Raw genomic sequence first — 72,089 nt, 5'->3', positions numbered from 1 at the left:
ATTTATAACAGTTAATCAATAGGGGGAAGGGGCAATTGTTCAGTGGGGGAGAAAGATAGGTCCGACGGGTGCGTACCTATCCTTCGCTGTTTATAAAGGGAGAGCCTGTTGTTTCTCCGTTTGTAGACAGTGAATCTCCAATAAATTAACAAAAAGTAATACTAGTATTTTCTCAACAATTATCAATCACTTTCAACTATCTATCACTTTCGCAATTCGTCGTGTTTACACGATCTTACCCGGACCGCATGGACAGTTTCTCGTCTTCCGAATCCAGCGCCCGATCGTCCTCTTCTCTTCGTAATTCTTGTGGCACTCCTGATGGTTCCCAGTCAGGACCGTAGATCACTCGAGAGAGGTCTGTTCGGAACCAGTGAAGTTCGGATGATCGGCTGTCAGACGAGGGTCTATCGGACAGGGTACCTTCCGATCGTTGCAGTCGTTCACTCTGTCGTCAGGACCTCTCCCACTGGATCCACGAGTCGCTGATGGGCCCCACGTTTGGGACGCCAATTGTTAAAAAGGGTTCCAAAGACAACCGGTAACCAAAAACCCTTTTATGTTGCCCGGCGGTATCGCCTCTATGACCCACCAATATTAATCAATGAAGAAGCAGGCGCTGGAGACTGGAAGGCGGGAAACGAGGATTTTATTCTCTCCGGAGGAGAACACATCAATTCAGACAGCAAGTATCGTCACGAGGTGCTCTAACCACATCTCTGAGGCCTGGCCTCTTATACTAGAGTTTACGACCTTTATTGCACATAACACATTCTCGCAATACTTTAGAACTTGAAAGAACATCCTCGGAATCTCCCCTTCAGACCCGTTCCCACACACATTTACAGTTGGATTCCCCACCCCGGTCACAACAGGTGATGGTTGTCGCACAGCAGGGCATTCCGCCGATTCACGGAATGCATGGGGTTTGATCGAATCTCATGGGGTGGGGGCTTTGATCGGTTCGGGGATCTTTTGATGGGGAGGGGAAGCTTCCTACTGTACGGGTAATAAACAGTATCCGCAGGGCCAGGTGGCGGCTTGGGAACAAGGAAGACAAACGGGGACACAGGAAAAGGGGGGTTTGCATCAAAAGGGTTTGAGGCCATGAAAGGAATGAGGGGAGGTGTCGCGCTGGGAACAGGATAGGATTCCGTGGTGAAGCTGCGCTGGAGAGGGGTTTATGACCCAAGGCATGAGAGAGCGGGGGTTGTCAGCGTGCGGGGGAATGCTTGCGAGGTTAAGAGAGAGAGAGAGACGCGCTGGCTATCAGCGAGGGGCAGGGAGGCCATGGTGCTAAAAATGGCTGCCGCTTACGCGCACGAATGGGCTTGGAAAAGGGGCAAGATGGCGCCGATAATGTTCACCAAGTTTGTATTTATTTTCTACACCACTGATAGGATCCTTCGAAGACGATAGAATAATCGCACTAGAAACAGCCCTTGGTAAAAACAAGACGACGTCCACTATGCTTGACAGCTTCGGCATGTGGCGAAAAGAGGCCGAACAACGCAAAAAGAGAACTGAGAGTAGGTTGGGAAAAGAGCTGCGGAAAGCAGCCCACCTAGCGGCTCAGAAACTAGAGAAAGAGATAAAAGAAAGAGAGGATACCAAACAGAAGCTAGAAATAGAAACATCAAGCCAGTGTCTGGTTAGAACCCCCTCCGCGCTCTACCCTGAATTACACTCAAAGCAGCGAACCAACGATGATCTGCTGCTAGGTCCTCCGATCATCCACATGCCCCCTCCATATGCCCCTTCCCAACCCTTAGCCCAACACCCACTATCCCCAGGTACCAGCGAGAGTAGCCCCACGGCTTCAGCCCCCATGGCCTCCGTGCCGGCTGAACTCCTCGTATTAGATGTTACGCAAACGACAACGCCGGGCGACCCAGAAGCCCGAAGGGTTGGTCCTGTTAGAGCATATAGACTAAGCAAACATGAACGAGCAGGGGTCGACAAGATAGCAAAGATACTGGTAGAGAAGAGGGAGGATGAAGAGTCCGTCACGGATGTGTTTAATTCTTATACTGGGAGTCACAGACGACACTTTACTGTACAACTGTGTTACCACGTCTTAAATGCATACGAGGACCGATATCAAGAAAAAGGTCCACAGAGCCTAACGACTCTGTACCGGAAGGTTGATATCGGGGATGAGAGTGAGAGTGATGTGACGGACCTCCTTACGCGTACGCTTAAGGTTCTCCGCCACCTCACTGAACAAAAATCAAAAATCGAATCCACTACATCTGTAGCAACCGACCTACAAACTGAACGACCTAACACTATGATGCCGATACGAGAGGCTGCCCCTTACTGGGTTCCTCCACGAGGTGAAGGGACTCACGATGACGCAAACAACAAAGATGCAAAGGGAAGGGTAGTATACAATTGGGTCTACCAACCATGGGACCGGCAAGAGATTCTGACCTTCCGGAAATCTCTGCCTGACCTACGTAAAAACCCCACTGCCTTCTATACTGAGTTGGGTACGGCCCTAGGTTCGACGATTATGACTCTAGCTGACATCGACTTGTTTTTCGGGTTATGTCTACCAGCTGATGTGTGGAAGCAAATCCGGAAAGTCGACCACTCTGAGCTGTTTGGACATAACTGGTCACAACTTGATGGCATAGACAGACAACGAGAACCCGGACAAAAGCCTTTAAAAGCCATTTTAGACCTCCCGGATAAAATCGTGCAGAAATTAAAAACCCTGATCCCAGAAAAGAAAGTGGACTGGTCGATAGTAACGGCTTGTCGCCAAAAACCTCAGGAGGATGTATCGGAATACTTCTCCCGGTTTGAAACGGTGTTCTCCGATTACAGCGGCCAGGACCTGACCACTGCAACCGGACACCATCTGTTTGTCCAGAATTACGTTAAGGGCTTATCACCGGAGGTCTCGCAGAAACTGCAGGCCAGTGAAAGTAGTTGGGCAGCCTCCAAACCTACGGCTATCCTCCAGATGGCCCAATATTATGAACATCAGAAAAACGAAAACGATAGAACAACAGAGAGGAAGAAGAAAGAATTAAAAGAGAGGGTGATGATAGCTCAACTACAAGGGGTGACTCTGGGACGAGACCAATACCGAGGAAACCATCAGATGAATGTCCCTAAAACGGCACCTCCCAAAGACCGTGCTTCAACTCCCCACATTGGACGTACAGACATTAGAGAAGACCAGTGTGCCTTCTGTAAAGGATCGGGCCACTGGAAATCTCAGTGCCCGGTTCTTTTGGAACTCACCAGAAATAGAGATCCTAGAGATTCAGCAAACGAACCAAGAAATAGGGGACCACAGCGAGGGCCCCCAAACAATGCAACTAATGATAGATCCAGTAGACCAAACACATTTGATCGACCCCGACAGAACCAATGCCAGCAATCTGACTACGATGACGTTCATGACTTTGCATAGGACTGCCTAGGGCAAGGGAGGGATCCAGTCGAGCTCCATGTTGACCAGCAAGGCCCTTATGTCACTGCTAAGGTCTTGGGTACAAAGTCACCATTCCTGGTAGACACTGGCGCAACACGTAGTGCATTATCTAAACGACTGATTCCAAGGGCACCCTTGTCTGGCTTACTAATAACATCGACAGGTTTCGATGGGACGCCCTCCACTAACCCTTTGTCCGCCCCACTCCTCTTTGACTTAGAAAACAACACCACTGACACCACGTTTTTGCTCTCCTCCAATAGCCCTGACGCAATTATGGGACTCGACTTATTGAAACACTTCCGAGCAACGATTAGATGTTCTCAAGATGGAGTCCGAGTTTTCCTTTACGACAATCCTGTTCTGCTTAGGCATTGCCCCCCCAGACACATGTTTTCCATCACCGACGCTGACACTTCCCTGCTTGACACTCTGCCTCCGTATCTGTGGGCCAAAACGGATTCGGATGTAGGGCGCATGATGATTGGCCCAGTGCACATCACTGTTCGACCAGATGCAGCACTCCCAAAACTTCCACAATATCGGATATCGCCCGAAGGCGAGAAGGCATTGGTAGAAATCATCCAATCACTGATAGACGCAGGAGTGGTAGAGGAAGTAGTTAGCAACGTTTGCAACAGCCCAATCTTGCCCATCATTAAGAAACAGGGAGAAGGAGATGAGAAAGCATACCGCTTCATCATTGACCTTCGAGAGATCAACAAAGTGGTGGTACCCCAGTACCCTGTGGTCTCGGACATTACCACCATCCTGACTTTGATTCCCTCCACTGCCACCACCTTCACTGTCATTGACCTCAAAAACGCATTCTTTTCCATCCCCATCCACCCAGACAGCCGATATCTCTTCGGTTTCACCCTAAAAGCCCGCTCATATAGGTTCTGCCGAGCACCCCAGGGCTACACAGAAAGCCCTAGCATCTACAGCCAGGCCCTCAAGAGACAACTGGATCAAGTCCAGTTACCCGATGGAGTGGTATTAGTACAATATGTCGATGACATCCTCTTGGCAGCCGACACCACTCCATTAGCTGTCACAGCCACCATTCAACTCCTGCATTTCCTTGCAGAAAATGGCCACAAGGTCTCTAAGAAGAAGTTGCAATTCTACCAACCCCAGGTCACTTACCTAGGCCACCTTTTGTCCAAAGACGGAAGGAAACTGACTCCTGACCGGATCCAAACCATTCTCGACACCCCCGTCCCTAAGACCCAGAAACAGGTCCGCTCCCTACTAGGCCTCACCTCCTTCTGCCGACAGTGGTTGCCCAACTTTAGCCTTGTAGTAAAACCACTGCTTTCATTGTTAGCAAAGGACATCCCTCTCCCACTCCCTTGGACCCCTGAGTGTCAGGCTTCTTTCATGCAACTACGGGATGCCCTCTGCTCGGCCCCTGTGTTGGGTACACCCGATTACACGAAGCCCTTCTCCCTTTACACCCATGAAAGGGAGGGGTGCGCTTTATCTGTCCTGACCCAGTCCATCGGCTCAAAGCAACGACCATGCGCTTACTTCTCAGCCACTCTTGACCCTGTAGCCAGAGCCCTGCCTGCTTGCCTTCGAGCCGTAGCTGCTGCTGCGATCTCTATCCGACAGAGTGAGGGGATCGTGCTCTCAAATTCCCTCACAGTACTGGTACCCCATGCAGTTGACACCCTCCTAAACCAAACCAAAACGCAACACTTGACGAGTGCACGATTGACAGGATACGAACTGACTCTGCTCGCACCCCACATCACTCTGAAGAGATGCACCACACTGAACCCAGCAACCCTGCTGCCCTTACCAGAAAACGATCCCAATGCGCACCCTATACATGACTGTGTGACCCTCACAGACGAACAGACCAGAAGTAGAGTTGACCTCAGAGACACGGCTTTCCCCGACCCCGACGGAGAGCTGTGGGTGGACGGTTCTTGCATCAAACTCCCCGATGGCACCACTTCAGCTGCCTATGCAGTCACCACAGCTCGAACTGTAGTCGAGACAGCCCGCATAACGCAACGATCTGCCCAGGCAGCGGAACTGGTTGCCCTGACACGAGCCTGTCTCCTAGCAGCAGGAACCACAGCAAACATTTACACCGACAGCCAGTACGCCTTCGGGGTGGTTCACCATTTTGGGCTCCTTTGGAGGGAGAGGGGATTCTTGACCTTACACGGCACCCCCATTTTGCACGGGGACCTAGTCTCCGCCTTGATCGAAGCCGTCCTTCTCCCCAAAAAGCTTGCAGTCATCAAATGCCAGGCACACAAAAAGGTGACAGACATTATTGGACAGGGAAATGCACTAGCCGACCTCACTGCCCGAGCAACAGCTGAAAATAGGACGACAACACGCATGTACGTGACCAGGTCACAAGCAGAAAAATGGTCTGACGCTAGGGACACTATCAGAGACATTCAAATGGCTAGCACACAACACGAACTGGCTGAATGGACACGGGTGGGATTGAAAGATGACGAAGGCTGCTGGCGGACAAAAGACACAAACAAATGGTTGTTACCTGACTCATACCTGATTCCCATACTGACTATGGCACATTCCCCTGCCCACATAGGATCAGCCCCCATGATTGAACTTGTCTCCAGAGTTTGGCACAATGATAAGATCACAGAGTCCGCCAAACGCCTGGTCCAACAATGTTTGATATGCTTGCAACACAACCCCGGGAAAGGAACTGTAGTACCCCGGGGAGGGTTCGGGGTCCCGAATCACCCATTTGAAGTCCTGCAGATGGACTACATCCAACTAGACAGATGTCAAGGCCTGAAATATGTACTTGTGGTGGTATGCGCATTTAGCAAATGGGTGGAAGCATATCCAACCCGTGACAACACTGCTATGGCCACAGCAAAAGTACTGTTAAAGGAGTTTTTCCCCCGTTTCGGCCTTTGCCGAATTTTGTGGAGCGACAATGGCCCCCACTTCGTAGCCGAAGTTATCCAACTCATTTTGAAGGGGTTGGGTGTAAAACAAAAGTTCCACGCAGTCTTCCACCCCCAATCTGCTGGGCTAGTCGAACGACATAACGCCACACTGAAACTAAAATTGGCCAAAATAGTGGCTACCACAGGACTGAAATGGCCAGACGCACTCCCCCTGGCGTTGCTTTCAATGCGTTCCACCCCCACCAAACACCACTTGACGCCATACGAGGTTGTTTTCGGCCGGCCTATGAATGTCTGGTCTGCACCGAAACCAACTTCCATTCATGACGTCCCGGACGTCCTAATGTCTGATTACTTATGTCAGTTGACTAAAACGCTGTCTGTTATCCATCAACAGGTGCTGCATGCCATCCCTGACACTTCCAGGGGTCCCGGACACACCATTCAGCCTGGGGATTTCGTCCTAATCCGGAATTTTCAGCGTGCCAAGAGTCTGGAACCCCGGTGGACGGGCCCCTGGCAAGTCCTCATCACCACCCGAACAGCACTACGGGTGGAGGGAAAACGCAACTGGCTGCATGCACACCACTGTAAGAAGATCTCCTCGACCCTGACCTCGACCGAAAACATCGACAACCAAGAAGAGCTCCTGAACAAGGACCGACCATCACTAACCTGCTATCCTGATACCGACACACTTGAACTTTCAAAATTCTCTGATCCCACGGTGCCATCGAAAGAAGGGTATTTCCTGCGTCGAAAGGAGGGAGTCTCGGCTAAGTAGACCACGGACTGAGTTAAATCTCAGAACGGTGACCTAAACACTACCAAGGGTTACCCGGAGAGAAGCAAAACAAAGTCTGTGGTTCTGCCCGCTACCGAGCCCCTTGAAGATGATGGAAGCGCCAGATAAGAAGATGATGGAAGCGCCAAATAAGAAGATGATGAAGGAAACAGGAAATACCCACCGCAGAAACCCAAAAGCAGACAGACTCCATAGCCCAAAGACTATTGCGCTCTTCATCACAATCCTCTTCTGCTTTCTCCTCATGACCACACTTTGGATTGTGGAAGAAAATGCACCTGCTCACGAAACCTTCTTGACCACTGTCCAGCCTACCACCATGAAGGAACATTATCTGATTTCGCTCTCTCCCCAACTCAGAGAGAGGCGAAAGGAATTTTGGAACAACTCCTTCGTGCAACTACTTCACCAGCACAACCTTGCCACCAATGCCACCAACTGTTGGATCTGTGGGTTGCTACCCCACGCCACTGGACATTCGATACCATTCATCCCTTCACCTTTCTCAGTTCACGGCTCCTGTCTTGCCTGGCTGATGCTTCTGCAAGAAAGCTTTAAAGACAATGCCACCTCCAGCAAAACCGTAACGCATTTCTACCACGGGGTCTGGCGGAACAGAACAAAGACACACTTCTGCCCGCAGACCAACAACAACACAATCCACTTGGACATCCCTCCTAAAGAACAAGTTGAAATGCAAGTGTTCAATAATCCAACCAGAACCACCTTCTCCTACCTGCGAAAACGAACGGCTGCCACCCTGACTGTGGCCCTGTCAGTCATCAACGTCACCGGCCACATGTGCATGGAAGGGCTTGGGACTCAGCTGGTAGGTCACAGTGCCTGCCGGTTTTCTAGGACTCTGGACTCTGTCGACCCACCTTCCTTTGTGGCATCTCCAAACATGTATTTCGTCTGCGGCACGAAGGCTTACACCTGGCTCCCCAAAGGCTGGGGGGGCACTTGTTTCATTTCTTTCATCCTTCCTCCGACTTATGTGGCACCAGCAAATCATCACAGACAAAAACGAGCCAAGGACATCGAACAAGCCGATTCAACAGGAGCGCAATTCATCGATGCTATGAAAGGACTAGTCCCCCTCTGGGGCCCGATGGCAAACAGCCGTGCCATCCGACATCTGACTCAAGCAGTTGAGACAACAATGAACATCACGGCTGGTATCCTTGCTAACAACACCGCTGAACTTCAAGCGGTCCGCTTGGTGGCCCTCCAGAACCGCCTTGTCCTGGATGTGGTTCTTGCGGACCGTGGTGGAGCATGCCGCATCATTGGGTCCAGCTGCTGTACATACATACCGGACAACTCACCCTCAGTGTACAAGGCCATCGAACATCTTCACAGACTCTCTTCAGAAGTACACCAGGAACAAGAAGAATGGTCGCTTGGTGGTTGGTTCTGGAACACCGTTAAGAACTGGGGTTGGAGACTGTTCACCATTATCCTGATTCCTGTAGTTGTGATGTGCAGTCTATGCTTAGGAATTCAATGTCTGCCACCTCTGTGTTCATTATGTGCAAATTGTATTTGCCCTAAGACTGTGGACTTTGAAAACGAACGTATGAGAGCGATATATGATGCCGAGGTTAGGAATTTGATGAAAATTGACATTGAGTAAGCAAGTTGGCTAAGATATGTTGAAAAGGGAGGACTGTTAAAGATTAGACTGCAAAACGTCAACATTATCGGCGCCATCTTGCCCCTTTTTCAAGTCCATTCGTGCGCGTAAGCGGCAGCCATTTTGAGCACCATGGCCTTCCTGCCCCTCGCTGATAGCCAGCGCGTCTCTCTCTCTCTTAACCTCGCAAGCATTCCCCCCGCACGCTGACAACCCCCGCTCTCTCATGCCTTGGGTCATAAACCCCTCTCCAGCGCAGCTTCACCACGGAATCCCATCCTGTTCCCAGCGCGACACCTCCCCTCATTCCTTTCATGGCCTCAAACCCTTTTGATGCAAACCCCCTTTTCCTGTGTCCCCGTTTGTCTTCCTTGTTCCCAAGCCGCCACCTGGCCCTGCGGATACTGTTTATTACCCGTACAGTAGGAAGCTTCCCCTCCCCATCAAAAGATCCCCGAACCGATCAAAGCCCCCACCCCATGAGATTCGATCAAACCCCATGCATTCCGTGAATCGGCGGAATGCCCTGCTGTGCGACAACCATCACCTGTTGTGACCGGGGTGGGGAATCCAACTGTAAATGTGTGTGGGAACGGGTCTGAAGGGGAGATTCCGAGGATGTTCTTTCAAGTTCTAAAGTATTGCGAGAATGTGTTATGTGCAATAAAGGTCGTAAACTCTAGTATAAGAGGCCAGGCCTCAGAGATGTGGTTAGAGCACCTCGTGACGATACTTGCTGTCTGAATTGATGTGTTCTCCTCCGGAGAGAATAAAATCCTCGTTTCCCGCCTTCCAGTCTCCAGCGCCTGCTTCTTCATTGATTAGTATTGGTGGGTCATAGAGGCGATACCGCCGGGCAACATAAAAGGGTTTTTGGTTACCGGTTGTCTTTGGAACCCTTTTTAACAGCATGAGGTGGAATCAAGACCAGGCAGCCTCGGTATTCATGAGATAAAGAGACAGGAAGTGTAGGGTGGAAGAAAGAGGCGTGAGGTGGAATCAAGACCAGGCAGCCTCGGTATTCATGAGATAAAGAGACAGGAGCTATAGGGTGGTGGAAGAAAGAGGCATGAGGTGGAATCAAGACCAGGCGGCCTCGGTATTCATGAGATAAAGAGACAGGAAGTGTAGGGGGTGGAAGAAAGAGGCATGAGGTGGAATCAAGACCAGGCAGCCTCGGTATTCATGAGATAAAGAGACAGGAAGCGTAGGGTGGTGGAAGAAAGAGGCATGAGGTGGAATCAAAACCAGGCAGCCTCGGTATTCATGAGATAAAGAGACAGGAAGTGTAGGGGGTGAAAAAAAGAGGCGTGAGGTGGAATCAAGACCAGGAAGCCTCGGTATTCATGAGATAAAGAGACAGGAAGCGTAGGGTGGTGGAAGAAAGAGGCATGAGGTGGAATCAAGACCAGGCAGCCTCGGTATTCATGAGATAAAGAGACAGGAAGCGTAGGGTGGTGGAAGAAAGAGGCATGAGGTGGAATCAAAACCAGGCAGCCTCGGTATTCATGAGATAAAGAGACAGGAAGTGTAGGGGGTGAAAGAAAGAGGCGTGAGGTGGAATCAAGACCAGGCAGCCTCGGTATTCATGAGATAAAGAGACAGGAAGTGTAGGGGGTGGAAGAAAGAGGCATGAGGTGGAATCACGACCCGGCAGCCTCGGTATTCATGAGATAAAGAGACAGGAAGTGTAGGGGGTGGAAGAAAGAGGCATGAGGTGGAATCACGACCCGGCAGCCTCGGTATTCATGCGATAAAGAGACAGGAAGTGTAGGGGGTGGAAGAAAGAGGCATGAGGTGGAATCACGACCCGGCAGCCTCGGTATTCATGAGATAAAGAGACAGGAAGTGTAGGGGGTGGAAGAAAGAGGCATGAGGTGGAATCAAGACCAGGCAGCCTCGGTGTTCATGAGATAAAGAGACAGGAAGTGTAGGGAGTGGAAGAAAGAGGCAGGAGGGGGAATCAAGACCAGGCAGCCTCGGTATTCATGAGATAAAGAGACAGGAAGTGTAGGGGGTGGAAGAAAGAGGCATGAAGTGGAATCAAGACCAGGCGGCCTCTGTATTCATGAGATAAAGAGACAGGAAGTGTAGGGGGTGGAAGAAAGAGGCATGAGGTGGAATCACGACCCGGCAGCCTCGGTATTCATGAGATAAAGAGACAGGAGGTGTAGGGGGTGGAAGAAAGAGGCATGAAGTGGAATCAAGACCAGGCGGCCTTGGTGTTCATGAGATAAAGAGACAGGAAGTGTAGGGTGAAGGAAGAGGCATGAGGTGGAATCAAGAACAGGCAGCCTCGGTATTCATGAGGTATAGAGACAGGAAGTGTAGGGGGTGGAAGGAAGAGGCATGAGGTGGAATCAAGACCAGGCAGCCTCGGTATTCATGAGATAAAAAGACAGGAAGTGTAGGGGGTGGAAGAAAGAGGCATGAGGTGGAATCAAGACCAGGCAGCCTCGGTATTCATGAGATAAAGAGCCAGGAAGTGTAGGGGTGGAAGAAAGAGGCATGAGGTGGAATCAAGACCAGGCAGCCTCGGTATTCATGAGATAAAGAGACAGGAAGTGTAGGGGGTGGAAGAAAGAGGCATGAGGTGGAATCAAGACCAGGCAGCCTCGGTATTCATGAGATAAAGAGACAGGAAGTGTAGGGGGTGGAAGAAAGAGGCATGAAGTGGAATCAAGACCAGGCGGCCTCTGTATTCATGAAATAAAGAGACAGGAAGTGTAGGGGGTGGAAGAAAGAGGCATGAGGTGGAATCACGACCCGGCAGCCTCGGTATTCATGAGATAAAGAGCCAGGAAGTGTAGGGGGTGGAAGAAAGAGGCATGAGGTGGAATCAAGACCAGGCAGCCTCGGTATTCATGAGATAAAGAGACAGGAAGTGTAGGGGGTGGAAGAAAGAGGCACGAGGTGGAACCAAGACCAGGCAGCCTCGGTGTTCATGAGGTATAGATACAGGAAGTGTAGGGGGTGGAAGAAAGAGGCATGAGGTGGAATCAAGACCAGGCAGCCTCGGTATTCATGAGATAAAGAGACAGGAAGTGTAGGGGGTGAAAGAAAGAGGCATGAGGTGGAATCAAGACCAGGCAGCCTCGGTATTCATGAGATAAAGAGACAGGAAGTGTAGGGGGTGGAAGAAAGAGGCACGAAGTGGAATGAAAACTTTGTACCCCCGGCATTTGGCAGGGCCAGCGATGGGTTCTTAAGAAAACCCTTTTTATGCATTTAAAAAAAGTGCGTTCTATGCGAGTAGTAATAGATAATTTGCTCGCTGTTGTAAAATAATTACCTGCAACCAAAAAGAAAACAAAATGTTATGGCTTGTAACTTTAGAACATCAGAGGCCTGGCTGCTAAGAACATGACAGCACTGGCGTCATGTTTACCATTCTAAGAGAGACTTTTTATGGGGGCGTGAAATAGTCACTATTCCAACAATAAAACTCACCTGTGCGTCCTGTTCCCTTTAAAATAAGACAAATCTGTCCCTCAAACACTCTTGAGAGCGAAGGATGAGAACCGCTGATTTAAAGGGTGAAAACCTGGCATGACCTCTCATAGAAGCAGCTAAAAAACTTAAATTGCTCTCAATTGATCATAAATTGTCTTCATTTCTGTTTTTCTCAACCTGCCCAAAGAGAGAACCGCTTTATTCTTGGTAGTGTTTAAGAATGTTTGTCCTATTTGGATATGGTGACTTTGTGTTACTCTGAGCTTGTTTATTGAAAATATATTTATTTTTAACGAATGTGCATCCTAATATCTAGTGCCTCTTGCCAGAAAAGAAGCCCGTTCCAGCACCTGCCCCTCTTCCCGAGGGGCAGCTGAACAGATGCTGAAGTGACCCCATGCCGTGATCTACAGATGTGCTGCCCGGGCATGCCCTGAGCCCCCCCCCCCCCCCCCCATTCATGCTCTGGGGCACCTGAGGCCAAAGATGGGGGTCATTTGCATCTGTGAGGACATTGGGGGACTTGCCTGGGTGAGGTCCAGGCATGTCCAGGCAAAACTCGGGGGTCTGCCCTACACCCCACTGCCCCAGGAGCCCACTGCCCAAGGATCCCACAGATCATCTTTGTGAGAGGGGTTTATTCATTTCCAGAGAGCTTCGAAGTGCTTCCTAAAGTGCCACAAATGCAGGTGAGACTCAAATTCTAATGCTCAAATATTTTGGGGTAGAAGGCGCTTGTAATATCGAGCTTGTGGCTTTTCTTTCCGCCCTGGTCCTTTTGCAGCCGGGTCCCGCCATGACTTCATGTAGTGCTTCAAGGGCCGCAAGGAAGCCTGAACGCTTTGGTGATGGTGCATTTATTTATTACAGAAGGCGCATCATGTTCAGTTAGGGGTTCAGGGGCCCTTACAGAGGCTAGTGAAAGGAACACTTGGCGAGCAAGGGGTGCAGGGTGGCGTCAGACATTGTTCTGTAATTGCATTTTTATAGCGCTTACTACACCTGACGAAACATTGAAGCGCTTTACATAGGATAGCACTAACCCAGGGTTAGTGATGTTTTTCTTCAGTGGTTTATGGAAACGAGTCTTCTACACTCAAGGAAACCCCTCCATGCATTTTCTCAAGTTTCTGTGTGGAGCACAGGAGTCAGCGGTGACCCTTAGAGGGAGGGCAGCGCTTCAATGTATTCAGTGGTTGGCGCTATTGCCAGAGGAGCTGCAGGGGATGAGCTCCTGTCAGGTTGCAGTGGTCTGGCTTTTAACGGAGAGGTTGTGGTCTTTAAATGTGTATATGTGCAGAAATACAATAATGTGGATTAAGGCAAACAGGCATGTGGTTTAGAGTAGGCTGTGCTCAGAGAGGAGGCGTGCGCTGTCAAGAACAGCCGATGAACAGGCAGATACTGTAGGCAGCTAGGCGCTTTATGCTAAATTATGTGTCTTTTATATAGCGCCAATGAGGACCACTTCAAAGCAACGTTCTCACTATTCCACGCATGCGCAGCACACTAGTGACCGCGTCCCACACGAGGGTGAAAATGTACAACACACACGGTGTTCATCGAACACTGTGACCCACTCCCATCCACGCCTGAGAGGTCCAGAAAGGCTTCTCGGCGCTTTTAGTACAAAACCCAGACACTGCTCTTCCAATGTAACTCAATCCTGCTCTGATGTCCTTGGTTCTTCGAGTTCTGCGCCCCTCGCAAAGCCCACCCGATGCCCCTCAATCGATCTCTAATGCCCTAGGAGTGAGACCCCCGCACAGCCCCCCTGGTGCACCTCATTCGAAGCAGGATAGGAGGCCCGGAGGGAAACGTTTAAAGACCTGCGCAGACTAAACCCCTAATCTACACGCCCACAACAAACGACTCCGAGGGTCTCTGAAAGCCACCTACAACTATGGTGACACACGTGCACCAAAGAACTGTACCCACACAGGAAGTCCCACCTTAAAGGGCTGAATCCCTTCACACACCGAGGTGACAGGCTACATCGTCTGGGACCCCCTCCCAGCTGTAAATCCTAGTACAGCCGAGGGCGACAACCCCTTCACTGTGAGGGGGAGCTCAGGGGTGTTTCATGGATGGTCTCCCAATTTTAGGAACCCAACACCCCGGATGAAGAGCTGTTGGTGTGGTATGTAAGTGGTGAGCGCAGTGCGAACTAAAGAAAAATGAAATGAAATGGCTTCACCATCTGTCATCTGAGATTGGGCAGCTAAGGTCCAGGCAATCTACTGTATCACTTCCGGGTGGTATGGCAAACTGGCCTCCATGGGCAGGGGTGACGCCCAGGTCACGCTCTGCACTTCTCTTCCGGTGAGAAGGCTGAGGCGGTTCAGTGCATGTGAGACATAGCTGAGGAGTGAGTCACTCAGGTGCAAGTACCTGAGCCCCTTTGCTCTTCACAGGTAAGGCTGTGATCTTACCCCTCTGTGTCAACACAAAGGCCTTCTGTGGCTTCCGTCTGGCAGCGCGAACCGGGTATTTCCGAGCCTGACACTTGGTGTCACTCAGCGGCATGAAGGGCCGAGTGTCACCGGAGCCGTCTCCGCGCAGGAAGCGGAAGCGACGCTTCCACCTGTGCCCGGGTCAAGACAATCAACCTCCCTTTGTGTCTAAAGAGTAACTCCAGGCTGGGTCCAAGCGCCGCAGGCCTCTCGCGATAGCAATATTTGTATATAGTTCCTTGGAATGGGGGGGTCTCTATCTCAAAAAATAGTTATTAATAGTATTGTGCAAAAAAATCAACTCCAGAATATGGGCTCATATTGCGGTACATTTATTTATTATAAAGTTTAATATAGCGCGAACCAGACCTGTGAGGGTATCAGAGCGCTTTGCAGTATTAAGGGAGGTGTCCAGAGCACAGGGAGGGGAGGGATCATTAGGCAAAAAAGGGGATACATAATGCAGGGAAACAAGTAGTAAACGTACCAGCTACAGGTGGGAAGGAAATTGCAACAGATAGATACGTTGTATAGGAAAGTACCTAATCTCAACTCTTGCTCAATGTCAGTAGAAGGACAATCATGACACGTGTTCATTAGGCGGGGTATTTACCAATTAAGAAGGTTTTTGTCTCCTTCTTAAAATTTGCATTTTGTCAATCCTCCAACATGAGGAAGTTAGCTTGACGAAATTAAGAAACTCCGAAATGATGCGCCTTTTCTATAGAAATAGTATGTTTTCCTGGAAAAGACATACATCATCGAGAGAAAGGTGAGCAGGTAAGAGGGATGGGGAAACTATAGATGGGGATGGCGGGAGTAAAAATAAGAGTAAGGCGGGGGTTACAAGAGGTAAGGGTATTAAAGAAAGGGAAGGGCGGAGACAGAACACATTTGAAAGAGGGAGAAATAGTAAAATTAATAAAACGAGGAGCAAACATAGAAGGGAAAGTAAAATTTAAAGAGTAAAGTGTGAGGATGACATGGGTATAAAATATTGTCAATAAAGACTTGACGTGATAAAAATGCATGAACCACTTTCTATAGGTATGTATTTAATCAGAAACACACACAACCACCTCTGTCTTATGAAAGTAAGAGTAAAAACATACCTGTAGATTTACTATTAACTCCACGTCTACCTACCTTGATAATATATACACCTTCAAAGTACTTAGCTGTGGTGTTAAGTAGAGGGAATCTCACTTACGTATGTGTATAGTATATATATTTCCCTTCAGCTGTAGTGGCAGGCAGTGTGCTCACTTGGGCATTTTTGCAATCGCAATATTTTGTGCCTTGGTATTGGGGAGAGTAATGTAGCGCCTTGAAAACATTAAGGTGATGCATTGGTATTGTTAATTAAGTGATATATGGTAATTGACCTTTCACAAATGAAGACCGATTACTCCTCTGCTGTATATACTTTAAGAGAGGTGGCCTTCACACGCAGCTTATGTAAATTTGAAAACAGAAAATGGTTTGCTGTTAATGGACGCAATAAAATATCATTCGCTGATTTATAATCACACTTTTTATTGCGATAACAGCTCATTCAGACTGTTTTAATTTCAAGCGATTCAGCGAAGGTGTCAAAACCTGTTAAAGTGCAAGAACTGAGATTTCACAGCTAATCTGTGTGACGGCGGCCTACTTTTCACTTTCAGAAATCCAACAGAGTCTTGCGGGTTTTTTTTTTGGTGCGCCTGCAAAAAAAGCCAAAAAAAACCATTTTGCCCTTGGAGTGCTCCCTGTCTTCCAACAGCTGGTCTTCTGCGCGGCCCTTTCAGGGTAAATCTGTGGTGATCGCATTGATTTGCCTTCAGTGCCAATATATATGCAATGTTGGTGCTTACGTGTACATTCAAAGCGCTTCAGCAATGCTTTATGGACAGTAAGCGCTATACAAATACATGTTACAATTGCAATTTACATACACCCATACAAACCTAATCTTTATATAGTTTATATGAGAGAAAATAACACATTACAAATATCTTTAAATTGTTCTTATAATTTAAATAAATGGGATGGCACATGTTTCAATTGTGCGCCTACTTAGGGCAGAAGGCGCTAAACAAGAAAAGGTGCTACATAAAATGACATGACATTGTCAGGTCAGAGGTTGGGATTTATGAATATCAGACAAGGGGAACTCACTCAGAACACGTGGATTCTAACCAGCCTTCCCTCTTTCTTCTAGCTGCTGCCTTTTCTTCTCTAGCGCTCTCGTTAGCGAAAAGTTACACACAGCGCTTTATAAGATGTATAAGTAATCAAATACATTGCGACAGTTGGGCATGAAGCCAAGCGTTTCGGGTTTATCTCTGTACTCCTGTTGCAAAGAGTAGTATAGCGCTGAGAGCAAAATCGAATTCAGGCGCTATGGGCAACTTTTTATTGAATATGCAGGTGTTGTGTCTGAAGCAATTTATTGTAGAAAATCATATTTCAAAATAGTTTTCAACAACCAAATACCGTGCATATGATACTATTTTATTTATTTATTACAAATAAAAAATATATCCGCTACAATCGTAGCTATCATCTTTATTCCTAAATAGCCTCCTTCAGGGAGGAAAAGGGAAGTGAAAGGGAAACCGCCGCAGCTCTGCTTTCATCTTTGCTTCCAGAGTCCTTACATGCCTTCCCCTCCCCCACCATGATCCGGGGTTCTAGGACCCAGGAGCCCGCCCCCACAGAGCCCTTCTCTTCAATGGCCTGGGCGTGGCCTCTCATTCGAAGGGGCGTGGCCTCCGCTCCATGCAGATGAAGCCCCTCTTTGTCCCTGCCCGGGCCCCGGGGCCCCTCCCCGGGGGCGGAGCCGGGCCGGGGCCGCCTCCTGTAGCTTTGTCCGCGGCGCAGCTGCCAGTCTCACCCAGTGTGCCAGGGGCCGGGATAGGCGCCCGGAGCAGGACCCACGCCATGGAGCCCTTGACGGCTGCTGATTACTGAGGAGCGGGGAGGTGAGTGGCCCCGGAGCGCTGGAAGGGGCCCCGGGGGTGGGTGAGGCGGCCGCCCGGGGGGCAGTGAGCGCTGCACTCCGGAAACTCCTGCACCAGTTTCTACTTTCTGTTGGCCGGGCCCTGCTCACTGCCCTGTTGGGGTCTGCCCACGTTGTCCCCCCCCTCCCTCTCCACCCTGCTCTGTTCAATTCTGCCCAGTTGTCTTTCGGTCCTCCGGCCTCCTCATGTTGAATTCTGCCCAAGGTGGCATCAGCCTGCCTACTTAGAGCTGTGCCCAAGTTGTCAACATATTCTGCCCATGTTGTTTTCTGTCAGTCTACTCTGCCCCTGTAGAGGTATGCCCTCCTCGGTGTCAGTACCTCCACACCCTGTAGAATTCTGCCCATCTTGGTGTCAGTACCCCCACACCCTTCCCCTGTTGAATTCTGCCCATCTTGGTGTCAGTACCCCCACACCCTTCCCCTGTTGAATTCTGCCCACGTTGGTGTATGTACCTCCACCCTGCCCCCTGTAGAAGTCTGCACACGTTGGTGTCAGTGCCTCCACCCTACCCCTACAGAGGTCTGCCCCCTCGTTGGTGACAGTACCCCTGTGGACGTCTGCCCACCTTGGTACCTGTACCTCCACTCTGCCCCTGTAAAACGCTACCCACGTTGCTGTTTGCACACCTTGTTGCGAGTGCAAGTTAAGCCCCCTTGTCCTGCCTCTTCCACGGCGGCCGTGTGTTACCCAGACCGCCCCCTGCTCACACGGCGGCCGTGTGCTGCCCAGCCCGCCCCTCTAGCCTGGCTCCCAGCAGTGCTCTCTCTCCTCTCCGTGTTTGCTGTGTCTGTTTGCTCTTCCTTCCCTTTGATCTGCTCTGTGCACGCAGGTTTCGTGCACGGCGCGGGCGCCATGCCGTTCTTGTGTCCACACAAGCGGCCGCGCCGGCTCTGCTTCTGAAAGGCTGTGGTGTTTGGTGTGTAGGGTGCTGAAGAACACACGGTGTGTGCGCTCTGCACCCCCTCTCTTGGAAGTTCTTTGCACTGTGGTGAGGTGCGAGTTGTTTGGATGCTTTCACTTTTGGGAGTTACTTAACCCTGACTGCAGAATGAATCGACCGTCTGTTGTCCCAGGGAGGGTCTTGTGTGCTGTGGGTGATAGGGCGCCGGTCGACTTGTGAAAGTTGTGTACTCTGCAAGCACGTGTCTTGTACATCCTCTTACAAACAGCAGTTTTGTGAATGGTGTGCTCGTGCACAAGTCTTATTGACAGAAAGTGCTCATGATTCACCTATCACGCGCACGTCGGTTTGGGGGTGTGGGTGTATTTAGTTCTTAAGAGTGGGGGACACCAGTGCCCCACGGCAAATTGACATTCATGGACCCTGTGGAAGGGGTGCAGTAACTGTTGAAATGCACGGACTCTCAAAAGTGTCAGGCACAGGTTTTCACCAACACAAGTCCTCTGTGCCACTGGTGGATATCAGGGCAGCGGTGGTCTGATCCCTGAGGGGTGTGTATGGTGTCTTCCGGGCATGGTTCCATTGTCCTACTCCAGGGTCATGTATAATAGTAGCGTAAAATAGTGCACGCCTGGCACAATTGTCTGTGTTGCTGCTAGTGCACTGTGACGTCACACTCTATGGTGGTGTGGTTTTAGCATTTCTATAGTGTTTACTACCCCTGATGAATGGTTCTGATACCTACATTCTGGGGTCGTGCAGGGTGTCCACGTGAGACAGTGCACTGCTCTGCTGTTTGATGTCAGCCTCTTGTGCACTGTGACGTCACACTCTATGGTGTTAGCATTTCTATAGTGTTTACTACTCCTGATGAAGGGTTCTGATACCTACACTCTGGGGTCGTGCAGGGTGTCCAGGTGAGACAGTGCACTGCTCTGGTGTTTGATGTCCGCCTCTTGTGCACTGTGACGTCTCACACTATGATTGTATGGTGTTAGCATTTCTATAGTGTTTACTACCCCTGATGAAGGGTTCTGATACCTACACTCTGGGGTCGTGCAGGGTGTCCAGGTGAGACAGTGCACTGCTCTGGTGTTTGATGTCCGCCTCTTGTGCACTGTGACGTCTCACACTATGATTGTATGGTGTTAGCATTTCTATAGTGTTTACTACCCCTGATGAAGGGTTCTGATACCTACACTCTGGGGTCGTGCAGGGTGTCCAGGTGAGACAGTGCACTGCTCTGGTGTTTGATGTCCGCCTCTTGTGCACTGTGACGTCTCACACTATGATTGTATGGTGTTAGCATTTCTATAGTGTTTACTACCCCTGATGAAGGGTTCTGATACCTACACTCTGGGGTCGTGCAGGGTTTCCACGTGAGACAGTGCACTGCTCTGGTGTTTGATGTCCGCCTCTTGTGCACTGTGACGTCTCACACTATGATTGTATGGTGATAGCATTTCTATAGTGTTTACTACCCCTGATGAAGGGTTCTGATACCTACACTCTGGGGTCGTGCAGGGTGTCCACGTGAGACAGTGCACTGCTCTGGTGTTTGATGTCCGCCTCTTGTGCACTGTGACGTCTCACACTATGATTGTATGGTGATAGCATTTCTATAGTGTTTACTACCCCTGATGAAGGGTTCTGATACCTACACTCTGGGGTCGTGCAGGGTTTCCACGTGAGACAGTGCACTGCTCTGGTGTTTGATTTCAGCCTCTTCTGCACTGTGACGTCTCACACTATGATTGTATGGTGATAGCATTTCTATAGTGTTTACTACCCCTGATGAAGGGTTCTGATACCTACACTCTGGGGTCGTGCAGGGTGTCCACGTGAGACAGTGCACTGCTCTGGTGTTTGATGACAGCCTCTTGTGCACTGTGACGTCACACACTATGATTGTATGGTGTTAGCATTTCTATAGTGTTTACCCCTGATGAAGGGTTCTGATACCGACACTCTGGGGTCGTGCAGGGTTTCCACGTGAGACAGTGCACTGCTCTGGTGTTTGATTTCAGCCTCTTGTGCACTGTGACGTCACACACTATGATTGTATGGTGTTAGCATTTCTATAGTGTTTACTACCCCTGATGAAGGGTTCTGATACCTACACTCTGGGGTCGTGCAGGGTTTCCACGTGAGACAGTGCACTGCTCTGGTGTTTGATGTCCGCCTCTTGTGCACTGTGACGTCTCACACTATGATTGTATGGTGATAGCATTTCTATAGTGTTTACTACCCCTGATGAAGGGTTCTGATACCTACACTCTGGGGTCGTGCAGGGTTTCCACGTGAGACAGTGCACTGCTCTGGTGTTTGATGTCCGCCTCTTGTGCACTGTGACGTCTCACACTATGATTGTATGGTGATAGCATTTCTATAGTGTTTACTACCCCTGATGAAGGGTTCTGATACCTACACTCTGGGGTCGTGCAGGGTGTCCACGTGAGACAGTGCACTGCTCTGGTGTTTGATGTCCGCCTCTTGTGCACTGTGACGTCTCACACTATGATTGTATGGTGATAGCATTTCTATAGTGTTTACTACCCCTGATGAAGGGTTCTGATACCTACACTCTGGGGTCGTGCAGGGTGTCCACGTGAGACAGTGCACTGCTCTGCTGTTTGATGTCAGCCTCTTGTGCACTGTGACGTCTCACACTATGATTGTATGGTGTTAGCATTTCTATAGTGTTTACTACCCCTGATGAAGGGTTCTGATACCTACACTCTGGGGTCGTGCAGGGTGTCCACGTGAGACAGTGCACTGCTCTGGTGTTTGATGACAGCCTCTTGTGCACTGTGACGTCACACACTATGATTGTATGGTGTTAGCATTTCTATAGTGTTTACCCCTGATGAAGGGTTCTGATACCTACACTCTGGGGTCGTGCAGGGTGTCCACGTGAGACAGTGCACTGCTCTGGTGTTTGATGACAGCCTCTTGTGCACTGTGACGTCACACTCTGATTGTATGGTGATAGCATTTCTATAGTGTTTACTACCCCTGGTGAATGGTTCTGATACCTTCACTCTGGGGTCGTGCAGGGTGACCACTTGAGACAGTGCACTGCTCTGGTGTTTGATTTTAGCTGCTTGTGCACTGTGTTTTCACAGTATGAAGCGTGTTTCTCTCCCCTGCACTTTACAGCCTGGCATAGTCTGTACAAGATGGTGCATGACTTGGTTCTCAGATTTGGGGGCCAGATCATTGCATTGTTCTGTTGCCTGTATACTTGGGTGATGCACAATGTTTCACAAGATTGTGCGCGCCTCAGTTATCCGCCTTGCGGGTGGTGCTCTGTTTTCACAGCAAGCGCATTGACCCCTTTGTCTATGTTCACTGAGACATAAACTCTTCACGAGCTACACACATGGTATGAAGCTTTCTTCATGCCTCCCTCACTAGGCATAAATGTTTCACAAGACCAACCTTGCCCGAATCTTTCAAAGTGCCTTGCGCTCTTCGCACGAATAGCTTATGAGACGCACATTGCATCACTTTTTCTTCCTGTCGCACTCTCTTGTTACAGATACTTCACAAGACACACACAGTACATCCGTCTTTCTTCCTGCCTCACTTTCTTGTAACAGATAGTTCACAAGACCTAGTGCATCAGTCTTTCTTAACGACTTACTCTCTTGTTACAGATAGTTCACAAGACACAGTACATCAGTCTTTCTTCCTGCCTCACTTTCTAGTTACCGATAATTCACAAGACATAGTGCATTAGCCTTTAACACATCACTCTCTTGTTACAGATAATTCACAAGACCTAGTGCATCAGTCTTTAACGACTCACTCTCTTGTTACGGATAGTTCAGAAGACACAGTGCATCAGTTTTCTTCACGCCTCACTCTTGTTAAAGATAGTGCACAAAACACACAATACATCAATCTTTCTTCACGCCTCACTCTTTTGCCACAGATAGTTCACAGGACACGCTTTACATCAATTGTTCTTCCTGTCTCACTCTCTTGTGACAGATTGTTCACAAGACACACGGTGCATCAGTTTTCTTCACCTCACTCTCTTGTTACAGAGGGGTCACAAGACACACCGTGCATCGGTTTTCTTCACACCTCACTTTTTTGGCACTAATACCTCACAAGAGACAACGCATGAATCTTGTTTTAGTGCCCACCTTGTGTCACTGGGCAGAGTGCAGAGACTGAATACTTAACTTGTGACAATACCCTGGTATTTCGCTGGTACCCAGAATCCTTTGCTACTCCTAGGTAACACCTTGCTTATGGCCACCAATGACACCGTATTGGCCAGACTCTCGCTAGTGCAGTACAGCTGCTCGCAGGTTCCGCCTCAGCGCCTACTTGGAGGTCCTGGCACTGGCCTCAGTCAGGAAGCACCAGACCTGCTGCCTACTCACAGGGCTCTGATGGGGGGGGCGGGGGTTACTATTCAAAGGCCAGAACTGAGTTACTACCACCCTGCAAGAGCGCTTCCCTGGAGCGATAAGACGCTCTTGGCGGTCCCCCTACCAGACAGGGCGTCGTGCTTTCTCCTTTCTCACCACTGCGGCCTGGAACCAACTCCCGTGCCATCTGCGCTCCTGTTCAGACTTTGCCAAGTTTAAAAAACCCGTGAGATTTGTTTGTTCTAGCTGTTATGGTTCTGAGCTGGCGCAGCGCCCAGATCTACCTTCGTTGCGCTATATCAGTGAAATAACACAGCTCCCAGGGCTGGCGTCTGGGGCATCGGTACCACACGCCGGCGGTGCAGTCCTGTCGTGCCAGCACGGTTCCTGGGCACGTGTTAAAATGTTTACCCGTGCGCCAGATTAGAAGGAAACATTACACCCCCTCAAGCCCTGTGTGCTGAGTGTCTTAATATAGTGTCCTCGACCCTGGTGCACTATGGGAGTGGGAAGGGGAGCGCCCCCAGACCTCCGTGACGTCAACTGAAGCTGGCCTGCCAGGGGTCGAGAAGGACACTCACACGGTGAAGCAGTGACGTCATTCCGGTCCCGGGAATGTCGGCTGTGTTCCTGTTCGAGGGGGGGACGAGGGGTGGGGGGGGCGGGGGGGGCATACTTCAGAGGGTGGCTCAAGGAAGGCCGGGGTGCCGAGCACACCTTTGTGTGGCACTGCCCTCACTTCTTATCTTGTTTGACAGTCGGATGTGTTCCAGGTGTGATTCAGAGGTTCTGCAGTTCGTTGCTTGATGCCTCAGGCGTGTGTGGCTTGAAGGCGGGACTTCCTGTCAGCACGGTGACCCGGCGCAGCCTGGAAGCGGCTGATGCACTGTTTATTTAATTCCTCCTAGTTCAGATTACTTTTAGACCTGCATTCGTATCTTGTTTTATGACATCATATTTCTATCATCAGGGAGGCGATTCGTAAAATATAGCAGTGGCGGCCCAGTTTTGTAGCGCTTCGTAAATCGTAATTCCTTTGGTCCGCGCGCACCGCTTGCTACAAAGGCCGAGCCGCCCCAGACATCAAGGCGGCGGTGAAAGTATTCACGAGTCCAAAGGTTCGTGTTTGCAGTCGGAAGTCGACTTCCAATCCCGGCTCAGCAGGTCTGCTTGTGTGATCTTTGGGCTGGCCATCGGCTCCTCCCTTTTCTGGAATCTGTATTTGTATTTTATGGTACTTGTAAAGCGCATCAATCATCCCGAGGGACATCACGGCGCTACGCTAAGAAAGAATGCCGGTGCTAAAATGCTTCCTCTTAATCTAGTCAATGGTAACTTCAGTATCTGGTGAAAGAGTGGTTTTCAGTTTCTTTCTGAAGAGTCCATGGGCCTCTGTGAGTCGTGTTGGCTGGCTGTGGCTATTGAGTCTTTCCCTGTGAGTGCCAGAGAGGGGGAGCCGTCCGTCTGTGGGGTGTGAAATATTCCTGCCGGGTCAGCCTTGGGGCTCCCTAGCGGACCCGGAAGTGGGAGGCGAGGGTGGGCCTTCCGCCGACTTCAAAGGGTGCAAGTCTGCACCTTCAAGCAGCGGGCAAAGCTGGGGGCATAAGTACCAATGCGGTGCGTCGCCCTAGCGCCTCGCAATGCGGCGCTAGGACAACGCAGCACTAAAATTAGATTCATCAAGGCCACTTTGCCTGGCCGACGGGCTTGATAAATCTAAAGCAACACAACGCAAAGCAATGCGTTGCGTTACTCTGCACACGGGATGTGTTCCACCAGTGGGTCCTCCTGTGCGTCCATCCACCCATGGATGTTGGCGTATTCACAGATGAACCACTCCTGTAGACCTGGAAACTCATCAAAATGCTACGCCTCCCAAGGTGAGGCATAACCGGGAGAAATATCTTTATTTCTTCTCGTTTTTTCCTCTCTGTAGGTGCGCTGCTTCCTGCACCAGGGTGCAAGGGTGCCGGAGTTGGCACAAGGCAGCACGTTGTGCACCAGCTCATGGAAAAGACAGGAATGTGCCGTATGATGTTAAATACGGCGCAATCCAGCATTTCCCTTTCACGCGGCTCCGCAAGGTGGTACACTGCACAGCGCTAGTACTTGATAAATGTCGCTCTCACAGACCGTCACTATCGCATTTTAGACTGTCTTTGTGCACCACTGTTGGATGGAGGTGGTCAGTTCCGAGAGAAGGTCACTCTGGCCAGTGGATAGCACTGGGATATGTGTCTGTCCTGCTGCTAGTCGGCCCATCCAAGCCTCTCTTAACCAATTCTTTTAAAATATACAGCGGGTTTTCGGGCCCTCTCACCTCATGCTATTAGCTGTCTGGTGCATCCTTCCGCCTCCTGTGAAGTTTTTCCATTGCGACGCATGAGGGACTATTTCCCCATCTGAAAGCACTCTGAATCATGCATGACAAGTTAAACTCTTCATCTCGCAGTGCACTGTAAACAGAAAGCTGTCTTTTTTTAATGCAGCAGCTTTTAAAACATTTTAGGATTCAAAATGCAAACAAGAGCTTGCTTGATTCTTGATTCAAGCATGGATTTGCTTACGGATGTTTATCTTACCGAATACACAGATATCCTATTTGCATGTTGAGCACTTAACAACCCTTCGATGTGCATATTAAATATAGTACGTTTAACACTTCACTTCTTTTATTCCTTGTGAATTCCCGGAAGTTTCGTTTTTCTGTACCTTATTTATTGGCTCCCCTCAGGCTTGCAAGGCAATTTGTATTCCATTTCGAGTCATTATGTTAATTTCTCGTGTATCCAAGTGTTCCTTCCTCTCGTGTTTCCTGGGCGAGGACTTCCTTCCCCTCCTCGGAGCCTTACAATGGCGCTGCTGTGCACTTGCTGGTGGGTGAAGTCATTTGCTAGCGGCTGAGCAGGGGTGCTGTGCCTGGACCTGCCTTCCCACCCTTCCCTAAAGCAGGTAATGGTGGTGGCTTGTGGGCATGTCTGTGGGGAGCTGTTCTCTACCACAGCCCTCAGCAGATGCCTCATTGGCGGTGCTTTTCATGTTTTTCCAGGTCCTGGATGCTTTTTGGGGCCCCCCGAAGATGATGAAACACGTTATTTTATTTTAACCACTTCTGAGATTAAAGAAAAGTCACATGGATTTTAGGTCTAGTCTGGACAGCGCATGTGCTGCAAGGCATGCTGTATTCGAGTATGGACTTGAAGCTCCGCCCACTCTCTGCCCACTCTCTACCCATATTTTTCGTTGGCTTGTGTCATTGTCCTTTATAAATGCTGGCTTCTGATTCGTTAATAGGCTTGTTAGTCCCTATTTAGTACCGCCTTGTCTTAATTTTTAAACTCCCACGAGGACTGGCCCTTTCAATTCTTTTGTTACACGGTATGTCTTTTTCAGTCTGTAAGCACTATTTTGTTTAATGCGTTTCTCCTACTTCAGCCATGACATAGTTTCCTACAACTTTCAGCTCGCTGTGCACGCTTTCACTTTCCAAGCAGTCCGGGACATTGGCAGCCGAGGTTTCACATTTACAAGCGTTTGAGCTATTGGCATTGTGAATGGCAATGCCTTTTATTTATGTGTTAATTATCAAAACAGGTAAATAAAAAAAGGCATTGTAATTTACAATGCCAATATCTTAAACTCTCACAAGTGCGAGACCTATTGCATTGCAAATGCTTGTTTTTCATGTGTGGGGGATGTATCACACCAGCGTCTGCTACCAGCTACAGCTCTTGTTTATTGGCGACTCTGGGACTCGTGATTATGTGGCTCAGAACCTCTGCCACCAAGTGGCCACCCTACCCAGGCCAGATCGTCGAGGCAGTGGACTGGCTAACTGGGCTTGGCTCCTGGCTAGAGAACCTGTGGGTGGCATATTTTGTGCCATTTCTGCACAGTAATAACTATCAACTCCGTGGCATCCCCTGTCCAGAGCTAAAAAAATTATCTTACACATTGTACTTCAGTTAAGCGCATTTGTATAGCGCATAGACAGGAGTTGTACGATTCTGAGGCACTTTCACAATGTAGGCACCATTTAGAATGCTGGAGTTGAAGTGGTCTGTTGATATTGTGCGTGGCTGGGCTTCTGGTTGTCGATGTGAGTCCTAAGGTGTGCGGCCGGCAAGGGTGGGTCCACTGTTGTGGTGTTTACCAGGTTTGAACATATATCGGTGGGGATGAATGAATGAATGTGCGTGCCGAAGGATACTGCGGCCAAGTCTGGTGAGATGCAGAGAGTTTTTATGGCATGGGCACCAGTGGGCAAATGCCCTGGCCCCCCCACCACACCTTCCAAGGCCCCCCTCGGAAAGTTACCTGTCTCTCTAGCTCACTTCTGTATCTTAATCTTGAACGTATACTTTACCAGCATAGGGCTTGAATTAGCAAAAACTAGTAATAAAATCCAAAGTTGTTCCAAACAGGGGCCAAAAATATTTCTTGCCCAGAGTCTCCAACATCCTTAATATGACACTAATGCTCACGGTATGTACATTTCTCTGCTCCTGGTGGTTGCTGGGTTTCATGCACCACCACCCTATGCATGTGTGTGTCTCTCATGTGTGTACGTGGTATGTCTGTTCGCCCGTTTCTCTGCCTCAGGTGCTTGCTGGGTTTTATGGCACCTTCATCTTTTGGGTGTCTCGTATGCCATTCTCTGTGCACGTGCCTTAAAGATATTCTGGACACTTGGGCCAACCCACTCTGTCCCCCCTGAGCCTATAGGGCGTTACCCTAGAGCAGAGGTCTTCAAACTTTTTGATGCCAGGACCCCCTTGTAAAACCTTTTTAGGCGTAAGACCCCCTTCCGACAAAAGATTTTAGAAACTGGTACTCCTCATCATCAACAACTATCTACAACCATAAATGCGCCTGTTAGACCTCATCCATCCATCCATCCATCCATCCATCCATCCATCATTCATCCATCATTCATCCACCCACACTTCCACACATCCATCCATCCTTCACCCATCCACCCTTTCATCCTTCCTTCCATCCATACATCCATCATCCATCCATCCTTTCATCCATGCATCCATCCTTTACCTATCCACCCATCCATCCACCCATTATTCATCCACCCGCCTTTTCACACATCCATCCATCATTCATCCATGCAACCTTTTATCCATCCATACATCCATCCACCCTTTCATCCTTCCATCCATACATCCATCCTTTACCTATCCTCCCGTCCATCCATCCACCTTTTCACACATCCATCCATCATTCATCCATGCAACCTTTTATCCATCCTTCATCCATCCACCCTTTTATCCATCCTTCATCCATCCACCTTTTCATCCTTCCATCCATACATCATTCATCAATCCTTTCATTATTCCATCCATCCACCGTTCATCCATACATCCATCCATCCATCCACCCTTTCATCCATCCATCCTCCACCCACCCATCCATCCTCCACCCACCCATCCATCCTCCATCCACCTTTTCACACATCCATCCATCCTTCATCCATCCATCCACCCTTTCATCTTCACATCCATCCACTCATCTTTACATCCATCCACTCATCTTTACATCCATCCACTCATCTTTACATCCATCCACTCATCTTTACATCCATCCACTCATCATTCATCCATCCACTCATCATTCATCCATCCACTCATCATTCATCCACCCACCTTTTCACACATCCATCCTTTCATCCTTACATCCGTCCATCCTTCCTTCATCCTTCCTTGCTTCCATCCATACATCCTTCCATCCACCCTTTCATCCATCCACCCTTTCATCCATCCTCAATTCACCTTTTCACACATCCATCCATCCTTCATTCATCCACCCTTTCATCTTTACATCCATCCACTCATCATTCATCCACCCACCTGTTCACACATCCATCCATCCTTTCATCCTTCCATCCATCCTTCATTCCATCCATACATCCAATAAACCACCCTTTCATCCTTCAATCCTTACATACATTCATCCTTCATCCATCCACCATTTCATCCATCCATCCACCCACCATTCATCCCCCACCTTTTCACACATCCATCCATGCAACCTTTTATCCATCCATCCTTCATCCATCCACCCTTTCATCCATCCATTCATCCTCCACCCACCCACCTACCTTTTCACACATCTATCCATATATATATATATATACATACATACATACATACATACATACATACACACACATGTACACACACACGTATGCATGTGAACAACCCGAATGATAGAGTGCGGGCAGCTAATGTGCGTGTTTATTTAACACTTTTTTATGCACAAAATGCATCTTCCTGTCTAAAGCTACAAACATCATCAAATGCCAATTTTGAATCCCGAACACAATTGCTGAAATTTCGCATAATTGTGCAAAGGAAGTTAAGCAGACTTTGAACACCCCCAGTTATAATGCGGAGAGGCTTGCAAAAGGACCACACATGTTTCACTCACCCCTTTTGCAGGTAATGACATGCAACAGACAATCCAAAGGTTGATTGAAAGGTTTTCTCCATGTCTGTTTGTTTCAAACGAGTGTTGTCATTCTCACACAGAAATCCCTATTATCATGCAGGGGGGGGTCTGGGGTGCACAAAATCACGGACAGCGGAGTGCTGGCAGGGGGAGGGTGGTGCGAAATCCATCCAAGGACAGCAGAATGCGGGCAGGGGTGTGCGAAAATGCACAGACAATGGAGTGCGAGGGGGGGGGGGCCCAGGAGAGGTGGCAGAAAGCAGGCGAGACCAGCAGCCACCATTCCACTGGCACACTAAGATACCTACAGGTTAAACTAGCGCTATATAAAACGTTACAAATTAAAATAAACTCCACAGCGAAGTCCATTGAACTCAAAGGGCTACAGCCTCCTCCCCAGCCCCCCCAGCCCTCCCAGCTCGTGAATGTGAGCCCTGCTGAAACAGCCTCAGGGACATATACAAAGGCACACCAGAGTACTTCACAGGTCTTCAAAAGACCTTTACTTGTTAATGAGGCTTTAATGTTTTTCACACCTTGGTGTGAATAAGGCCGCCGCCGTGAGCACCCTCAATCAGCCCGACGCCAGGAACTGCACTCTGACAGAATCGGCGACCCCCTTCCCAGGACTCCACGACCCTCCTGGGGGTCGCGCCCCACAGATTGAAGACCTCTGCCCTAGAGAGACAGCAGTATTTTGATTAGAAGCAATTTATGCCCCCTGGGAAGCTATCATGACCCCATGTTTGCTCAGGTCACGTGACACTTTCCAGGAAGCTGCATTTTGCATGCTGGGATTTGTAGGTCCAGATTTACAGCTAAACTGTCAGCCAGACCCAATCTTTAAACTATACATGCTGTGTGTTGTGATCACCCAGACCAGTGTTCCTTTAGCTCCTCGTCTCTCGCAATTGGCTGTTTGGCATTTCATTCCGCCTCATTGCAGTGTGCAATGGTGTGTTTTTACATCTCAAAAGTATTCTGAATAATAAATCACGTAATATCATTAAAAATGTCACCCATCCCAGCATGCACTGCTGCCCGACAGAAGGCTGCGGGAATTGAATGTTTAAGGAATAAGTCCCATGGAGGCCTGGACGCGTGAAATTCCACTCCGCTCGCGGAGTTTTTCCCACTCCGCGCAGCACACGGAGTTCCCAAAAACTCCGCTCCGCTGAGTTTTTTCCTGACTTGCATTTGCCAACCTTAAGTTGGCGAGCGTGGAAAGGTTTACTCCAGACCGCCTCCCGGTGTGATTTCTCAACGCAGGCAGTCTCGGGTGGCCCTACCGCTCGCATTGAGAAACCTTCCGTTCGCGTTGCGGAAGCCGCCACTCGAACAGCACATCTACTCGAGCGGCAGAAAGAAGCAGCGCCCTCTTGTGCTGCGTTTTGTGCTGTTTGCGCTAATTTTCCAGCGCGGGCCAAACACCGGGCGCAAAAAATCAGCGCAATCGGCACACCCTGACGCTCAACCACTTGCCGAACTCCACGTAGTGAGGTGGAGTTTTTGGGACCTTCATGAACTCCGCCCAGGCCTAGTCCTATGTATTGGAGGGCGTGACCGCTATCCTAGAAATAGACGATTTACTCAGGTTAGTAAAGACTTTGCAAATCGCCGATGTTTATTCAACACTGAATGACTACCCAATATAACGACCGCAGCACACGAATTCGCTGCAGAGAAGCATTCCTTAAGTAGCTTTTTGGCAACTTCCAAAACGCCCAGATGTGGGTTTTTAATCCGAGTCTCGTTCTGGCCCCAGCTGTGTCTGGCCACCTCGCCCTCCTGTTTTTCCAGCAGCGGAACGAAAATTGAAGGCTGCCAGGGCCTTTTTATAGCGCCTCTTTTTCAAAAATAAACCTTGAGTGTGGTCATTGTGCACCGCCCCGTCTCCTGCGGGCCTTCGTCCACAGCTCTGACCTCAGATGCGAGGTCCCAGCAGAAGGGGATGGCAGGAGTGTAGCTGGTGCGGCAGGTGCAGTTGCACCGGGACCCAGAGGCCTGAGGGGCCTACTGAACCATGATGATTGCCCGAATTTACAGCAGACAGCGGTGAGGTCTTTTCCTTTCACGGGGGCCCATTGCACCCTTGCTGGGACAGACAGATGTGTGGGTTTGGTTTCCAGACCCAGCTGCGGTGTTTGATGCCTGAATTGGAAACGCTCCGGGCGCGGTCCCAAACTGAGGCCGCCTGGGTGTGACCTTGCAGCCCAAGGACATTCCCCGAAGGTGTTTAACAATCGCAGCTTGTTGAGCACTGGACATTTCTGGCTAGCATTGAGTGAAAGATGACTTAGAAACATTTTATTTCAACTTGGCATTACCGTGGAGAAGTGTGGCTCAATGGTTAGAGCGGCAGACCCTGGTGCAGAGGTTTGGCCCGGGACCAGGGTTCAATTCCCCGCCTCGGTGGGTCTTGGGCTCAAAATTCCACGGACCTGATAATTCTCGCCTCTGTGCCTATTCCAATCACGGAGTCCCACTCTGCAACTCTGGGCAATAGCTTGCTTAATCTCCACAACGGCCCCCACAACGCTAAGGATGCCTGGCCTCCACCTTGGGGGTGCCCAGGATGGACACCTCACAGGGAAAGCCAGGATGGGTTCCACAGCGGTATTCGTACAAGCGCCTTGAGACCCTTGCGGGTGAGTAGTGCGCTATACAAGTATCAATTTACATTTACCTTAAAACCCTCACCTGTTGGTAAAGATGACTATTGTGCATCATTAAAACTTCATTTCCAAACCTCCTCGTTTGTTGTCCGGCCTGATGCATTCTGGGATGCATTTTTAGCGAGACAATGTAAATCTTGTGTTTTTATATAGTATTTTAGAGCGGGGTTTCCTTTATTTTAAGGCCTCCCACTGTTGAACAAAATGCAAAACCGCAAAAGATAATAGAAAGTCTGTCCTTCGAGACGTACTATAAGCTGTGAACAGTGCAGCAGGTGCAGTGCGCCGGGGCACAGTGGTGTGAGGGTCCCGCTTTACACCGATTTGTGGTTGTTTTTTCAGGGTCAGATCAGGGGGTGTAAGTCTATTTTACGTACATGTATTAGGACGCGCAGCACCACGGCTACGCTGCTGACTCACATGTGACCCTGGTGCTATTAGAAGCGTGGAGCCTCGTGTGTGAGTGGGGGGAGCAGCAAGTGGTCCTCGGTGTCTGGCTGCCCTGTCCTGCCCCCTCCTTGGAAGGCATTCACCACAACGAAATGTCACCCTTTCTCTAGTCCCTGCTATTGCAGGGACCAAAGAGTACCCCAGTACTACAGGGGTGTAAGGGTACCAAATACTACACCAAAATAGCAGCCATTCTCCACCCACAGTCATTAGAGGCCATTTGCAGGAGTAAGTTCCCCTCACTTCTGCAAGTGGCTTGATCTCCGCGTGCAAAATATGAATTTGAACCATAAATTCAATTTATTCACATATAATATTGGATCACCGTGGTGTGATGCCATGTAGGAGTGAGGAGTAGGTATACCGGGAGGGAACGCCCCATAGAGTTTGTGCACACCTTCAAACTTGTGTTTGTGGCTATTGACCTCTTTGTCAGTCCGTTTACCCTTCAAAAAGGTTGGAGATTTACTCCTACCATAGGAGTAAATCCTTTTCCAGTGTGGGCAGGGGCGGCGAACTCCCCATTAATTTGGGGGTGTAGGGAAGGGGCTCCTGTTTTGAGAAAATGTTTTCCTCGTGGCGAAAAAAAAATAGTAGTGGAAATTTTACTCCCCAGGGCCCATTTACGCACGCGTAATTCTACGCACAACCACGCACGCGTAACTGCAGTAGTCACTACTTCCGGAAAGCTGGTGACCGTAGTGAATTGTGATATCTGCGCCTCCGCAGTGGATGCCTGCAGGTCTCACTGGTTACGTCATGCCAGAGAGTGGAACATTCGGACGGAACATGTATGACACGAGCCGTGCAGGCATGTAGGCCCCAAAGAACGAGCCTTTTGTTCCAACTTGCCTCAGCGCCTTCGGGGTTCCCCGTGCACTAAAGATGAACCGGTTCGAGCCGCCCTGCTCCGTTTAATAAACATCCCGTGCTGTGGCCGGAGGGCTGCCGTTTGAGGAATGTGACTGCTTTTGAAGTAAGTACCTGTCCAGAACGACGTGCAGCGCGCGCTTTAGGCTTGGACCTGAGAGCACCTTTCTTCTCTGCCCTCCCTGGTTCAGCGCGTGCCCGATCAAATGTTTGTATCGGTGCAGATGGAGAAGGCAGGAGATTAAACATGCAATTGTTATAGGAGCATCTGACATTTTATAATTGTACATTTCGGTTCTTAGGGGGAAAATCTTCCAAAATGGGGCATTTTCAAACATGGCCCATTTTCATAAAAGTTATAGGATTGGCCAAGGTTGAGAACACCCACTTTTGTCTGTGCATTTACAATACAAGGAGATTAAGTGATATGCCCAGAATCCCACAATGTTAAATCTACCACCAAGGCCACGTTTCGAACGTGTCTCCAGGTCCCAATGGCGGCAGCTCGAGTCAGTTGCCACATCTGCTCACACATTGTAGATATTTTCCCAGCTGGAAATGCATGTGAAATGGCTACTCGGAGGTTAGTGGCTGCGGTGAGTAGCGAAGGTGTATCACCAAAGGGAAACTTTATTTCCCTCTGGAGAAAGACTTGTTACTTGTGCAAATGCCCTATTCCCCATTACTCACATCAGTTTCCACCCTGTGTAATCTGCTTGTGTGAATTTTGCCCAGTAGGGTAAGTAGTCTTGGAAATCTCGGGACTGTCATAGATTTACTGGAGCAGGCCTGGTTATCTTCATAATTGGGTGTTGGGCAAAGGTGGCTACCTGGAAAGGGGCCAGGGGGCTGAAAAAAACGATGGACATTAACATTCGCATCATATTTATATGCACAGCATTTCACCCACTGGTGAAAATACGATAGAGCTACTTACTGATGATAATGTGTGACTAGCAATTCTTGAAGTACTCCAGAGAGTGTTTGGGAATTGCATAATAATTCGAAATTTGCTCCAAATGGTGCAGAAATCCTCAGGAGAGTACGTTTCTGACATTCCGCGTAGGCGTTGAGTGAGACCGAGTGAGAGTTGATTTAAATTCTGGACCGAGAACATGCATAATTAAACAAGTTGCGCAGTAAGCAGTATCTTTGTGTTTGTTTACCTTGGACCAGCTTAGTAATACTTTCATTTTCTTTTTTCCAGAAGAGACCACTGAAAATGTCTGTCAGCAATCACGAGAACCGGAAGTCGCGGTCCAGTTCGGGCTCGATGAACATCCAGCTCTTCCACAAGCCGGGCCACGCAGACAGCCTCCTGACGCACCTCAACCTGCTACGCAAGAGATGCCTCTTCACCGACGTGGTGCTCCTGGCGGGAAACCGCACCTTCCCATGTCACCGGGCAGTGCTGGCCGCCTGCAGCCGCTACTTCGATGCCATGTTCAGCGGGGGGCTGAAAGAAAGCCGCGACACAGAGGTCAACTTCCGTGACGCCTTGCACCCCGAGGTGCTGGAACTGCTACTGGACTATGCGTATTCTGCCCGCGTGATCATCAACGAAGAAAACGCTGAGTCGCTTCTAGAGGCTGGGGACATGTTGCAGTTTCTTGACATCCGCGATGCCTCAGCGGATTTCCTTGAGAAGAACCTCCACCCCGCCAATTGCCTGAACATGATGCTGTTGTCGGATGCCTACTGCTGTGAAGGCCTCTTCGAGCTCTCCTGGAGGATGTGCCTGGCCAACTTTGCCTCTGTGTACCAAACAGAAGACTTCTTGAGGCTTCCAAAGGGCAAGCTCATGGAGCTGGTGAGAAGCGAAGAGCTGGAGGTAGAAGACGAAGCGATTGTCTACGAAGCTGTGATTGGGTGGGTGAAGTTCGACCTCCCTCGACGCCATGACGACTTGCCTGACCTGCTACGCTGCGTGCGGCTCGCTCTCTTGCCTGAGTCGTACCTGAGAAACATTGTTGCAGGTGATGAGTTGGTGTACGGCCACAAGTTGGGAAAGGAGATCGTGGAGGACGCGGTGCGCTGCAAGATGAAGATCCTACAGAACGACGGTCTGGTGACCGGCTTTTGCGCCCAACCTCGCAAAATCAGCCAGGCTTTGCTGCTCCTCGGCGGCCAGACTTTCATGTGTGACAAAATCTACATGATTGATCAGAAAACCAGTGAGATCATGCCTAAGACTGACATCCCGAGCCCACGCAAGGAGTGCAGCGCGTGCGCCATCGGCTGCAAGGTGTATGTGACTGGCGGCAAAGGATCCGAGAACGGGGCCTCCAAGGACGTTTGGGTGTATGACACTCTTCACGATGAGTGGTCCAAAGCTGCCCCCATGATGGTGGCCCGGTTTGGCCATGGTTGCACAGAACTTGACCATTGTTTGTATGTAGTTGGTGGCCACACAGCTGTGACAGGCTCTTTCCCTGCTTCTCCATCGGTGTCTCTGAAGCAGGTGGAACAGTATGACCCACATGCCGATAAGTGGACGTTAATGGCGCCCCTCAAAGAAGGCGTCAGTAATGCTGCAGTGGTTGGAGCCAAAATGAAACTCTTTGTCTTTGGTGGCACCAGTACCAACCGCGATAAGCTGCCCAAAGTCCAGTGCTTTGATCCGTGCCTGAACCGGTGGACTGTGCCAACTACCTGCCCGCAGCCCTGGCGCTACACAGCCGCCGCAGGTCTGGGCAGCCATGTAGTGGTCATTGGTGGCGACACAGAGTTCTCGGCCAGCTCGGCATACCGTTTCAACAGCGAGACCTACCAGTGGTCAAAATTTGGGGACGTCACCTCCAAACGCATCAGTTGCCGGGCAGTGGCTTCTGGCAACAAACTGTATGTGGTTGGGGGATACTGCGGCGCCCAGCGCTGCAAAACTCTGGACTGCTACGACCCTTCGTCGGACACATGGAGCAGCGTCACTACAGTTCCTTATTCCCTGATCCCGACAGCCTTCGTCAGCACGTGGAAGTATTTGGCAACCTAGCACGCTCTTCCCTCACCAGGTAACTATTTGTATTTTTAAGTAAAAGTGACTTATAACTTTGTGTTTTGAAAGTGTATATTTTCATCTGCCTTTATTGCAACATGGTGGTCAACCCTTCTTGCCACCACATTACTTATCAAGCATACTAAAGTTATAATTATGCAGAAATCCTAGGTAAATACAAGAGGGACAAAGATTCCAAAATGGAAGGTAAGGATGAGTTTTCATGCTAGTCACTGAACCGAGACGCGCTTTATTTGTGGACTACATTGTGACATTTTACGCGCCCCCTTCCTATCCCTGTTTAGATTAATTGTCCACATCACTCTAGAGCCCTTGAATTTACTGCTAAAAGTTGAGGTGGATAAAATTAAATATTCACCTATAAAGTTGAGATACTTCCCTCTTGGGTGAAGTTTTCCAGCTCTGCCTGGGGTGAAGCTTACCTAGCATGCCCTAACCCATGTTTGCTGCTGCTGCTGGATGTCCCACCCACGAAAGGCGGGACTTCCTGCTACAGAGGAACACTGCTAAGCTGTTGTTTTACGGCTACCCCTCTTAGACCTGAGTGGCAGTGGTGAAACCCAATAGCAGCTGTGCACGTCACATTCTGCTCTGTCGAGAGTTTATTACTACTGCACCGAATGAACTGGACTGTAAGGGCTTTGCAAGGACGATGTTTATTCGGCATGGGTAGCTAAATTATGTGGCACGACAAGGCAAACTGTTGACATTATGAAGAAAATTATGTGGCATTACTAGCGATATGTTTTGAAATTTGAACACATAGCATTGCCAAAGGGAAGCCAGTGTTTTAGCAATACTCGAAAATTTTAAGACGGAAAAATATCTATTATTGGAAAATGTTTTCAAAATGGGGTCGGCTCTAGGCTCATGGTGGCCCTGGGCAGGGAGCGTAGGTAGGGGGCCAGGCAGGGCCGGACTGGCCATAGCGGGCACCGGTCAATCCCCCGGTGTGCCGCACGGGTGGGGGCCGGTTTGGGGCCCTGGGAACCGTTTTTGTTAAAGGTCCAAAATCGGCCCTGTACCAAAATTGGCCGAAAAACGGCCCCGGCAAAGAGCTCGGCAGCACCTCCAACGACCCTGAGTGGGGAGGGGGGGCCGGCCGATCACTTTGCCAGGGCCGGTTGTGGTTTCCAGTCCGGCTCTGGGCCCTGGAAGAGGGGGTTCGGGCGGGGCGGAGCGCGGAGGCCAGTAAAGAGGGGGAGGGGTCAGGGTGTTTGGAAGTGGAACAGAGCCGGAGGCCGCCAAATCCCTGCCAGGGGCTGCCACCAAATTTGCATCTATCCTCAGAGGATTATTATATTAAGGATATATATTGGCGTGGTGGCCCCTGGGGTTTGGTGGCCCTGTGCAGGCGCACAGCTTGCACATGCCTAAGGCCGCCCCTAGTTTGTCACTGAGACTTAGACATGTATTATTTTATGAACCACAGAGCAGATATCGCATTAGATCCCCATCAGCTGAAAATCAGGTTTTTGTGTCGAGACTTTGTGTAATCAAAAGTTTATCCCACTTCTTACATTTATCCAAGTTATGTCTTCCACTTTCAGTAAAGGGTTCTCCTTTGTATGCACTGTAAGCCTGTTAAATCCCCTCTTCCCATTGAATCATAAACTAGCGACTCTGTAATGTGCATTTCATTCATTGTATGCACTCCTCAATAGGAGTTCCTTCACCCTCTTTAAATTACATTTATGTATTAAGATTTTTGTTTTCTGTTAAGGACAAAAACATCTTCTCCCAGTGTTTCAACTGGGGAGGTTTACACCATCCGGGCAAAATTCCCTGAAAATGGAAATCGGCAGCTGAAAGATGACCAGCTAACTTTTTCCAAAGCATATGGGGGGGGGAGTTGCCCCAATGTGCAAAGAGTTTTAGTAACTTTTGGTCTGTACGAGCAAAGAGCATTTTTTGTTTAAATTCTGCAGGTGACACAGCGCATGGCAGACTACGTGGTGAGCGCGGCAAATCAATATTCAAGCCGAAATGGCAGCGGCTGCCACAACATCTAAGTGTAGAACGTGCATGTGGTGTAGGCAGGCTTCCTGCAGACACTACAATCTGTTAGAGGGTCTGCAGGCCACATGCTCTCCCCACTCCCTGCACCTGTTCCTCTGGTGATGGAGCCCTCTCTGGCCAGCACTCAGAGGGATTTGCTGTTTTCTCCCAGCTGCTACACAATGTGTCCAAGGTGGTGAAAAGTGGTGGTCCCCACACATCACCCTCCCACCGTAGGGTCAGACAGCCTATTCCGCTTGCTTGCGCGTTTACGTCAAAGCGCCTGTTCGCCATCTGTTGGTGGCCAGTTTCCATAAGCAATTGGACTAGTGATTTTCTTCAATACTGCAGGACAGCATTTAAATAACTTCCAACTTCTGCAGGCTGTGCTAACCCTCTCTTCTCAGGAGACGGCCATGTAGAGCAGAGAAAAGTACCTTGAACACCAACAAGCATTGGCTCCACCCCAGACCAGGAACACGCCATCTTTTGTGTCACGCTTACTAGTCCTGGTTAGCCTGTTTTTGCCCTTTGGGCAGATAAGTGAATTGAGGCCCAAGGAGCTATTGTGCAGAAGATCACCCACTGCCATGAGGGATAGCCGGAGTAAAACAAGTCTCTTTCTCCTAGAACTGAATACTTGAGATGTGATTCACAACTTTACTTACCCACTTAAGTTGAATTTAAGTGGTCAACAAAAGTAATTGAGAATATAATATCAGGATTGCTGTTCACGGGACCTGGCTATGGTCTTTAAAAGTGTACCTGCGAATGCCTAATTTCAGCAAATATGTGGAATTGTGATGCGTAAGATTACGGTATGAAGGGAGATTTTTGCCAGTTTTGGGTGATCTGACGCAATCCATTGGGTAAACAACCCTAAAGAGTACATTTGATAATGCATAGTTTTTGCAGGTTGTTTCCTAAGCTACAACCCCCCAATAATCTGCTTAGGTCAAAGGCAGAAGTAAAAGCTATTCTTGGTGGGAGGAAAAATCCTTATATTTGAAAGGAGTGTAAATTAAGAATTTCTCCACGAGGGGGAGGTGAAATCCCCTATTGAGGGAAAAAGGTGGTTACATTGTCAAAGTAAATTTGTATTACATTTACAAATGTGGAATTTTTCCGAGATGGAAATTCTGTATTGGTATATTGAAATCTATGACTGAAATGGATTGTTTGTAGAACTCCAGGGAACCTTAGCAAATTGCTAAAATGTAGCCGAAAATCTGCTCAAAACATGACCATAATCCTTGAGCATAGATTTCTTACCTTCGGTTCCATTTCTTTGTGGATTGGCACTTCGCCTCCAGTGCACCTTCATTCCACCGCTATAGTAAGTACAAGCAAAGTTCTAAGTCTCCTCTAACAATAGGAGTAATATTATACAGTAGATGTCTTGCCTTCGGTCTCTTTGTTTGTAAATCTGCCTTTTGCATGCAAGTACTTTGTTGCCACGCGAGCCCCTGGTCTCTGTGGCCACGCGAGCCCCTGGTCTCTGTGGCCACGCGAGCCCCTGGTCTCTGTGGCCACGCGAGCCCCTGGTCTCTGTGGCCACGCGAGCCCCTGGTCTCTGTGGCCACGCGAGCCCCTGGTCTCTGTGGCCACGCGAGCCCCTGGTCTCTGTGGCCACGCGAGCCCCTGGTCTCTGTGGCCACGCGAGCCCCTGGTCTCTGTGGCCACGCGAGCCCCTGGTCTCTGTGGCCACGCGAGCCCCTTCTTTCGTCACTAGGAGTAAACATAAGCAGATTCCTCAAATGTCGAAAGTCCCTTCGTGACATGGGAGTAATATTTGAGTAGATTTCTTTCCTTTGGTCCACATAGCAATAGCCCCCGCAGCGCGAGGTGGCCCTGAGTTCCATGGGGCCCCTTCCGGCACTGTGCACAGGCCCCTGGCTTGAGAGCTCCTGACTGGGTCCCGAGCTTTGGGAGCCCCCTCCATGTATGTTGCAGGGGGACCCCCTCAAATTTTGTTACACCACTGATCAGGCCTTCCATTAATCAATCAATCAATCAGGGGACTGTAAAGCGCGGTACTTACCCGGAGGGTCTCAAGGCGCAGGGGGGGGGGGGGGGGGGGTGCCGCTACTGCTCGAAGAGCCAGGTCTTGAGGAGTCTTCTGAAGGCGAGTAGGTCTTGGGTCTGGCGTAGGTGGGTTAGGAGGGTGTTCCAGGTTTTGGCGGCGAGGTAAGAGAAGGATCTGCCGCCGGCAGTCGTACATTGGATGCGGGGGACAGCGCCGAGGGCGAGGCTGGCGGAGGGGAGCTGGCGGGTGGGGGTGTAGAAGCTGAGTCTGCTGTTAAGGTAGGCTGGTCCGATGTTGTGGAGTGCTTTGTGTGCGTGGGTGAGGAGCTTGCAGGTGATCCTCTTGTCGACGGGGAGCCAGTGCAGGTCTCTCAGGAGGGGGGTGATGTGGCTGCGGCGGGGGGCGTTGACGATCAGTCGGGTGGAGGCGTTTTGGATGCGTTGTAGTCATCGTAGGTGTTTGGCTGGGATTCCTGCGTAGAGTGCGTTGCCGTAGTCCAGTCTGCTGCTGACGAGGGCCTGTGTCACTGCTCTTCTTGTTTCGGTCGGGATCCATTTGTAGATCCGGCGGAGCAAACGTAGGGTGTTGTAGCAGGAGGAGGAGACTGCGTTGACTTGTTTGGACATGGAGAGGGAGGAGTCGAGGATGAATCCTAGGTTGCGTGCGTGGTCGGTAGGTGTTGGTGCTGTCCCTAGAGCGGTCGGCCACCAGGAGTCATACCAGGCTGAAGTGGTGGGTCTGAGGATGAGGACCTCCGTTTTGTCCGAGTTCAGTTTCAGACGGCTGCTCCTCATCCAGTGTGCGATGGCCTTCATGCCCTCGTGAATGTTGGTTTTGGCGGTGTGGGGGTCCTTGGTGAGGGAGAGGATGAGCTGGGTGTCGTCGGCGTAGGTGATGATGTTGAGGTTGTGGTGGCGGGCGACTTGTGCCTTGACACCTTTCTGCCACCACTGTACTTAGGAAAGATCAAAGAAAAGGGTAAATTGACTCGTTCCTATATCCAGTTTTGAGAAAACAAATGCCACTTTTTATTTTATTGCATCACACCTATTTTGAGGTGTGAGGATATATTCAATATTTTATTGCATCACACCGACTTTGAGGATATATTCAATATTTTATTGCATCACACCTGTTTTGAGGATATATTCATATGCAATAAAATGCTCAACACGCTGTGGTGTCTTGGCAGGTTGAACACGGATTGCTGGTTCATTGGAATCTGCTTTCCCTGGGGCAGCGGGTGACGGGTTTATCGCCATGTTTGCTCGAAGCTCCCTTTGAAACCAAAAGTGTCTGCTTTAAAAGCAGCTCCCGGTCCCCGCACTGGGTGTCTCCTTTCCATGGGAAAGCCTCGCTCCGTCCAAGATGTCAGCTGGGGGGGCGGGGTCAGGGGTCACGGAGCGCTGCTTTGGTTTAAAGACCCGAGCAGCTGGCGGAAACAGTGTGAGGTCCGAGGGAGGGGGCGCCGCGGCTATTTAAGGAATGGGAGAGTCCCTCGGTTTTAATTATAATGTGGTTTGTGGGGTACATTTCGGAATATTCCAGGAGTTGAGGTGACTGGTTTTCGTACCGCCTTGTTCCAGGGGTGGTCGGCGCACCGAAGCGTGCTGCACGTGTGCTCTTGGGCACTAAAGCCCACGAGGCGTGAAGCACCGGGCCTACAGATAACAGTTGCACTCCAAGACTGTGCCTCTAGACGCTATCCAGACGCAATATGCGAGCGGCACTTATTTTCAGGGTCAAACTGGCCTATAAGGCAATCTGGCAGTCCCAGGAGGACTGGTCAGACGGGTCGGTGTCTGGGCCAGTTTTCTGGCTGTTTGTTGGTCTATTTTAAGCTCTGCTGAGCCAGTTTCGACAATTAATTAAATTTAATTAAAGCTGTTACCAGTTTTGTCTCCTCAAAAGTTGTGCGATGCAAGGCTTCCTATGAGTGAATGTATTAAAATTTGATAACTTCTTTCGGCCAGTAATGTAGCAGGTACCTTGCATTCCTCAATCAGTGACTGTTTCTAGACTTAAAGAGGCTGTCAAACTCCGGATGGAAAATAACCATCAAAACCAACTCTTGTGTGTTGTCTGTGTCTCAAAATTAAAACACAAGTAAATGCATTCTAGCACCCTCTAAAAGTAGCCCCATAATACTTAAATTGAAAATACAGCTTAGCAAAAACACAGATTCCAAAGTATTGACTGTTAGTGTCTTGTCTTTACATAAATATCTTCCTACAAAGCGTTGGACCTGTTTTTAATTCCTATATGTGGCCAGGTTTTCTTTCACATAAATGATACTTGGTTAATGAACTGTCTTAACTTCTGACCTGGCATATCTAGGAGCAAGGGCCTGATGATGGATTACAGGCCACTCTTAAAAAATGTTGTGGGGCTATTTTTGTGTTAGTTTTGTAGACTGTTTTGTAGTCTGTGTTTGTGAAAGATGTTTTTGCACTCTGTCTTCCCATGCCACCCCTGCTTACCTCCTAACATGATGCTACAGGATTAAGGGATTTTGTAAACCAATGTCTACCTCTAGTCAAATGTTTAGATCTTTAAAGTTCTTGCATGTACATTTTCTCCTCATGTTAAGATCTTTAAAGTTCTTGTATATAAATGCTCTCCTCCCACTTACAGTTCAGTCTGCATTGGGTGACCGTGCACGATTCTCCATTTTGGACCGCCCCGTCACCCCGCTTCAGATTCACATATGCAAATCTTGGCGTGAACCCATGGATCCATGAAGTCTAATTGCGCGTGTAACTGGCTCCATTTATTGTGATGCTAATTTCTGTTTCTGAGCAGCTGTACTCTTGCACTCTGGTCCACCTCGGTGGACCGTTCCAATTAAAAGGCGGAATGGGGGGGGGGGGGTGAGGAGGGACATTACGTTGATATCTTGCTTGGTCCTTGAATCTAAATTTGTTGTAAATATTTTTTCAGGTTGGTTCTCTTGAGCTCCTGGGTGAACAGAAGCTGCCTTTGCATCCAATGTGAGGCTTTGACAAAGACTTGGAACTAACAATACGCGGGAGGCGGAGAAAGGCATTGTACGCGTGCTGGACCGCAGGCCTTCCCATGGCGAAGAATTCCAGACGTTTCCATGGCGGATGCATCCAAGTTCTGCTAACAGAGGGGGTGGAGGCGAGACTGAGCTGTGAAGAAAACAAGATGGAAATGCATTCCAGCCGCCCCCACAAGCTGTGAAATCAAATATACTTTTTATTTTTTATTAAATTTTGTTTTATTTTTTAAACTTGGATATTTACTGCAAGGGTCTTAAAAACTGAACTTCCGAAGTGACCCCCAAACATCTGAGGGGCTTTAATCGTCTTGTAACTACTTTTTTCAAGTAGTCTGGTACTCAACTAAGCGGAGCGACAACAAAAGACACTAGGAATTGCTCGCCCATTTTTATTTCTTGAATGTATTTGTGTTTTGGTTCTCTTTATGATCTAAACCATGCTACCGTGCTGGAGAAGACACAAATTGGTATTCAATTTTTTTTATTTATATATTTTATTTTTTACAGAAGGTTGCTGTTGGTCTAGGAAGAGTTGTCACAATGTAGACAAGCAGAAAGTGGCCAAAAGTTACATAAATACAGTGTTACAGGGGAGACCGAATTGAAGGTAAAATACTTGTAGCCTTTCACTCGTTGTTGTGCCGGGTCCTGTCGGGGGTGGTGGCGGCTTAATATGTGGAACTTGGATTGGTTACACAGGGATTAATAGGTTTTGTTGTTTCCATTCGGGTGAATAACTATTTCTTGAGGGAATCCGGTCAGATCTGGGCCTCTGTAATGCTGGCATGGGCTGGGCAGAGATAGCTGACCGCTTCCCATCTCTACTGGCCTTTTGCAACATGTCTAGAAGTGCCCAGAGTTCTCAACAATTTTGTCTGTCCAGTTTTTCTTGAAATATGTTCCTGACTTCACATTTGTTGGGGAAACACATTTGTTTTTTTACCTTCTACCCTTCTTTCGCTGCTGCCTTCACAGGGCTAACCTTGTATTTCCTGTTCGGTAATGCAAGGCTGACAGAAACATATAGTAATATAGTTGTGAATGTGTGTAGATTTGTATTTATTTATTTTATATTTTTTCCATGGGCATTTCCTTCAGACTGTCCCCTTTATTTAAGTATTTTTTTCCCCCGTCTACATAGGCCAGGCATTGCTTTAGAAAGGTACTTTTCAACTGATGTTATTTGATCTGTCTCTCCTCAGTTCTCCCAAGCGCCTAGAGGTTCTTTGGTTTTCACTGAGCACTAAGGAGCAATCTTTATTCCGTTACTACTGTCAGTCTTACGAAGGGTCCCCCAAACCATGCAGGAAAAATGTATCTTCTAAAAGCCGCCATCTTGCAATGGCAGGAAATCTCCCAGCATCCCTTGCTCCCTGCTTTGCCCAGTGCTGTAAGAGTCTTTGGTCTGATCAGTGAAATCTTGAATTACAGAGAACAGGTTATTTAGCATTTGTTCCACTTTTTAATTATTTGCTCTCTCAAAGATAGTCACCCATATATTTGACTCCTAAAATCCATTTTTTTAAGTAATCTTTCATTTGCAGAAATCCTATATCCACGCAAACCCTATGTTCCCATCAGCACCAGGGCATTAAAAAACTTGGTGGCACTTATACGCAGGGTTCCTCATTTAAACAAAAAATACGTTTGCCCCTTTTACCACACAAGTTTTAATTGCTAAAAAGTTAAAGTAATCACCACACAGTAATACTGGTCCATATTATCAATGTATGCATAAATCAGCATTGCTAAAATCTTTTTTTTTTTTTTTAGGACGTGGGGCTTAGGGTAAATAATGCAAATATTTTATAGATGAATGTTGTGCAGGGTAGTTGTGAAAGTGAACGAAGTATCGCTATCGCCAGTTCGTATTTTGTACTCTAGGCGCTATGTTACTTAAAATGGTGCGGAGCAGTAGCACTAGAACTAAGGGGGTGGGGGTGCTGCAGCTCCCCCATAAAACGTTAGAGAGTTTAGTTTGAGAATATACATTAAAGATAAGATTTGGATGTTTTTCTTTTCTGGCAGTATTTGTTGTGATTCCAAAGAGTAAGGTGACGACATTGGCCATCACCGCCACTCTTTAAATGGTTGGAACGGCGCTGCTGTACAGGGGGTCTATTACATAAGAATTGTGCTGTCCCGGTGCAGCACTGGAAATTAGGTTGGCTCTTTAAATCTGCTGGCAGGGCCGGATGGGCCATTTATCCCATCGGGCATTTCCCTGGAGGCTGGAGGCTTTGAAGGCCCAGGGCCCACTGCGGGCTCCTCTGACACTCCAGTTCCAGGGTGATTTTCATCAGACATAGTGTGAGCATACGCAGAGAGAGGTGGGAGAGAAAGAGAGCAGGAGGAGAGGGCACAAGGATGAAGAGAGACCAAAGAGGAACGAGAGAGCGGTGAGAGAAGGAAAGAGACAGAAAACAGTATCTGGAAAAAGAGCGGTGCGGAAGTGAGTGGGCTGATTTGAACTTTTTTTGCCAGAACTACTTCTGGATTGCAGACCGGCTGTGACGGTTGGTCCACTTTTTAGTGCTGAAGGACCACCCTGCTCTGGAAGATGGGACAGAATTGCCCCACAAGCAGGTGTAGTTTTTATACTACACCTGCCTGCAAGGTAATGGTGGGGGAGGGGGGGGGCACACTGATTGTGTGGCACTTAACATGTGATGCATAGTCCCTGCAACTCCGGACAAGCACTTTGCCCCTATGCCCAAGCCGTATTACTGACGTGTCTGCGAAGGCAAAGGTGGGGTTTCTTGCATCTGTGCGAGACCACCCTCTATAGAGCACTAGGGCATAAAATGGGTGGTGCGCAATCCATATCACAAAAGTGGTATTCCCAGTATCTGCAGCCCCTTCTATTAAACCAAAGTGCCCTCGTGTGCAAAACATATTAATTGCAAACACCAGTTGCCCCTCACGCGGCGCTTTCTTTGCTACATATCCAGATGTTTTTTTTTTACCAGTGTGATTCTAAAACAAAGTAAAAACACTCAGTTTGATAATGTAGATTTTATTACTGATTCAATCCCTTTTCCTACCTTAGCAACCCTTTACCCATTCTCACTCAACCCAACAGCGGTCTAATATGAACAGCGGGGGCTTTCTATAGGCTCCCGTATTCTATTGAGAATTGAAAATATTGGTGCCAGTTTCGCAAGTGGTTCTGTTGCTTTTGGCGCGTGGCACGCAAGTTTATAAGACCATGGTCTGGATTCTTTGGGTAATGTTTTTTTGTTCAGGGTGATTAAGACGGATCTCGGCGGTGTGGGTGAGCCAGACATCTGTGCCTTGGTGCAGACCAAAGTTATTTGGAAATGTTTCACTGAGAAACCTTTCAATGGCAAAACCACAAGGAATGTGTGACTCCCCTCCGGCACGTCATAGGCGAGTTCGTTTCTAGACTCCAGCCTTTCCCCTGGGACCGGTCTCTCAAAGGTGTTTCTAGGTTATGTGCCTGAGGCTAACCTCTTAATTAAAAACCAAATGAGTCTGACTTTCAATGTACAATACCTAAGGCTTGTGTGGTTGTTGCCTATTTGTTGGGTCTGGGTAACGTTGCCAATTTTAGACATTATGTCCCAACTTTGATACTTTTTGCTAAAACAATGTGTCTTTAATCTCTCGTCTGTTTGTAAAGTTGCATTTGTTTGTGTTATACTGTACAGTTTGTTTAATATTTCAGCCCGGAGCTGCTTTGATACGTTTAATAAAAACTTTTTAAACACACATTTGGTCTTTGTTATACTTGCTGACTTTGGGAGGGAGAGAGTTAAGGGGGGTCTGAGAGAACAGGAGCGTGAAGAGAGAGTGTCCCTTTGTGAATAGGGTCATAACGTCTTTCAATAAAACTACTTTCTACCCAATGTTTTAAAAAGAAAGATCCTTACAAATTAATTGAAAATAGTTTCAAGGGACCTTATGGTTTCAATTAAAAACAAACATGACTGTAATTCCCCACTACACAGCCCTTCACATGCCCCACTTCCCATCACTGCATTGATGAGGTCTTCAGAAGTGCCTAATGTACCTGGCATCTCCGCGTGCACACATTGTTGGTGATTAAAGCCACAAACTAGGCCTGAGGGATGTTCTTCAGCCTACGCTGAGTGCTTCATTTTGTGGAATATGAAATGTAGAGGCCCAATGTTTTTCTTAGCTTGGTGCCAGCACCGTGAAAACCTGCAACTGCCGATACGAAGGCTGCCTACTCTTCCACGTCTTCCACTTCACGCCCCTTCTACCCCCTACTCTTCCAGTTTCTTTATCTCCTAAATATCGAGGCTGCCTGGTCTTGATTCCACCTCACGCCTCTTTCTTCCGCCTCCTACACTTCCTATCTCTTGATCTCATGAATACCAAGACTGTCTAGTCTTGATTACACCTCATGTCTCTTTCTTCCACCCTCTACACTTCCTGTCTCTTTCTTCCACCCTCTACACTTCCTGTCTCTTTCTTCCACCCTCTACACTTCCTGTCTCTTTTTTCCACCCTCTACACTTCCTGTCTTTCTTCCACCCTCCTACACTTCCTGTCTTTCTTCCACCCCCTGCACTTCCACCCCCTACACTTCCACCCCCTACACTTCCACCCCCTACACTTCCACCCCCTACCCCTCCTACACCTCCTACCCCTCCTACACCTCCTACCCCTCCTACACCTCCTACCCCTCCTACACCTCCTACACTTCCTGTCTCTTTATCTCATGAATACTGAGGCTGCCTGGTCTTGATTCCACCTCATGCCTCTTTCTTCCACCCCCCTACACTTCCTGTCTCTTTCTTCCACCCTCTACACTTCCTGTCTCTTTCTTCCACCCTCTACACTTCCTGTCTCTTTCTTCCACCCTCTACACTTCCTGTCTCTTTATCTCATGACTACAGAGGCTGCCTGGTCTTGATCCACCTCATGCCTCTTTCTTCCACCCCCTACACTTCCTGTCTCTTTATCTCATGAATACTGAGGCTGCCTGGTCTTGATTCCCCCTCATGCCTCTTTCTTCCACCCCCCTACACTTCCTGCCTCTTTATCTCATGAATACCGAGGCTGCCTGGTCTTGATTCCCCCTCATGCCTCTTTCTTCCACCCCCTACACTTCCTGTCTTTCTTCCACCCCCTACACTTCCTGTCTTTCTTCCACCCCCTACACTTCCTGTCTCTTTCTTTCACCCCCTACTCTTCCACCCCCTACTCTTCCACCCCCTACTCTTCCACCCCCTACTCTTCCACCCCCTACACTTTTACCCCCTACACCTCAACCCCTACACCTCCACCTCCTGTCTCTTTCTTCCACCCCCTTCACTTCCACCCCCTACACTTCCACCCCCTACACTTCCTGTATTTTTTCCACCTCCTACACTTCCACCCCCTACACTTCCACCCCCTACACCTCCACCCCCTACACCTCCACCCCCTACACCTCCACCCCCTACACCTCCTGTCTTTCTTCCACCCCCTACACTTCCACCCCCTACACTTCCACCCCCTACACTTCCACCCCCTACACTTCCACCCCCTACACTTCCACCTCCTACACCTCCTACACCTCCTACACCTCCTACCCCGCCTACCCCGCCTACCCCTCCTACCCCTCCTACCCCTCCTACACTTCCTGTCTTTCTTCCACCCCCTACACTTCCACCCCCTACACTTCCACCTCCTACCCCTCCTACACCTCCTACGCCTCCTACACCTCCTACACTTCCTACACTTCCTGTCTCTTTCTTCCACCCCCTACACTTCCACCCCCTACACTTCCTGTCTCTTTATCTCATGAATACTGAGGCTGCCTGGTCTTGATTCCACCTCATGCCTCTTTCTTCCACCCCCCTACACTTCCTGTCTCTTTCTTCCACCCTCTACACTTCCTGTCTCTTTATCTCATGACTACTGAGGCTGCCTGGTCTTGATTCCACCTCATGCCTCTTTCTTCCACCCCTACACTTCCTGTCTTTCTTCCACCCCCTACACTTCCTGTCTCTTTCTTTCACCCCCTACACTTCCACCCCCTGCTCTTCCACCCCCTACTCTTCCACCCCCTACTCTTCCACCCCCTACTCTTCCACCCCCTACACTTTTACCCCCTACACCTCCACCTCCTGTCTTTCTTCCACCCCCTTCACTTCCACCCCCTACACTTCCACCCCCTACACTTCCACCCCCTACACTTCCACCCCCTACACTTCCACCCCCTACACTTCCACCCCCTACACCTCCACCTCCTACACCTCCTGTCTTTCTTCCACCCCCTACACTTCCACCCCCTACACTTCCACCCCCTACACTTCCACCCCCTACACTTCCACCTCCTACACCTCCTACCCCTCCTACCCCTCCTACACCTCCTACACCTCCTACCCCTCCTACACCTCCTACCCTTCCTGTCTTTCTTCCACCCCCTACACTTCCACCTCCTACACCTCCTACCCCTCCTACACCTCCTACACTTCCTGTCTCTTTCTTCCACCCCCTACACTTCCACCCCCTCCACTTCCTGTCTCTTTATCTCATGAATACTGAGGCTGCCTGGTCTTGATTCCACCTCATGCCTCTTTCTTCCACCCCCTCCACTTCCTGTCTCTTTATCTCATGAATACCGAGGCTGCCTGGTCTTGATTCCACCTCATGCCTTTTTCTTCCACCCCTACACTTCCTGTCTCTTTATCTCATGAATACCGAGGCTGCCTGGTCTTGATTCCACCTCATGCCTCTTTCTTCCACCCCTACACTTCCTGTCTCTATACCTCATGAATACCAAGGCTGCCTGGTCTTGATTCCACCTCATGCCTCTTTCTTCCACCCCCTCCACTTCCTGTCTCTTTATCTCATGAATACCGAGGCTGCCTGGTCTTGATTCCACCTCATGCCTCTTTCTTCCACCCCTACACTTCCTGTCTCTATACCTCATGAATACCAAGGCTGCCTGGTCTTGATTCCACCTCATGCCTCTTTCTTCCTCCACCCTACACTTCCTGTCTCTTTATCTCATGAATACCGAGGCTGCCTGGTCTTGATTCCACCTCATGCCTCTTTCTTCCACCCCCTCCACTTCCTGTCTCTTTATCTCATGAATACCGAGGCTGCCTGGTCTTGATTCCACCTCATGCCTCTTTCTTCCACCCCCTCCACTTCCTGTCTCTTTATCTCATGAATACCGAGGCTGCCTGGTCTTGATTCCACCTCATGCCTCTTTCTTCCACCACCTACACTTCCTGTCTCTTTATCTCATGAACACAGAGGCTGCCTGGTCTTGATTCCACCTCATGCCTCTTTCTTCCACCCCCTACACTTCCTGTCTCTTTATCTCATGAATACCGAGGCTGCCAGGTCTTGATTCCTTCTCATGCCTCTTTCTTCCACCCCCTACACTTCCTGTCTCTTTATCTCATGAACACAGAGGCCGCCTGGTCTTGATTCCACCTCATGCCTCTTTCTTCCACCCTACACTTCCTGTCTCTTTATCTCATGAACACAGAGGCCGCCTGGTCTTGATTCCACCTCATGCCTCTTTCTTCCACCCTACACTTCCTGTCTCTTTATCTCATGAATACCGAGGCTGCCTGGTCTTGATTCCACCTCATGCCTCTTTCTTCCACCCCCTACACTTCCTGTCTCTTTATCTCATGAACACAGAGGCTGCCTGGTCTTGATTCCACCTCATGCCTCTTTCTTCCACCCCCTACACTTTCTGTCTCTTTCTCTCATGAATACTGAGGCTGCCTGGTCTTGATTCCACCTCATGCCTCTTTCTTCCTCCACCCTACACTTCCTGTCTCTTTATCTCATGAATACCGAGGCTGCCGGGTCTTGATTCCACCTCGTGCCTCTTTCTTCCACCCCTACACTTCCTGTCTCTTTATCTCATGAACACAGAGGCCGCCTGGTCTTGATTCCACCTCATGCCTCTTTCTTCCACCCTACACTTCCTGTCTCTTTATCTCATGAATACCGAGTGCCTGGTCTTGATTCCACCTCATGCCTCTTTCTTCCACCCCCTACACTTCCTGTCTCTTTATCTCATGAACACAGAGGCTGCCTGGTCTTGATTCCACCTCATGCCTCTTTCTTCCACCCCCTACACTTTCTGTCTCTTTATCTCATGAACACTAAGGCTCCCTGGTCTTAGAAAAAAGTGAGGAATAAGCGGTGAGTTCTCTAATCAAGAATCTGCTGTGATCGATGTTAACTGGGCCAAGTCTTCTAACGAGGATGAGTTTCGACTACCGGCTCAGGTGAAAGCCCTCAAATCTTGCCGTTCGGAAGAAGCAGGAGTCACCGGTGCCAGTTCATCTGTATGAGCGATGAAAGCCTTGGCGATTACAAAATGGCACCCGCTGGAAGCCTTGTCAATTGAGGGCGGCCATGATTCTGGATCCACCAAAATGCAGACAAGGCTGTCCAAGTTGAATCTGTATCAGAGACCTAGAAATACAGAGGCTTTCATGGTGATCACTTGCCTATGTGCTGGCTATTTTCATGACTTAACGGCATTGTGATATTTACTGATTGGACGATTCTAACCCTTGATATGGCTTCTAAAATTCTAATTTCTGGAAGGGTTTTTATATATGCTGGAATTTGTGGAGACGAGTTCAACACATTTGGGTTGTTATTACAGTTAGTTGACTTGTTTCAAAGTTTGTAGTCTATGGTTGACAATAGTCAACACCACCATATCATCTGTGATGCCAAATTGGCATTTGTGTCACCTCTTAGGGGTCTTTCAATTGCTGGGTTGGAGTCTGGAGTAGAGCTGAAGTTTTGAAAAAGTCTTTACAAGGACTCGTAGAGATGTTTTACTTCCTGGGTTCGATTTTAGAATATTACTGAAGTTCTTGAAGGGGTTTTTAAGAGGCCTCTTAGAGGTGTTTCACTTCCTGTCTAGATTCCTCAGTACAGGTAAAGTACTGGAAGGGGCATTTACAAGGCCTCGTAGAGGTGTCTCGCTTTCTGGGTTAGTCTTGAATAGTGCTGGAGTTCTGGAAGCAGCTTTACAGGGCCTCGTAGAGATTTTTCACTTCCTGTCTACAGTCCTCAGTAGAGCTGAAATTCTGGAAGCGGCTTTACGAGACCGCTGGCGGTGTTTCACTTCCTGGGTTAGATTCTTGAGTACAGATGCAGTTCTGGAAGCGGCTTTACAAGGCCTCTTAGCGGTGTTTCACTTCCTGGGTTAGATTCTTGAGTGAAGCTGAAGTTCTTGAAGCGGCTTTAAGCGACCTCTAGCGGTGTTTCACTTCCTGGGTTAGATTCTCTAGTAGAGCTGAAGTTCAGGAAGCAGCTTTATGAGACCTCTAGAGGAGTGTCACTTCCTGTGTTAGATTCTTGAGTACAGATGCAGTTCTGGAAGCGGCTTTACGCGACCTCTAGTGGTGTTTCACTTCCTGGGTTAGATTCCTCAGTAGAGCTGAAGTTCTTGAAGCGGCTTTACGCGACCTCTAGCGGTGTTTCACTTCCTGGGTGAGATTCTTGAGTACAGATGCAGTTCTGGAAGCGGCTTTACGAGGCCTCTTAGCGGTGTTTCACTTCCTGGGTTAGATTCTTGAGTGAAGCTGAAGTTCTTGAAGCGGCTTTACGCAACCTCTAGCGGTGTTTCACTTCCTGGGTTAGATTCTCCAGTAGAGCTGAAGTTCAGGAAGCAGCTTTATGAGACCTCTAGAGGAGTGTCACTTCCTGTGTTAGATTCTTGAGTACAGATGCAGTTCTGGAAGCGGCTTTACGCGACCTCTAGCAGTGTTTCACTTTCTGGGTTAGATTCTTGAGTACAGATGCAGTTCTGGAAGCGGCTATACGAGGCCTCTTAGTGGTATTTCACTTCCTGGGTTAGATTCTTATGTGAAGCTGAAGTTCTTGAAGCGGCTTTACGCAACCTCTAGCGGTGTTTCACTTCCTGGGTTAGATTCCTCAGTAGAGCTGAAGTTCTTGAAGCGGCTTTTCGTGACCTCTAGCGGTGTTTCCCTTCCTGGGTTAGATTCCTCAGTAGAGCTGAAGTTCAGGAAGCAGCTTTAGGAGGCCTCTTGTGGTGTTTCACTTCCTGGGTTAGATTCTTGAGTACAGATGCAGTTCTGGAAGCGGCTTTACGAGGCCTCTTAGCGGTGTTTCACTTCCTGGGTTAGATTCTTGAGTGAAGCTGAAGTTGTTGAAGCGGCTTTACGCAACCTCTAGCGGTGTTTCACTTCCTGGGTTAGATTCTCCAGTAGAGCTGAAGTTCAGGAATCAGCTTTTTGAGACCTCTAGAGGAGTGTCACTTCCTGTGTTAGATTCTGGAGTACAGATGCAGTTCTGGAAGCGGCTTTACGCTACCTCTAGCGGTGTTTCGCTTCCTGGGTTAGATTCTCCAGTAGAGCTGAAGTTCTTGAAGCGGCTTTACGCGATCTCTAACGGTGTTTCACTTCCTGGGTTAGGTTCTCCAGTAGAGCTGAAGTTCTTGAAGCGGCTTTACGCGACCTCTAACGGTGTTTCACTTCCTGGGTTAGGTTCTCCAGGAGAGCTGAAGTTCTTGAAGCGGCTTTAAGCGACCTCTAGCCGTGTTTCCCTTCCTGGGTTAGATTCCTCAGTAGAGCTGAAGTTCTTGAAGCGGCTTTACGCGACCTCTAACGGTGTTTCACTTCCTGGGTTAGGTTCTCCAGTAGAGCTGAAGTTCTTAAAGCGGCTTTAAGCGACCTCTAGCGGTGTTTCACTTCCTGGGTTAGATTCTCTAGTAGAGCTGAAGTTCAGGAAGCAGCTTTATGAGACCTCTAGAGGAGTGTCACTTCCTGTGTTAGATTCTTGAGTACAGATGCAGTTCTGGAAGCGGCTTTACGCGACCTCTAGTGGTGTTTCACTTCCTGGGTTAGATTCCTCAGTAGAGCTGAAGTTCTTGAAGCGGCTTTACGCGACCTCTAGCGGTGTTTCACTTCCTGGGTGAGATTCTTGAGTACAGATGCAGTTCTGGAAGCGGCTTTACGAGGCCTCTTAGCGGTGTTTCACTTCCTGGGTTAGATTCTTGAGTGAAGCTGAAGTTCTTGAAGCGGCTTTACGCAACCTCTAGCGGTGTTTCACTTCCTGGGTTAGATTCTCCAGTAGAGCTGAAGTTCAGGAAGCAGCTTTATGAGACCTCTAGAGGAGTGTCACTTCCTGTGTTAGATTCTTGAGTACAGATGCAGTTCTGGAAGCGGCTTTACGCGACCTCTAGCAGTGTTTCACTTTCTGGGTTAGATTCTTGAGTACAGATGCAGTTCTGGAAGCGGCTATACGAGGCCTCTTAGTGGTATTTCACTTCCTGGGTTAGATTCTTATGTGAAGCTGAAGTTCTTGAAGCGGCTTTACGCAACCTCTAGCGGTGTTTCACTTCCTGGGTTAGATTCCTCAGTAGAGCTGAAGTTCTTGAAGCGGCTTTACGTGACCTCTAGCGGTGTTTCCCTTCCTGGGTTAGATTCCTCAGTAGAGCTGAAGTTCAGGAAGCAGCTTTAGGAGGCCTCTTGTGGTGTTTCACTTCCTGGGTTAGATTCTTGAGTACAGATGCAGTTCTGGAAGCGGCTTTACGAGGCCTCTTAGCGGTGTTTCACTTCCTGGGTTAGATTCTTGAGTGAAGCTGAAGTTCTTGAAGCGGCTTTACGCAACCTCTAGCGGTGTTTCACTTCCTGGGTTAGATTCTCCAGTAGAGCTGAAGTTCAGGAATCAGCTTTTTGAGACCTCTAGAGGAGTGTCACTTCCTGTGTTAGATTCTGGAGTACAGATGCAGTTCTGGAAGCGGCTTTACGCTACCTCTAGCGGTGTTTCACTTCCTGGGTTAGATTCTCCAGTAGAGCTGAAGTTCTTGAAGCGGCTTTACGCGACCTCTAACGGTGTTTCACTTCCTGGGTTAGGTTCTCCAGTAGAGCTGAAGTTCTTGAAGCGGCTTTACGCGACCTCTAACGGTGTTTCACTTCCTGGGTTAGGTTCTCCAGTAGAGCTGAAGTTCTTGAAGCGGCTTTAAGCGACCTCTAGCCGTGTTTCCCTTCCTGGGTTAGATTCCTCAGTAGAGCTGAAGTTCTTGAAGCGGCTTTACGCGACCTCTAACGGTGTTTCACTTCCTGGGTTAGGTTCTCCAGTAGAGCTGAAGTTCTTGAAGCGGCTTTAAGCGACCTCTAACGGTGTTTCCCTTCCTGGGTTAGATTCCTCAGTAGAGCTGAAGTTCAGGAAGCAGCTTTACGAGGCCTCTTGCTGAAGTTCTGGAAGCGTCTTTGTGAGGCCTCTAGCGGTATTTTACTTCAGAGCTAACATTCTGGTAGGAACTTAGGAAAGGCGCTTTATAAGGCTTCTTAGAGGTGTTTCACTTCCGGGCTCAGATTTTCAGACAGCGCGGGTTCTAGAAACCAGCGTGCCCATCATCTGGGCTGTGATGGACAAGTTGCTCAAATAAGCACGTGCTTGGTATTTTAACAAGCTGGAAACCCCAGATGGGCTCCTGATTGGAGAAGCAGCTGGGCAGCCTAGCCCAGAAGGGCGCCTGGAGGTGCAAGGAGAAGGCGCTTTGGACACATGTACAACTTGATGCGTGAATGCCTGGTTCACAAAGCTATTTGCACTTGTGAGTTCAGCCGGCACATGCACAAAGCATCCTCACTAGTGCAAAGCTTCTCTGGTGATTCGGAAAACGTGGTCATGCACCTTTAAAACCATTTATTCCCGTGTGTTCATATCCAAACATTGCATTTTGTTCTGTGTGATTCCCATGGACTTCATTTAGGGCTTTGTTACCACTTTCTAGGCCCAAGTCTCGTATATCCTGCCGTTTTTGCACATGCACAAACCTGAGTGTGGGTAGTGAAACTATGCACAATTACTCACTTGGAACTGAGTTTCCAAGTTCACAAAAGTCCCAGAGGTGGTGCTGGAGACCTGTGCCCTTCCCACTGAGGTGCTGTCCAAAGGTAGTCGCATCAAAAAGGCAAAGTCGAAGGAGATTGGCTGCCTCGGACTAGGACCATGCCCCTGTTGGAGGCTGGCATTTGTCTGCCAGGCTGTAGCCGGTACAATCCTTGGGCACAGGGGCTCGCCAAGGCACAAGAGGTCTCACCGCAAGTCGGAGGAGTTTATTAATATAGGAAACCCTGTTCTCAATCCCAGCGCAGCACTCCCCACTTGACAGAGCGCTGTGATCCGATGCATGAGTTTACCAGCACATCTGAGGGGGCTCAGGAGAAAGCTTCACCACTCTCTAGTTAGCGCTTAAAAAAGATTGTGCATTCACACTCGGGGGAAAGGCGTCCGGCTCCAGGAAAGCAGGGCTCCTCAGGCAAGGATGGGGGAATGTGGCGTAAGGGCCAGAGCTGTCACTTTGGAACTGAGGAACTAGGTTCGAGTCTCGGCGTCGGCTCAACATCCCGTGATCTGGGCAGATCGCTTACTCTTCCGGTGCCCACAAAAATAAATGTAACTGGTGCTCCTGTAAAGCGCTCCGTTAACTTCGGGCGGAGTTGGCGCTAGATAAAACTGCCCCAAAAACAAAAGAGGACGGGAAAAAAGCTTGACCTTTGACCCCTGCGTGCACCATGCACGCAGTGTTCCAATTAGACGCGTCCTGTCCGTCCGGCGCGTCCATCAAACACTTGGGGAAGTGAAGGTTGGAGGCTCTGGTTTCACAACAAGGACAGTAGCAAAGGTACCCATCCCCTCTTTAGGGGTACAGTCGGGTGTCGAGGTTTGTGATGACCCCACGGCGAACCGAGGAGGAGGGCGGGAGGGACGGCAAAAAGGGGATCGGCATTTCTCTGGAGTTTCTACTGCAAAGACTGGAATGCGATTTTTTTTTAACTAGGCTGATACTAATAACAGAAAAATTACAAATAGTTTGGTATTGGGGAGATGAGACATGTTAATGTTCATTGCTCTCACCGAGGTCAAATTGAACCTTCACATGTCTCCTCTCCCCAATACCAAACTATTTGTAATGTTTCTTTAATTTATATCAGCCTACTTGAAAAAATAAATAAACTGTGCATTCCAGCCTGTGGTCAAAACAAATCTCGCTTTGTTGCGTCAGCGGCCAAACCCCCACCCAATGTTAACCAATGGAGACTGGGCTTGATTGAGATGCCCTGCTCACAGGTGAGTAAAGCGGTGTCAGGAGTCGACCTCCTGGAGTTAAGGTAAGCACAAGGCCGCACCAAACGTGCACCCTCAGCGGCACAGGGCAGGTGCAGTGTGTCAACATAGCATTGGGCATCCAATGCAAACCAATGGGAGAGGTTGGTTTTCAGGTCAAGGTCAGGTCAATAAACTTTATTCGGATAATACATTTATCCATAAAAGTACACACATAATTACATACATGGTCAAGATAAAAGAAAAATCACGTTAACATGAGGTAGTATTGCCGAACATTTCCTTATTAAAAACGGTAGCCACAAAAAAGTACAAGGTATCATTAACACATGTTTCATGCGACAAATGAAGCAAGAACTTGCTCAGTCATTTAGCAGCATTATTTAAGGAGCTGGTTTATAAAGTGCATAGTGCATAAATAATGGTTGGTAGACCATCTAAGTAAAGCGCAAAGTACAATGTCAACCGGTGATTATTACAAATAAAAACATCTTTAGATATCAATAAACATTTTGGCCAAATAGGCTATAGTTCTCCTAAGTATTTTGTTTCTTATAATTACAAATACCAACATAGGTTAAAATATGGTTGTGCAAGGTGCAAATCGTCCTCTTCCAAGTACATATTAATCACTTTAGTCTGGTTGAGTTAATGCTAATTCATAAAGGAACGGGATCGAGTAGCTATTTTTAGTAAAAGCAGAACAGTCATAAAAACATACTTTACAATAACACGGAAGATCAACAAGTTAAAAAATATGAGCCCGACTTTTGGGTGCGATTTCCTTTTAGTTTACGTATATTTTACAGGATTAGCATTAGAGATGATACCAATACAACTGCCAAGTTTGAAGATATGGGACAACGTGTTTGTTCCTAAATTTTACTAGTACTAGGCCGCCGGGAATATCTTTTGGGAGGAATCCTAGCCAGCCCACCCTTCTGACACTCAGTATTCTTCCGTCCATGTTAGAGAGGAGGGGTCTATTATTTGTTAGCCAGAATGTAACCTTATTTATTAGGTCCTGATGTCTTTCGACTTTTCCGCTTGTGAGTGCTGGCACTCCCGAGAGAACGCACACAAACGGAGCAACCTCCGGTGGTAGGTGTATGTGATTGAGAATTCTTGGCGTGTTGCCATGGTTAGCAACTGTCCCCTTATGAAATGTGGGTTCTTTACTCAGCCCTACTCTGGCGGCAGTGCACTGTGCTAATGTAGAGTTGGTGGATACTCTGAGAATGTTTGGAGCTGGCGTGGGTGAGGCTACTGGTTGGATTTGGACATTATTACTTTGTGCAGTTGGTTTGGGCACTTCTATGGCAGCCTGAGACTGCGCTTGATTAGGTCTTGCAATGTTTTTTGAGAGTATCAAATTGGCCTTGATTGTTTCCTCTGTTCCCGTAAGCCTATCCCCTAGACGGTTCAGTTTTTCTATCACCCGGGATATTATAGATTTGACCAGGTGTTCAATCTGGGCCAATAGGGTTGCCTGGGTAGAAGGCGCAGCATAGTCTGGTTGCCCAGCAACCTCTGAGGCTGGGGGGGAGATGGTAACGGTCAATGAGGGGCTCGGGCACAGTTTTAGTTGTTTTGCTTGACTTCCCTGGTGTTCAACCCCGATTTGCTTTCTTTTAACTAGGGGGTCATGAGGGAGCACTATGTTTTGGGAAATGTCTTTTGCAGATAGTAAGTGGGGAGTACCTAACAGACTTTCATTTAGATGGAGCGGTGTACTAGTCTGAGGACTTGTGCTGACTGTAGGACAGTTAGGGGCGCTGGTTAGCTTAATACTCGGTCCCAGTGGAGCGTACTTGGTTTTACATAAACTGTTTAGTTCCTCCAGTAATGTTAAGTTTTGTGCTATGTCGGCTACCTGTGAGGGAGATCGCTTGTTTGGTGTACTTTCTATGGGCGGAGATCGTTCTGGTCTCTCTGTTTCACGGGGAATGGGCGATGTTGACCTATGTAAGTAGTGGTCGAGTGTCCCGTTGGATGAACCCCTCTTGGGGATGACGTTGGTAACCCCCTTACGAATCATTTAAATGTAGTGAACAACAGAGCAGCAGCAATTCTATTAATTTTGCGGTTCACATGATAGTATCCATTTAGGGAGGTCCGTAAGTGGGCAATAATATGGTTTACAGGTCTCTTTACCTCCTCTTATTGAGATGCCAAGGGGGGTGGTCTGTCCCGTCCTCCTCGTGCCTCTGAGGGCCACAGAGGGCCCGCCCTTTGCCCGGGCTTCGCCCGGAGCGTCCCGGCAGGACGAGGGACCTGTCCAGTCTTTATGCGCCTCCTGGCGCGCTCCTGCTCACGTCGTCGTCGTGCCCCTAAGTATGCTGGGGGATGTAGTGTGAAGCTAGACCAGCGGAGCCAAGCCCGGCCGGTCGTCCATTGTGCGGGAAGGGCGGAGCCAAGCCCGGCCTCGGAGAAAGGTCCCTGGGAACCCCGGTGGGGGAGAGCAGCCCAAACGAGAAGAAATCAGCCAGCAGAGGTTGGCTGTAGGCACTGGCCAAGAGGCTGGACGAAGAAAACCCATAGCTGCCCAGTTAAGTTCTGATGCTATGGGACGTAGGGGCACCGTTGGTCAAACTCCCCAAGGCCCAGGGGCTTCAGGTGCAGGCATGTCCTTTGTGTCCAGAACAGCTTACCGGGCAGGTCGCGGTCGTCAAATTGAGGCTGAAGACGTCACGGTAGAGTCCAGCAGGGGTCAGACCCACGGTAGACTCTGGCTCAGGATCGCTGGGAAACCTTTGCAGGACCGGTGGGCCACTTGGACTCGGGCCGTGGGCGTCGGGTGCAGAGGTGGTGTCGCGGTTCCTCAGGACAGATTTATTTTTCTTTTCAAGTTAGCTTCTTCTTGAACAGGTCGCCTGTTCTCAGAAGATCTTGCTCTTTGTCGAAGGCTTTGGAGGTCGCTGGGCTGCAGGACGGGTCGTCTTCTGGCGCAGGTAAACAGTACCCACAATAAGGAGATGAGGTAAAAGTGGTTTCTAACCCACCTGTAGGGGTGCTACAGGGTCTCCCTCATGTTGTATGTTGACTTTTACTATGGGATACATTTTGTTGTCACCGTGAACGCACTGAATGTTCACCACTCCTGTTTGCTTGGGTGGGTCTCCAGGGATAAGCTGAGGCCATATTACACTTTGTTGGCAACCCGTATCCAACAAAGCAGGGGCAGGCTCACTGTTTACTTTCATGAGGCGATGATGGGTTGAACGAGATTCAGGGTTTGCATAGTATAGGATCCTGGCCATTCCGATGCCCATTGGTTCACCTTTTGGGGACAATAACAGGCTATATGTCCGAGTACCCCGCAATTGAAACACTGTGGGCCGGGCAGCACGAGGCTTGGGCCAGGTCCTGGTAAAGGGGAACGTACTCTGGTTTCCAGGGTCCATGGGGCTTGCAGGGTATCCCACGACCTCTATATCGCTAACCACCATCTTCACAACCCCCTTGAAGCTCCTGAGCGTGATTATAGGCACTGGCTATTTCCACTGCATTTTCCAGGGGAACTTGGCTGTGCTGCTTCACCCACTTTTGTACTGGGGGATGCAAAGATGCCAAAAACTGCCCCAGGTATATTTTTTCAAGTATCTATTCCTTCTCAGGATGCAGCCATCTGTTGGGCATGTCTTTTACTCTGTAATACAGGGCTCTACGGGTTTCACGGATCCCCTCCTTGATTTGTCTCAGCCGGACTCTGTATATTTTGTCATCTACAATGCTCTTCTTAATATCCACTTGGGGGGTAATTCCTCAGGGATTAGCTGCCTGATATGCGGTTTGCAGATTACCCGTATGCAGGACCCTCAAATATTGTCCCCAGCTACTGTCCCCTGCTACTCATCTACCATCAGGCCAGGCAGTAGCCTGGGTCAAGCATTCAAAGTTATTGGTGAAGAAATTGAGGTCTTCTTCCCCAACGTACGTTTGAAGCACTACGGAAGGTAGAGCGGGCTGGCCCCGCTGCTGGCCCCAAACATCGGCCAGTTTACCAATGTCTACATCTTGTGATTGCGCCACTTTGCAGATCTGTTCGGCCTGATTGGTCATTGCCGTTTGGAAAGTCTCTGTGTCTTTAGTGGCTGCGGTTAGAAACTTTCCCACAACTTTCTCTAGGTGGTGTTGTCCTTCAGCTATTCAGGATACAAAAGCCTCGTTTTCCAACAATCCCACTTCTGACACCACCTGTAGGAGGGATGGGCAGAAATATGGCCTGGGAGGCTTTTCTGCTTTACGTATTTTGACTTTATTCAATAAGATGTATACACAAAGAAGGGTATGGATAGTTTTTTCGCCAAAGGAAGCACAACACGGCTGGGTGGTGGTTCTCCTGGGGTGTAAGCAAGGGGTAATGTTGCTTCTTTTTCTTCTCTTCGTAGGATCCCAGAGGTGGTAGCCACCACCAGTGCCTTCAGGAAAACAGGGAAGAAAGCGGTGAGAATTTAATGCCCTCTGAGCGGTTTTACATATCCTTCACCAAAGCCCCGGTGTCATATCCTACTAAATTTGTGACCTTTTTCCTCTATGCAAGGTAAGTGCTCACACCCTGGATCATGATTTAATACAGGGTGGCTTCTAAGGTCTTGCGGCATTAACCTATAACTGTGCCCCTTGTCATTTGCCCCTTGTCATTTATAAGCTGTGGCACTTTATGCGACGTATAGGAGGGAGTGGATATTCTGCCCCTAGAGACAGTGATGAGCGTTTGTGTTAACTGTGGACACATATTGTTCCCCATGATATTGCAGCCTACACAAGGGCAGGCAAGCATGAAATCAGGGCAGCACCCGTTGAACATAACCCAACTCCAATGACCCAAAAGAAAATACTACAGTCCCCACATGCCTTTACAAGATCTAGGGAGCCCCAGAATCACTGCACTGCCGCAGCTCTCCTGAGTTGTTGCTGGCTTGGGAACGTCCTCTGGTGGCGTCCACAGTCCTCGGACCAGGTCTCCAAGGGGTCCCTGGGTCAGTCAGCTACTCTGAAGTTTTTTCCCCGTCACTCCTGTGGTGCCCCGCGCGGTCTTTCGGTCGTCAGATCCCTGCTCCCATTGGCCTGATCCAACCCCTCTTTTGATATTATGTCCTTCTTTTGTTTCTCTTTCAGGCTCCGACAGCATTTCGGGAGGAGCGAGGGAGATTCTATGGCGGTCGTCCCAGGTAAGTGAGGGGAGCCGTTTGGGGTTTTCCTACATGCATGAAATGGTATGGTATGTTATTCCATGTTATGATGTGGCATGTTACTCATTTGCATAGTATTTTACCTCACCCTTGGAGGGAGTAGTAATTTCTGGGTTAAGCCTTGCAGAGTTGCAAGTATTTGTAATTACTTTGATTTTAGCAGTGTGCTCTGCATCTAACTCTTTATAATTATTTGAGTAACTTTTGTTTCACATTTATGCTGTATGTGGCACACTGGTACGCTTCAAGGCCACTCCTGTGGCAAACAAAACTGTAAACCACACAAAAGAACACCTGGTTCTACGTAAAAAAGAGAAAAGAATAAAAGAAACAATGTAGCCTAACTGGGATGAAATGTTCCTTTTTAAGGACGAATTCCCTCCCCCACCATAGGTGGCATGCTTCATCATCAGGAACCTCCTCGCACTGTGATACCTAGTCATGGTGCGGGCTACAACTCTTCCACTGAGAGAGAGGAGCACAACAGATGTTTTCAGAGGTATGGTTGATACCCTAATACGAGCTGGGGGACAGTGAGGTAAGCAGAGCATGCAGAAAGGTGATGTGATGGTTAAAACTGGCTCCAGGGTGCGCGGATACCTTTTTCCGTGTGCCCGAGTCAGGATTCAAATGAAGGCCACTGCAGGAGTAAATGAAACTTGCTGAGATGTGTCACCGGAGAAGGTCAACATGTTTCAGCCGGATATATGTTGATACCACGCATACTTTTAGCACGCATACCTTTACCACGCAATTTTTACAACGCAGGACCCTTTACCACGAATACCTTTACAACGCAATACACTACAACGCAGGTACTATTACAACGCATACCATTACAAAGTAAGTATAGGTAAGCATATAATATTTTAAAATAATGTAATTAATAATTAAAAAAAATTTAATTAATTAATAATTATTTTATTATTAAATATTTTAATTAATTATATTCATTTTTATTTATTAATTTGTGAATATATATGTTAAAAATACCCCTGTACCCCAAAACCTGCCCTGAAACCTAAAAATACCCCTGTACCCCAAAACCCAAACCCTGCCCTGAAACCTAAAAATACCCCTATACCCCAAAACCCAAACCCAGCCCTGAAACCTAAAAATACCCCTGTACCCCAAACCCCAAACCCACCCCTGAAACCTAAAAATACCCCGGTACCCCAAAACCCAAACCCAGCCTTGAAACCTAAAAATACCCTGTACCCCAAAACCCAAACCCAGCCCTGAAACCTTAAAATACTCCTGTACCCCAAAACCCAACCCTGAAACTTAAAAATACCCTTGTACCTCAAAACCCAAACCCTGAAACCTAAAAACACCCCTGTACCCCAAAACCCAAACCCCGCCCTGAAACCTAAAAATACCCCTGTACCCCAAAACCCAAACCCAGCCCTGAAACCTAAAAATACCCCTGTACCCAAAACCCAAACCCAACCCTGAAACCTAAAAATACCCCTGTACCCCAAAACCCAACCCCAACCCTGAAACCTAAAAATACCCCTGTACCCCAAAACCCAAACCCAGCCCTGAAACCTAAAAATACCCCTGTACCCCAAAACCCAAACCCAACCCTGAAACCTAAAAATACCCCTGTACCCCAAAACCCAAACCCAACCCTGAAACCTAAAAATACCCCTGTACCCCAAAACCCAAACCCAATACCCCTAATAAATGTTTTTAAAAAAAGATAAACTTGCCTATACTTACGTTGTAACGGTATGCGTTGTAATAGTATCTGCGTTGTAGTGTAATGCGTTGTAAAGGTATTCGTGGTAAAGGGTCCTGCGTGGTAATTGTTTTGTGGTAAAAGTATTTTGTGCTAAAAGTTGCGTGGTAACAGTTACATACCATTTCAGCCATTATACCCTCAGATGAGGTGTTGCAGCATTCATCAGAACCTAAAGTAGATGTGCTTCTGCTTCAAAGGAAGTGCTTAAAGGGATAATATAACGCAATACAAAAACGTTACAGTGATCCACTGTAAATTCAAGGCGATCCGCTGTTGATCTCCCACAGTCATCGGGTGTGATGCCTCAGCTTGGGGCCCTGACGTGGGGCTCAGGGTACTCTCTATCCTGCACTCAGGTGGGGTAAATGTGTAAATGTAAATGTATAGGCATTTATATAGCGCACTACTTACCCGGAGGGTCCCAAGGCGCTTCGACCGCTGCGAAACCCTTCCTGGCTTCCCTGAGAGATGGTCCCTTAATGGGTATCTCCAGGGTGAGACCAGGCATCCCTGGCGGTCTGGTGGGGCCGTTAGTGAAGATGAGGCAAGCTAATGCCCAGAGTTGCCGAGTGTGATCGCTGATCAGAGTGGGCACCGAGGCGAGAGAATTATCGAGTCCGCTGACCCTGGTCCAGAAACCTGCCGTGCCGGGAATCGAACCCTGGTCCCGGGCCGTCCTCTGCTCTCGGGTCTGCCGCCTCTAACCAGGGAGCCACACTACTTCACAGCCACTTCTGATGTCAGGTACGAGGACACTTTCAAAAGCAATATCCCAATCCAGTTAGGTTACATTACCTTGTTTCTTGTATTCATTTCACTCTTTTTTGTGTGGTATAGTGTTTGATTGGGGAGTTAACACCTGCTGGCCGTAAATCTCCTTCAGTCCTCCTTTGTGGTTCGGCAAACAAAACTGTAAACCAGTGCATATGTCAAAGGCAGTGTGTTAATAAAACTCATCTAAAGAATGGCCACATCATGGGTCTACATGTGTACCGTCAGGTGTGTAGCTACCAGTAGTGCAGCATGTGCAGTGGCACCAGAGCCCAGAGAAGTGAGGTCACCTATAATGGCATTCTTGTGCTACAGAAATGTGGTTGGGTGGGGAAAGGCATTCTCCTTGCTTGAATGACGGTATACAGCCCCTTTGCTACCGCGTGCCGTTAGATAATATTTGCATTTCATTTTTGTCATAGTAAAAGCAGAATACTTGTCGTTGTCCTAGTGAGCTGATCAAGTGGTCCTAACGCTTTTGTGCTGCCCAACATGGTTCCATGTTGCAGTTTGTGATACTGCCACTCTTAAGGCTGTTTATGTATGTATGTATGTATGTATGTATGTATGTATGTATGTATGTATGTATGTATATATATATATATATATATATATATATATATATATATATATAAACGCTGCAAAATCTCAACAATCTCTTCAAAAAAGAGTGCAGCACTTCAGCTATTTTAATCACAACAAACGCGTTTCGGAAATTCCTTCTTCAGGACACTGAAGTAGTAATTTCCGAAGCGCATTTGTTGTGATTAAAATATCTGAAATATAATCTTTACCCGAGAGTGCTGTACTCTTTTTTTAAGAGATTGTTATGCGATGTTTGGTGCTTAACTGCCTATATATATATATATATATATATATATATATATATATATATATATATATATATATATATATATATATATATATATATATATATAAATAAAAAATAAGACATTGCACTAACACTCACACTAAATTATTGCAAAATCAGACGTAGGCAATAAAGGCAGAAAAGGTGTCAGTCATCGATATAACAAAAATAACAGTGAACAAAAACAGAAATAACAATTTCATTTTTCAGGATATTTTAGACGATTCTTTTGTTTTAATTCCTCAGAGTAAGCCTTGAGTGGGAAGGCTTTGTGACCTCCCGTTCTTCGTGCACGAGTGGGCGTGCGGTGCTACCCATCAACCACACTGGCTGCATCCTATGAAATGCCCCCTACGTGCCAATGTCTGTTCCCGGATGCAGGGGATTAGGGGAATTTTACAAGAGCAGCCGGTAATCTGTCACTGGATACGGTCAATGGACCGAGGGATTGTTGTATCTGTCGGAGCTCAGCATCTGTCTACGAGGATCCCTGGCACTCTGGGGTGGCCGGGGACACCAGCGTGTCTGTGCCGCACTGGGCCCTTTCACAAAGTTGTATAACATGTCCGAGCCACCAGTGTCTGTGCGGCACTGGGCACCTTTATAAAGTTATATACAGGAACATGTCAGAGAACTAGTTTGTGTAGGATGCTGGCTTAGTTTATGGTGCACGCTTATTTAAGTGAAGCACCTTGCACTAATCCAGACAACCCTTATGGTGATTGTTTTTGATAACCATAGAAAGTTCTCAAAGTGGTAGCTGTGGAGAGCAGCCTTATCTTGAAGGAAGACCCTCGAGAGAACCCCGAAGAGCGGAGGAACAAGAGTTGCAAGAGAACCTCATGCAGCTCACCAAAGATGGAGGCCCGTGGTGCAAAGTAGGCAGTGAGGATGCTGCTCTTTGAGGGATGAGGTGCTGGTGGTTGGAGCTTCTCGTAGCGTAAAGATCTCGGAGTTCAGCCAACCAGCCTCGGCAACGGCAAGTCAACGCAGTACACAGGGGTTGGTCCAAGCAGCTCAGAAGAAGGCTACTATCCCTGAAATTGCAGAGAAGACACGTCAGGCCTCTAGGGAGCTGGAGAACCGCAACCTGTGTGGCTGGGCCTTGAGAAGGCCATAGGATGACAGGAGCAGCAGACCGGTTAGCTTTGTTGCGATGTCTGCAGATGCATGGGAGTGACTCCTTCATTCCAGGGGAGATTTTTTCAGATGTGCTTGAAGCCCACAGACCTTTTGGAGAATGTGGGTAACCCACAGACACAGGCAGAAGACTTGCAGAACAGTGAGACCAGGAGCAGCAGGAGTCTTCCATGATGCCGTCTCGGTTCCGGTCAAAGTCCAAGTGTCGCCACGGTCGAAGAGTGTCTTGGTTTCAGAGGGGAGTCTTGTTTCCCAATTCCTCTGAGGACCCACCCACATGGGAGCCCTTAAGTTCCCTGGGGAAAGGATTGGAACGACTCGGGGGTCTCTCCCAGAGGAGTCGCTGGACAGAGGGGAGAATACTCCCCTGTCCTTTGTCCAGTTTCACACCAGAGTGGGAACCAAAGATTCCTGATCTGGCTCAAACCGGAGTATGTAAAGAGGGCACCAAATGTGCCCTTCAGTGCAGTCTGGTGGTGCTGAAAAGTGCCCCCAAACCAGCCCAATGCACTAAGTCCTGTCTGGGAGGTGGTCACACCTCCCAGTGACAGGATACCTTTTGTTCTACCCTCCCCTGCTCGAACTCAGCAGCAGGAGGGCAAAATCATGTTCTTTGGTCGGCAGCAGCACTAGCTTTCTGGCAGACCCTAAAAGGCTGTTACAGAGAGTACAGGGGTCTCCTAAGGAGCTCCCCAGTACATGGGATCCTACGTCCAGCACCGGAGTTGCTATTGGGAGTATGATTCCAACATGTTTGATGCCAAACATGACGAGGTTCGATGCAGTCATATAGTTTGACATCTGTGATGACTGATGTCCATTATATATCTTAAAATGGCTGACTGCACTGACAAAGCCCGGAGAGTCGACTCTGGGGTCTTGCTCATTCACGCAGGGGCACCCACACACTTATAAAAAGCACCCTGCCCTCAGGTCTGAAGGACCTACCACAGGGTTGACTTAAAATCTATAAGTATAGTAACCTCAGATATAAGAAAACATGTATGTTGCGAGGGCTGCAAGCGCCATCGCACACAGGCTACAATGCCAGGCCTGTAGTCAGAGTTTAAGTGGACTTCATGGCTGGCACAATACATGCTGCAGCCATTGGAGACTCCTGGTGTACCATACCCTGGGTACCTCAGAACCATATACTAGGGACTTACTAGGGTACACCAGTAACCAATTGTGGATGTACCAAAGCGCTTACCAGAGCCAATTTAGAGAGAAAGCACGCTGACTGGGGTCCTGATTAGCAGGAAGCCAGCAAACTACACTCAAAACACACTGACACCAAGAAAAAAGTAGGAGTAACCATGAAAGCAGATGCTACCTTCCTACAGTGAGGTACAAGGCCCTTTTCACAGAGTTAAATACAGGAACATGTCAGAGACACTAGTGTGAATGAGGCACTGAGGCATGGAGACACTGGGCCCCGAGGCACTGGGCCCCGAGGCACTGGGCCCCGAGGAACTGGGCCCCGAGGAACTGGGCCCGAAGCACTGGGCCTGAGGCACTGGGCCCCTGTCACAAATATAAATACAAGAAGTTGGTGGAAACAACACCGGCCTGTGAGTGAGGCACGGACTTTTTCACAAAGCTCTTTACTAGGACAAAGTAAGGTAACAAAGTCCCAGGAAACTCCACCTGGCAAGTGAGATAGTAGGACCCAGTCATAAAACTTTATATAAATGCATATCGGAGATACTAATGTATATCTGTATTAAGCTCATGCTCACAGTTAAAGAACAAGAATTTACTTTGCACAGTTTTCAGGGGTCAATCTTGCATGCACCACAGCTCAGCACTTCCCTACACCATGTTTGTATCAGGATCTTATGTTTATCAGGGTCTCGCTGGCATTTCTGGGCCTCTGGTAGACCGGAGTTCCTCACTGGCAGCGAGTGGAGTGGAGTGGAGTGGAGTGGAGTGGAGTGGAGTGGAGTGGAGTGGAGTGGAGTGGAGTGGAGTGGAGTGGAGTGGAGTGGAGTGGAGTGGAGTGGAGTGGCCCTGTTGTATCGCATGGCACACATGTGGTCCAACGTGGGGGCGGGCATTGACCATATAAAGTGTCCAATCCAAGATGGTGGACTCTCCATTGGAAGTCAAGTGAACTTCCCAGGCCAAGATGGGGGAACAGTCTCTTCCACCTAGGGCGGTTTCTGTTTCTGGCTTATGAAAGACAACTGTTAGAAAAAGATGAACAAGTTGCAGAACATCTTATTTCCTGATTTTTCAGCAGGCTTAACTCCCCCTAGCTATACATTTTTCTCCTAATTTTTGTAACCAAACATGGATCATTCTTTGTGATTTAAAATGTTTATAATGCCAGTCGGAGACAGAAACATGTAAAAGGGGCACTGGGCCCTTTTCACAAGATCATGTCAGAGCTGTACACAAGAACTTATTTAGCATCCAGTGGGCCGAATTAGCAAAGTATAAACATGTGTCATGATTATGAATAAGGGATCCCCAGAGCTAAGAACTAACACGCCGTCTCCCCTTTGCTACCCCCATCACTGCACTTTTCTTTTCGCAAATCATGTCTTCAGGTGTGTCAGTCCAGTAGCCCCACTACAGCAAAGACGAAGAAGTCCCAGAATGCACTGCTTTCTCACCCGAAAGCTTGCGCTGCGAGCAGGATATGGGCACCAAGATGACTCAAAAATTAGCTAGCATTCGCGCCAAGAATTTTCAATTCTATTAAGGACACGGAGGCGAGGATTATGCTTCTCTTTCTTATATTTGCTACTCACAGCAGCCAATGAAAAACGTTTTGTATGCAAATAAAACTACATTTCCCATGATGCTTGTACATACATCACATCCTGTATAGCCCAGTAAGAGCTGCTGTACCCTGTGTCTCCTCCTCTTTCTTTGCTTGAACTTATATAGTCCACACATTAATAAATCCAGTCCAATCCACAGAATATGAGTCCCAATAAACATCTTTCAACATGGAAGAACCATCTTCAAACTGGAAAGATTATGTCTTTTAAGCCAGAAGAACACCTGCTCCTTCCTTTTTTACTCGAAGCTGGAAGAACCCTCTTCAAGCTGGAAAGTTTACGTCTTGTAAGCCAGAAGAACACCTGCTCCTTCTTCGTTACTCGAAGCTGAAAGAAATGAGACAGGAAAACCCGTAACTTCTGCTGATACAGAGTATCAAGTACATGCGGGTGGGTAATTATTACAATACTGTAATAAACCGGGTGGGATAATCCTCGCCTCCGTGTCCTTAATAGAATTGAAAATTCTTGGCGCGAATGCTAGCTAATTTTTGATTCTATTACAGGACCGGAGGCTTCGGATTATGCTAGTTCAACGCTTATCCACACTACTACACTCTTAAATCTCCCACCGGTACATAAAATACTGTTTAAATATTCTGAGAAAATCAATCATTAGAATTGAAACTTGTTAAACAATGAGAATCATCAAAACACGAATGATAAGTTTGGTTCTTGAACAGACTGCGTCTCACCATTGATTCTGAATACCCATTCCGGCAAAAATGCCCTCAACCATCGGCTATAATAGCCTCGAACCCACATATGAAATGTCAATAATCATCAACAGTAATATGACCAATTATATGTGAAAACTTCAGATAGTAAATCCGAGAATCACTGTTGTAATCCTTCAGGAATGGGAAGAAAACCTCCAAAAAATGCATTACTTCGAATTCGTGTGACCAGGCACTGTCCACATGCATTCCAGACACTGCTTAGAGCAAACTTCTTAGAGTAGATACTGTACCTGTAAAGCGCGGGCTTGCCTCGCCGTAGAAACATCTAAAGGTGTAATACCTCGTAACACAGCTTGACCATATTTAATGTCCGGTCGACATACTATTATTTGTCTATTAATCAAAAGAAAAATCACTAGAATTAATCCGGGCTGGGATTTTTTCCCATCAAAAAAGAACTCGAAAAAAGGACCCGACGCAAGTTCAGAAACTTGCCCTGGACCGAGAGAGAACCGTAGAAAAACGGCCAAAATGGCTGCTATAAGGTGAAAGCTACTGAACTCCCTGTACATTATTGGTAAATAATTCACAAACTAGAGAAATCAGTCCCCACAAGACTGCCACATGGTGTACATACCAACAAGGTGACCCTCTATTGTCTAACCATATTGCGTGAGTGGAAGGACCCAGAAATACGAAATGGTCGCCCTCAGCGCGTTACAAAGACGTGGAAAGCATTGTAGGTACCGGAAACTTGATCCTAAATAAAAGCAAAGCCGGAATACATACCACCTTGGGAAAAAAAAACTGTACTTACCACATTGCCATGTGCAAACCCAGATCCGTGCTTACTGAAGGCAACAAGTAACCTACGAGCCGTAGCTCCCTGGTGAATCATAAAACCTTTGCCTCGATCTACATGAGTATCGCTGCATTAGAAAAAAGGAAAATTGAAAGGAAAGGCAAGGGACCGAGCCGGCCGCCGCCGATCCAAGGAGCATTGGAATACAAAATGGAGACCTCCATGCGCGAAAATTCCCTCGACTTTCGTGGGAGCAGACCTACATTCTTTTCAGATGGAACTGACGTCCAACTGTAACAACTGTAACTGACAAATCAATCCTGCCCCGAAAGGATCTGTGAGGAAGAACTCAAAGGGCTTACAATTACTGACTGTCTCTCGGATGAGATGCCACCCCCAGCCATCTGAAGGTACCAAAGGCACCAGCCCATTACTGTCCTGTATGCTATAGGAGGTAATCCGCAGTACCCCAAATCTGAGAATTTCGGCAGAATGGCCTGAATCCTGGAACGA

The 72,089-nt window shown here is 48.4% G+C and overlaps 1 protein-coding gene across 1 annotated transcript; it reads left to right on the top strand.

Moving 5' to 3' along the window:
* Positions 1 to 17,541: 17,541 nt before the first annotated feature.
* On the top strand, positions 17,542 to 47,249 carry LOC147673188 (ectoderm-neural cortex protein 1-like). The gene is made up of 3 exons (XM_086946974.1): positions 17,542 to 17,673; positions 34,663 to 36,466; positions 43,436 to 47,249. The coding sequence occupies exon 2, from the start codon at positions 34,678 to 34,680 to the stop codon at positions 36,445 to 36,447; it is 1,770 nt and encodes a 589-aa protein (XP_086803100.1). The 5' UTR covers positions 17,542 to 17,673; positions 34,663 to 34,677; the 3' UTR covers positions 36,448 to 36,466; positions 43,436 to 47,249.
* The last annotated feature ends 24,840 nt before the right edge of the window (positions 47,250 to 72,089 follow it).

Source organism: Lissotriton vulgaris, chromosome 12 (genome assembly GCF_964263255.1).
Source record: "Lissotriton vulgaris chromosome 12, aLisVul1.2, whole genome shotgun sequence".
Taxonomy (NCBI): domain Eukaryota; kingdom Metazoa; phylum Chordata; class Amphibia; order Caudata; family Salamandridae; genus Lissotriton; species Lissotriton vulgaris.
This window is presented reverse-complemented; position numbering and strand designations above follow the sequence as displayed.

Excerpts from the sequence above, each read along its gene's own strand:
- LOC147673188 (XM_086946974.1), top strand. The coding sequence starts at position 34,678 with ATGTCTGTCAGCAATCACGAGAACCGGAAGTCGCGGTCCAGTTCGGGC.